General features: G+C 32.4%; 3 protein-coding genes and 1 long non-coding RNA gene across 6 annotated transcripts; 2 read left to right on the forward strand and 2 right to left on the reverse strand.

Annotated features, from left to right (window-relative positions):
- Positions 1-654: 654 nt before the first annotated feature.
- On the reverse strand, positions 655-3,936 carry LOC127702700 (uncharacterized). Of its 2 annotated transcripts, XR_007982534.1 has the most exons (3): positions 3,922-3,936; positions 3,167-3,630; positions 655-913 (listed from the first exon to the last, which is right to left on the reverse strand). It is a non-coding gene; the product is annotated as an uncharacterized LOC127702700 (long non-coding RNA). The 2 variants fall into 2 exon arrangements; XR_007982533.1 differs by lacking the exon at positions 3,922-3,936 and having other exon boundaries at positions 3,167-3,914.
- Positions 3,937-4,078: 142 nt separating this feature from the next.
- On the forward strand, positions 4,079-10,396 carry LOC127702689 (pupal cuticle protein Edg-91-like). The gene is made up of 3 exons (XM_052206991.1): positions 4,079-4,158; positions 7,048-7,067; positions 10,050-10,396. Exons 1-3 carry the CDS (start codon positions 4,101-4,103, stop codon positions 10,260-10,262), a joined length of 291 nt encoding a protein of 96 aa, XP_052062951.1. The 5' UTR covers positions 4,079-4,100; the 3' UTR covers positions 10,263-10,396.
- A 3,605-nt stretch (positions 10,397-14,001) lies between these two features.
- On the forward strand, positions 14,002-25,803 carry LOC127702682 (monocarboxylate transporter 12-like). Of its 2 annotated transcripts, none has more exons than XM_052206982.1 (5): positions 14,002-14,235; positions 17,716-17,859; positions 18,418-18,561; positions 20,606-21,022; positions 22,625-25,803. In XM_052206982.1, exons 1-5 carry the CDS (start codon positions 14,187-14,189, stop codon positions 22,930-22,932), a joined length of 1,062 nt encoding a protein of 353 aa, XP_052062942.1. In that variant the 5' UTR covers positions 14,002-14,186; the 3' UTR covers positions 22,933-25,803. The 2 variants fall into 2 exon arrangements, with proteins under 2 accessions (XP_052062942.1, XP_052062941.1); XM_052206981.1 differs by having other exon boundaries at positions 14,009-14,235; positions 20,240-21,022.
- A 5,585-nt stretch (positions 25,804-31,388) lies between these two features.
- On the reverse strand, positions 31,389-49,159 carry LOC127702684 (monocarboxylate transporter 12-like). The gene is made up of 5 exons (XM_052206984.1): positions 48,999-49,159; positions 44,241-44,384; positions 37,814-37,957; positions 36,283-37,101; positions 31,389-35,721 (listed from the first exon to the last, which is right to left on the reverse strand). The coding sequence occupies exons 1-5, from the start codon at positions 49,045-49,047 to the stop codon at positions 35,510-35,512; spliced, it is 1,368 nt and encodes a 455-aa protein (XP_052062944.1). The 5' UTR covers positions 49,048-49,159; the 3' UTR covers positions 31,389-35,509.
- Positions 49,160-61,248: the final 12,089 nt, after the last annotated feature.

The raw sequence follows: 61,248 nt of genomic DNA on the forward strand, positions 1-61,248 counted from the left end.
TGTTGTGGTGGAGGGTTGGGCGCTCACAAACATGTTAAATCCCGCCATATTCTTTATGTGCCCGTTTCAAGTCAGGAGCCTGTAGTACAGTGGTTGTCGTAAGTGCATGTCTGTCATATTTGTTTTTCGTAATTTGTTTCATTGTAAATAAGCTGACCATACGGTAAAGGTGTTTCTTATAGTTTAAGGCTGTACGGTGGCCTATAATTACTTACTTCCACGTTTAGTCTGGTGGATAGTTGTCTCGTTGGCAATCATACAACATCTTAGAATTTGTTTATGAGCATCGAAACTAGCCATCGTACATATCCATGTCTATATTATGGACGGAGGAATGGAAAATAGGGTATTGCCATCGGAGCCTATCTAAACTGAATTGCGCAATAGATTGATCCAGTTACTTGATCATATGCGTTATTTAACGAAATGAAGCAAGGCCCATTTTGTTCTTTTAAGATAGTGAATCAAATTTTCAGAATTATATTTTTTTTGTTTTTTTTATTATAAATATTCAATTAATTTAACATATTCGTGGTAACTTTTTTTTTCAAATTTCTAGAAAGGCTTTAAATGTTTCATTTGTATATTGTTCAACGCTGTCTGCAAACCAACCAATAACAACGATAACGATGAATAATAACTACAAACAAAAAGTAAGTAAGTGGAACCATACATTAAGCTGTATTTATTTATTGATCATTCATATCAATGTTGATATCTTTCATATATCTGTACTATAAGTTTTAGTCTTTGTTTCAATAATATTTTCGTCCATATCGACCTTTATTTTAGCCTTTTTTCATCCTTTATTCCAGCCTTTCTTGCCTGGATATCCATTGTATTTATTATATTTGTTGTAGCCTTTGTTATGTTTGTAATATCGCCTTGGATAACCATATTTGGGATAATAATTCTGATATATATAAAAAAATAAACAATTAAAGTAAAAATCAATTAAAACTTGAAATGTTATAAATTTCTTACAGAAGCAACAATATAGCCTATCTTAGCTTCCTTGAGGCTTGTATAAGCAATTACAAATCTGAAGTGCAATCGATATAATAGTGATAAATTTTTTTTGGTAGAAAATTTTTATACACTTACATTTTGTTTCAATCTTATATCTTTTGATTCTTATCAATATTGTAATATAAATTAAGGCGATAGTAGTTAACCGATTTTCAAATCTCGTTAATCGGTTAATATGAGACAAATCAAGGAATAAAACAAAAACTGACAAAATCACATGAACTCCAAAAGGGTGCGTCGACAAGTTAAGCGTCTCCTACTATACATGCTTCAGCCGCTATGTAAATTTAGTCTTATTCAAAATGTCACAATCGGGAGTAGGACACAATCGGTAAAACTACAGATCAGACTCCTTTACAGATCAGACTCCTTTACAAGTATCTGAAGAACTAAGACCGCGAGAGCATGTCGTTATTGAGTTGAGACACCAACACGGTCCAAAACCTGTGTAGCGTCAATATCAATCCTTTTTCCTCATAACTCTGTTTGAGCAGCTTTTGTGTAAGAAGCACACTGTTGTTAAAGAAGTCTGTATGCACATGCACAAGCGTAACTTATTAACTGGGATATGTAAACGCCATACGATTCAGCAAATGGTATTTAACTGCTAAGAAAGTGGAAGTTGACAATTTGTGTGTTAAAATCATCACGTTTGTCATAGATTTTAGTTTGAAGTCGTCCATCTTTGTCAATCGAAGAAACGACCAAGATATGAAGCAGACCTTCTACTTTTGGTTTGATAGTATCCTTAATCGCAAGTTATGTGGGATATATGAGATGTAAGCACTTATTGAAGTGATGGTTATTGAGTGACAGATTATCATCAATATAGAAAAGAATTTAAAAAATTAAAATTGTCTACGGGGCTTGTCTTGGGAGAATGTAAGTTTTTTTTTCATTTTGGGAAGTAATGGTCAGCATGTCATCTCGATATCAGGGTCATGATTATCAATGAATCCATGAGGATAAAATGCATCCTATCTTACATATGGGGCCAGATGTCCCGGCAATCTCGCGATTGTACTGAATGCTACGGAACGTCATTTTTTGTTTCGTCAAGAAATATGAAAATTTTAAATGTGCACAAAAGAATTTCGTTGAAAACAGATAGAAAGCGGTGTTAGATGATGGTGATGATGGATGGCTGCTTAACGTCAAGCGGCAAATTAATATGCATATTCAGGACGAGAACATATTAATTTAATATGAATATTAACCCTGCTTTATACTAGACCAATATGCTGAGTCGGATTTTTAACGTGATATTTCACAAAGTAACAGTCCGCAGGAAGACATATCACCTAAGCCGAACACATTATTCCGACTCCGAGCCAACCAGTCTTTCTCTTACTTCTTAATACCGCGTGCTTAGCAGAGAAGCAGTAAATACAAATTTTAAAGTCTTTCGTTTGACCTGGTTGGGGTTCGAACCAACGACCTCCGCACTCGAGGCGAACACGCTACCACGAGATCTGCAAAGCGGTAGCGGTGTTAGAAAAGATGATTTTTAAGTGTTGGAAGGAAAAGACATAGTAACCATTATATAAATTGCTAAGAAGGTAAACACTCCCACAATGATGGTATCACAGTATCCTTATGTTTACATCAAAAAATGTTTAAGTGGCAAAATAAATTAATACCTTCTTCTCTCAAAAGTGAGAGTTTCTAAATTTAAATATATATCAAGAGAAATATCTTTTTGTGTTTTTGGTTTGTAGTTTCATTTACATTTAACTCATATCTTGCTTTATCATATGCAGACTGCAACATATACATAATTATACACAAAATGTGATGTTGCGTTAGTACTGAATTAGGATACAGTTACAGTTACAGTTACAGTTACAGTTACTGCATCCTGACATTTTAGGCAATCGCAGACGTGTTGTGAAAATATGACATACCGAAGTTAGAACAGACTTATGAAATTTAAAATTTAAACTAAGCTCCGCTTCAGTATATGATGTTGATTTATTTCAAGTGACATTAAATTGAGTTGAAATTCATATCAATAGATTCATACTTTATAATAACTAATCCCCATAAATTATAACGCCAAAAATAACTTACAAGGGACAAAATTTCCGTTGGTTATAAAATGATTAAAAGTCAGAGAAATAAATAATGCTTTACGTACCACTGTTAACTCTTCGTGTGTCAGAAGAATATTTTCACCACTGGTTTAAAATCTCAACCAGTGGACAAAATAATCCGTCAAGATTCTTTCAGCTCGGTAACTTACCAGTATGCCTTTGAATACCGATAAAATATTGGTGTTTTTTTTTATAACAATCGGGTTGGATATCTCCTGGTGTACACACTTGTCCCAGTGATTCTACTGGACAGTAACTTAATACTAGCATTTAAAATTATTCTACCAGTTCTGTATATTACAATGTAAGCTATATGTGCCTCTCTTCTAAACGGAAATATCTAAAGTGATATGTTGTATTCCACCAATATGATGTTTTGTCTTCCGAGTTCTTTTCATATCTGTTCTGCGAAATATGAAAAGTTTTGATATCAAATTCTTTAGTGGTGAAGTGTTTTCCTTTCTAAAATGTATCAAGCCTTTGTATTACGACGAGAAGATGGAATTGACTGTAATAGTAGAGAAAGTAATTATAAGTATACGAGAGCAATACAGTTGCAAATATAATTCTTCTTGCTTGAAACTGGAATTAACCCTTTTACATTGCATATTTATTGATAAAGTAGTTTCATTCAAGTTCATAACATATTTAACATTGCATTATTGGCTGTGAAATGAAACCATTCTAGCGTGAGTTGTGAACGATCACCTTGTAGAAATACAATCAAACAACGGAATTAACTTAAGATGTTTTTTTTTCTTTAAATAAAAGTAAAACTATAATCATGTTGTAAACCTACGTCTCTATATTTATGTTGTAAAACATCGTCTTACGATGAAAAGTCAAACGAGGACTTACATGCATTGTGCATGTTTTACATTATAATCCTGTTGTTAATTTTTGCGTGCAATTACCATCTGTTTCCTAATGCAATATAAAAACAGAACAATTCAGTTAAAGCTCATAGTTTTAGCCAACATGAAACTTAGTTGTGTAGTCTTGGTGCTCTTTCTTGTAACTTTAGCAGCTTGTATCGGTAATTTTATATTTCCATAACACTGTTTTATTATATGATATATAACGGACATAAATGAAAAACTATCTTCGATGATTACCAATTTAGATTTTTGTTTTCTTAATCAGCAACAGCAATGCTATTATCAAAAAAATGTAAATGCAATCTTTTTAATATATTTGTTCATTAGAACATATTTCAGGTTTTCAACGTCGAGTTGAACTATTTCAGCTATATTCCGAACTACCAGCACGAAGGGACAGTTACTACAACTCGGAATACCTAATGACTCTTTGAATATTTATCTCACACTTATTTCCTTGATAAGAAAAAAGTGAAAAGTTCTTTTTCGGTAAATTTGAGGTAGGAATATATGTTGTTCTTTACAAAACCGATAAAGCGTTACATTCGATAACGGTCACATCCGTTACAAAACTTTAGACATTGAGGGAAATATGTGAACTATCATTTGTGACACACTTACTATGAAACAATGAAATATGATGGTGACCGTAATATGTCATATGTTAGGTATTAACGCACGAGATTTATTCTAGTGAGCAGACCAGATGGTTCTCGAATTGACTTAATCAAATATTCCTGGACCAAATATTTTGTTAAAAATAAAAGAAAAGTGAGATTTTAGATGATCGAAACAAACAGGGTTAAGAAATACAACAGTAAAAACCGTTGTCGTCAATTTTGATTTGGCGAGTTTAAACTTAGAATTTGTACAACACATAGTAAATGGACTATAACTTTTCATTTTATTTATCATGAGAGTATTATATCGCTTCATATGACTAAAATATTCTGAACTGTGACATTGATTTGTCTCAATTTTACATGTCACTATAGCGGACAAATACATGCAAACCAACTATGGAGGTGGAAGCAAAACACTATTTGGTCACGCCATAGTTCCGTGTTCAGTTTCTAGATCGTTAGACTAGAAGCGACTATTATTTCAAATCATGTACAATTCTTTATACTTTGATTTTTTATATTACTTACATATAAGTTTTTTTTTTGCCTACATTAAAATGAAAGATTTTTTTCTTATCGGATTAAAAGCAAATGGAAATTATCATTTTTTTTAAATGAAATCCAATACTCATTTTGACATTAGAATTATATTTTGTGTGTAAAGTGTTTGTGACTCGACATTTCCCACTTTTCCACAACAAGAAAAAAAATAAAATAATTAAGCGGAAATTTTCCATTATTTTAATTTTTTTTATCGAGAAACAAACTTCTTTGAATGTATTAAAGGCAGATGTCGGTGGAAATGTTAGTTTTTATATTGAAAAGGCAGTAATGATGACTTAAATTCATAATAATTAACCAATTTTAAACCAACATAATTATAAAGAAATAAATAACACACACTTAATAATGAAATAATATAAGGTACAAATCGTCTATAATTTTTGCATATCAAATATGTAGTGAATCAAATAATGAGTGATACATTTGTATGAACTTTAATTATTTATTTGATTTTGCCTTCAAAGAAAGGCGGAAGATACCAAAGAGATATTCAAAGTAGAAAAACTTATAAATTGAAAACAAACTGACTACCCCATCGTTAAAAACGAAAAACCACCAAAAAACCATCAAAAGTCCACAAAACACAACATAAAAAATTAAAGACTGCGCATTAAAAAAAAAACGTAAAAACCTAAGGTTGATCTCAGGTGATCCGGAAGTGCATACCGATCCTGTTCCACATGTGACATCCGTCATGTTGGTCATGTAAGTAAGTCTTATTCGGTAGATCACATTCGAGGAAAAGAGGACGGAATTGTAGTTACGACAATCGGATCATATCCAATGTTATCTTTGAAACAGATTTTCTATAATGGCCGACCAAATCGTGATGGAATCCTTAAATGTTCGAAAGGATTATTTGAACGTTACCACTTGGAACATTTGGTTTAATAGCTCTTTCGTAAGCAGCAACATCTATAAAGAAATTCATGATAGCAAATACCAGCTCTGGAATATCGTTTCAACTTGGAGATATTTACTCCATCTGCAATCGCTGCTGACATTTTGATACATAGAAATGGAAAGTTCACAATTGGGAAGATGAAATTGTATTAATTTTAGTGCCACTGATGAGTCTTAAGAGACAAATTGCCCATCAGGCATTGCAATTTATAAGCCTGGTTTCTTTGATGATTTTACTAGGAAAGGATAACACACTATCAACGCACTCTAACACTGGTAAAGAGCTAATTGCAGGATAAGATTATTCACACTCCCATGTGTGTCTGTTTGTTTTTACGTCTATAATGTCAAAAGATGCTGGTATACATCAATCTTATTGATCATGAGCAAATAGATGTTGTTATTATAGCTGACTTTTAAAGGCCATCTGATTGCAATACATGACATGTGTACAAGGTTCTGACACGGCTTTGTTTTCATACCGTTTCGAAGACCTTTTCGGATTATACTTTTATTTAATGATACACACCTTCGAGTCAATATCATTAGAAGAGAACGTATAACGGATATATTTAAATCAGATTTTATTTCAAAAAATGTAATTCATAAAGTTGCTGTTGCTGATTTTTTTACATCAACGTCGAAAGGCTATTGCACTGCAGTAACTGATGGAAAAACACTTGTTGTTCAAATTCTTTTCCATCAAAAGCCGAATTGAAAAATAGAAATGATAACAATGAAAATATAGGAATTTTATATTCCGTTGTATTAATCTTTGAAAATGGATGAATAGTTATATCACGTTTTCCTTATCAGATCATACAGATTGTTTACAATTGACTTTTGTTTCAGTAAATGTATACACAGTCTTCTAACAAAGTAAAAATACTGATTAAATTATGAACTCATATATGGAAATTGCCGAATGATTTTTGAAATTCTTTATGTATATTGTAGATGTAGGCTCAGGATATGATGTAAGTATATTTTATGATTATTTTATTATATAACAGAATAATTCATACTGTCAAGATTGTGCTCACAAAAGCATGTTTGCAGAAAATGGCAGCAGCAAACGAAAGGACGTAGTTTTGACTTTTGAAATAATTCACTATATTTCCAACGATTCCGAACTTTTATCAAAGAAAACAATTTAGCCAGACTATTGGATAATCATTATAGAAACAACATACTATTCAAACCAAGCAATGAACAAATCACGAAAGGCATGTTATCGTGTATAAAGTAAAGGCATCAACGCCGCTTATGAAATAGAAAATTTATGTAAATAAACGAAAGACCTGTATGTCACAAAATATTTTAAGTTAACTGTAGTTTGGCTTACTATATTCTCCATTTATGAAATAATCTAAAGCTTGATAATTTAATCTTATTAGATAAAGAAATATCAATAGCATGATTAAAGTAATACTAAAAAGACTTTGTTTAAAAGTGGATTTTTAAAAAAATCATCACACAGTCACTTCAAACACAAACGCGCACATTACAACTGACAGAGATACATTTTCTGACACGTGAAAGGTATTTGCTAAAATAAATTGCGTTCGTTTTTGTCTATTATTAAAATGCAGCTTGTACGTTTAAATGAGCCTGCATCTCATGTTTCTTGTAATCAAAGATATTGTTTCAAAGGGGCTGTTCGTTAAGATAAACATATGCACTATTCCAGTAAAGGTATGCATGCATCACTCATTAAAATAGGCGATACGTCTAGTTCGCTTCGTCTAAGGTCATCTTTGCCTGAGTGTGTTGAAACATAAGTTTCTGAATATTATGCTCATACAAAAAAAAACAAAAACCATGATGAAGACAGGCGCTTCAGAAAATTTGGCAGTTGCTATTCAACCACCGGATCCTGTTGTTTTGCTCAAAGCAAGTAAATTACAATGCATGATTCCGGTTACTTTCCAAAATGTATCTTGGCAATTTATATTAGATAGGAAGTATTCAAAGTATCTGGGAGATATATAATGGTTAAACAAAAATCTAATTACGAATGGCCCGAATCAAATATTGCATATAGTTAACTAATTTCCGGATAAAAAACAGATAATTTTTAACCTCCAGATTTTTTTTTTTCTTTTCTATACGTTTTTTTAATTCTGTATGTAAAAACGTTTGAAAACTTTAAATCCAAATATGGAAAAAACTTGCAGATCAATAAACCATGAACTGGTTGTTTTTTTTTTTTTTTTGAGCTGAATTAAAACGTGCGTACGATGCTGTGGATCTATACATCCTTTCCAACTAACAGGTAAAATCACAAAAATACTTAACTCCGAGGAAAATTTAAAATGGGATGTCCCTAATCAAATGGCAAAATCAAAAGCTCAAACACATGAAACGAATGGATAACAATTGTCATATTCCTGACTTGGTACAGGCATTTTCTTATGTAGAAAATGGTGGATTGAACTTGGTTTTATAGCTAGCTAAACCTCTCACTTGACAGTCGCATCAAATTCCATTAAATTGAGAGGACGACCCTTTAGTGTTGGACATATAATAGCTAAGACAACCATCTACCAGTCGGCTTTTGTTTTGACGTCCTATCACTAATTTTAATCATTAAATTATTCTGAACATATGTTAAGATACGGAAAGAACGGAGTCAGTTTACCCTTCCAGAGAGCCGCGCTCATCCGCTAATTTGGTCATATTCAATTGATTTCTTAATATAGTTTACAAATATACCCTTTATCGCTTTCGTCACAGCCTTTTTTTATCAGTTTATTCTTTGATAGAAATAATTTTAAAGTATCCATTTGAATGGATATGTTTTCAGTATTTTAATCATATACTGTAAATTAAGAAATTATTGCGTGCATTTATTAAAGCTATTTCGACATGACAAACCAAGATGTGAGAATAATTATTGCGAAAACAAGAGAAACTACATACAAATATATGTGTCAGATTTCGGAATGCGAGTTCTTATTATTGCGATACTCACCTAGTTGCATTACTTGCAAAATTGAAAGGGATGACAATAATATATATTCAAAATATGAAACTAGAATGCACGAACATCACATGGATATGATTGTGTAAAAAGTGTCTGGACAAATTGACATTTCAATATAATAACAAGCATATAAATAAATCAGTCTGAATACAACAATAATTATATCATTCTACCGGATACCGCGTACTGTAAGCAGATATAATTGTGTAAAAGAATGTGTAGACAACGGGTTTATTTTAGACATAATATGTAATTCGGGATCTTCACAGGGGATATTGGCTCATATTCTCAGTAAGTTTTTATATCTCCTGAGCCGTCAAGCGAAAGATGTAATATACTTGAGTGTTATTTAAACAATAATTACCATTCAAATCACCGCTTTTGTTTACGGGCTATATGCACCATGAACCACCGAATACTTGCTATTATATTTACTCACGTAGTGCATGATATTCGATGATGAAGTCAGTTATATGTAAACGGCACCATAACAACACAATTAGCAAACAAACAGAAAATAAAAAGACTCTTATTGAACCGCATACGTCCTTAATAATAGAAAAGAAAATGTATTCGAACCAATGACGAGGTTCCTTACTTGGGGGTAGGCATATTAACTTCTAGCAGGATGAAACAGTGTTTACGTCTCTCGTTCGATGAGTGGAATAACAACAGTCAAAGAGAAGGACGTACATTAAAAATGTAAAGTGATTACAGACGACAAAATGAGAAATCAAATCAAACAATATAAATAATGCCTTATCAAAAAAGGCTTGCTATTACCAAAGCAAACCTGTCATTACTTAGTCTGCTCATACAGCATTTGTGACGTCAGATGCAACAAAAAAAAGGTTTCCCATTATATCGTTAAATAAATTTATAAAAATTTTCTGTAAAATTGAATTTTGCTGCATCTGCGTTATATTGAAATATTCATTCGGTACAGTGTAATAGCAGGATATATTTTCTTCAGGGTTACAGTGACGGCTATTACCCAGGCAGTGCGTACAATTATCCATCTGGAAGTCACGGATATCACGGTCATGGATATAAGGGAAAGTATTACGGAAAGGGAAAGAAATACTATTACAAATATAAGCGCACTGGAAAGTACAAATATCTTAAAAAAGCTAGAAAATACCACAGAAAAGGTTACAAGAAATATTATGGAGGCGGTAGCAGTTAGTCACACGTGTTAAATAACATCTAAATGGATATGAATCTAAAGATTATACTGGTATTGTTGAGAAACTATTTCAAATAAGTTCGCCCTTAATCGACAGATTGTCATATATATACAAATAAATATATATATATCCATTCATATTCTACTTTACTCTTCTGTGTAGCATCGCCATTTCCATGCAATCCGTCCGATACTAGTGTTATGACTAGAAAAATCGACTTTTGATTGTAGCCATCAAAAGACACAAACCAATAATAAAATTTAACAAGATATATTACACACTAATTTACAAGAAGTATTACACAAATATAAATGTCAACTTAACTGTCAAAATATATGTCCAATCTTTTATGATTTCTTTATCCGGAAATCTTCACGGGAATCCACAGAATATTACGTCCAATATGTCACAATTTAGTATGATGTAGTTTGTAAATAAAAGTGTCAATCCAACTGCTGAGAATGTTGGTGTCTATCGATGTCTAAGTCTATCTAACTTTAGGGTCTGCATACTTGTATATATACTCAAACGGAAACTTCTAGATAACGGTAGATGTTTAAATTACGCATCTTTTGTTATGATCATTCTGTAAACGTTATGTAAGTGAAATAGAAAGTTCTAATCATTCCATGAGTTTCAATGATTGTTCCAGTTATTTCTAAACTGCATAGTTGTAACACAATGTGTATTATTTTGTACACAATGTAAAAATATATGATAGGACACACAAAACAAATTAGGGCAACTTAATGAATATGATAGTTACAATATCATAACACTAGTAGATTTGCTAGTTTTCTATATGGGCACAATATGAAAAGGGATATATCTGTCCCTAAAAGTTTATAGCTTAAAGAAAGATAAATATTCAGCACAGCATTATGCCCTTCGTTAGCGTGGATCTCTTTTCATAGTGATATAATTCATTCTGGACAAAAATACATTAAGTGAGACTGTTTACGAGCTTGTTCTATATAGAAGCAGACCAGCAGATATAATGAGTATAGAATCGCCTTGAAATTACTTTTGGCAGATTCGAAACACATTAAGTTTGTTCGTTGGTTATATTGCACCAGACAAATTAACTTCATCATCTATGCAGTTCTCCTATTGGTTATCGCATTCTAATTTAAAACGAATTCAGTTTATCTTAAAATTTAAACGTACAAGCAAATCTTATTGTGTTGCATAATTTTTTTTTGTTTTCTTGTTTTATTCAATATGTATTTATTTGACTTTGATTTACGGGAAAATGTTTAAATCACTCTCATTGAGTCCATTTGGTATGAGTAAACTACTGATGCATAGTAAATTACATACATACATGATTTTTTAAAAGTCTACCAAATAGCTGATAAACTTGAGGCAATCAATGAAAAATTGAGTATTCAGTAACATTTTACTTTTTTTTGTCATGTCGACCCTTTTATACCTTATTTACGGTATGGGTTTTGCTCATTGCTGAAGGTGGAAAGGTGACCTAGTATTGCTAACATCTACTTCATTTGGTCTATTGTGGATATTTGTCTGCTTTGCAATTACAAAAAAACCCAAAATTATTTTAATAATGAATATCCAAAAATCGTAGCAAGATATATTTTTCAGTAGAGTAATATTTGCAAATGTGTATATATTTTTGACAGTCCTTTTGTTTAAGTAAAACAACATTGTTAAATTGAATGCAGATTAAAAAACCTTCTAAATCTATTTAAGTTTTGCAAATCATTTATCAATATCAGAAGAAAGTATTGCTGTAGCTTTTCAAATATTCTAAGGCAAAAGCATCTTATCTTGCATGAATATTACTCAATCGAGCGAGCAAAAGTAAGCCAACGCTAGATATCCAGGCAGTATTCCCAGCACCACGTCCGTAATAATCCAACATTTCCGTATAAAACACTCCAAAACATTTCGTACTGGCAGAAATATTCAAAGCATTTATACAACAAACTATAAACAATTAAAACACAAATATAAATTCACGATTTTCTTGAATTATAAAAGAATTGCGATTGTGTCGGACGTTTTCACTAACCTTTGTGAGAAATTTATGCAATCAATCGGTTTATTTGAAAAAAAAATATGTATGCCTCAATGAAACAGCTGTCCAGCTGGCCAACAACAAAAACACAAAATCAATACAACAGGTAAACACAAAAAAGGAAAGAAAACAAAAACACGAGAAACCAAAAAAAGATTAGCCAAAATCATGTAAGTTCAACTATCCATGAGGGAGTTGGAACCTAAGTTCTTTAAGAAAAGTATGTCATAAATCATGCTAGTACCGAAGCACTAATTACTGACTCCAAAACTATGAATTTCTTATACCAGAATATATATATATATATAAAATGATATTAACAAGCAAATTTTTCATTTTGCTCTTGACATATTTATTTTGCTGAACCTCCTGCAATGTTGCACATAGAAAATTATTTTCCAATTGATCAGTATTGATTGCTAAATTGTGTGTCCAAATTTCTGTGGGTTACGGGAAGAAGAGTATCTTGTCGAAGTTTTATTCCGCGATAATGACATTTGTGTTATTGTCCTATGGAAAGTTTTTGCTTATGTGTTTTGTCTATAAAGTGTCTTAATGTCATTTTGTTTTTCTTTGTTGACATAGTTGTTGTCAATATAATGGAATTATATGTGACTGTCATACAACTGAGATGTTTAGCTAGCTATAACATCAGGTTTGATCCACCATTTTCTACATAAGGAATTACCTGTACCAAGTCAGGAATATGACATATGTTTTCCTTTCGTTTGATGTATTTGATCTGTTGATTTTGCCATTTGATAAGGGACTTTCCGTTTTGAATTTTTCTTTGAGTACGGTATTTTCGTTATTTTACTTTTCATTAACGGTGACCACTTAAACTCTTGATTCAAGAAAAAATAAAATCACAACACTGAAAATGAATAGCAAATTAAGAACAATTATCATAAATCCAACAAAAAATATTATAAGATACTGGTGTCTGCAAATTCATTAACACACAAGTTATTTCTCAATTGGATACTGATGTATTGTATGGCCATATACACAGTTTTAATATTTTAAACAAGTGTAGTCAGTAGTGATAAATAAAGTTGTATAAACATATTTTGGATTAATCCAACCGTGTAAAAATTTCTTAAGAAAGGATTCTAAATTTAGATATGCAGTATACCTTTGTGTACTTAGTATACAAAACTGTATTTAAATGGGTTGTGTGTCACACCTACGTAAATAGAGGATACATTAGATCTTTGTGGTGATGTTCTATGTGTTTGGAAGTTATTTTAGCGTAAGGCTTCAACTAAAACCAAAAGCAAGAATAGTATGGAGATATATCATAATAACAATATAATATATAGATAGTTGGTTTTTTTTTCAATCTGGTTACTAGCTCTTTGTTGCTAAAGTATTAACTGGCCCCTTTTTAAGTCACTGTTCTACAGGATAATAGAAGTCTCTTTTCGTCGCATGATGTCCGTCGTACTAATCTTATAAGAACTTTGAACATGTTGATGACTGACAATGTAATATTTGCTTCTTGTATTGTCTTCAATTTTGCCTCCTGGTATGAAACAATTACCTTATGTTAGCCAACAAAATATGATTCTAAGCCTATAAGTTAACATGTTTTCTTTCTCTGTGTTATATATATATATATATTTACTTATAATTAACTAAAATAGTCTAGTATATTTTTTCATGATTGTACCTTTATTTACATAAATACGTACTTGTAAAACCAAAATAAAATGTAGACATTGAAATTCACTTTCTTTGCCTCGTTAAACTTTGTGATTACTTTAAAAATGTTTCGGGTCAATGATGAATTGGAATTGCCCTTAAATGCATTAAACCACGATCTTTGATATTGAAAAACAAATGGGAATATGTGTGTTGTGTAAATTTCACAAGTTAGAAAATGAAAAATGCAGACGTCGATAACGGCTATGCATGGATTATATTGATTTGTGAGTATAGAATTAACTATAATTAACTGCGAAATGTAAATACATAGAGGATAGCATTTTGATTTTGAACAGAGGCTTTCATAGTACAAAGCAATGGCGGACCAAGGACTGGTTGATTGATTGTTGGTTGCTTAACGTCTAGTGTGCGGACCAAGAAGGATGATAATTTATTTCTGAGATTATACCCTCTTTCTTCGTTATTCATCTAGTAAATATTGATTTAAGTTAATAAGGATAACTGCATTTCCCCTTGAGTATAACAATAGACACTGGTACCTACTCACTCCAACACAACCACACACACATATTTTTCAAAACTTGCTTGATCCATCATGAACAAGACTATGAAATACACTTTTCTATTATGACTCGAAGAATTCTTTTGTTTAAAAAAATAAGAAGATGTGGTATGAATGCCAATGAGACAGCTCCCCACTAGAGACCAAATGACATAGAAGTTAACAACAATAGGTCACCGTACGGCCTTCAACAATGAGCAAAACTCATACCGCATAGTCAGATGTAAAAGGCCCCGATATAACAAATGAAAAAATGAAAACAACACGCTATAAAACAATTTAAACGAGAAAACTAACGGGCTGATTTGTGTATAATGCAATGAACGAAAAACAATTATGATATGCAGCAACAAACAATTACAGGCTCCTAACTTGGGACATACAGAATTTGGCGGGGTTAAATTAGTTTGCTGGTGTCAAACCCTTCCCTTCCCTGAGAAAGTGGTGTAATAGTACAACATAAGAACAAACTATAAAAATCAGTTGAAAAGGGATTAATTCAACAGATCGATACAAAACAGAAAACATCTAACAAAACACAGACCGGACGTGGTAGGGTATTCATGCATCCCCACAACAAAAAAGACACTAAGTACAGATCCGAGGAGTACTCGTAGTTACTGACAGCTAGTTTAAAGCCAATAACAAATAATACAAAAATCATTCATATAAGACTACAATATTGATCACTACACATCCAAAATCCAATGGATTTAGTGTAAAGACGTCATTAACAGTCAGAAAAAAAACAAGACATTGTGCAATGCCAAAATACAGGTATCGACAGATTGTAGAGCAATGAATGTGCATATGTATATAACAATAATATTTAGTTTAATTTTACAGATTATAAAATCAATATTTATACCAATAAAAACAATATTCAAACATCTAATTCGTTTTTTGTTGGATTGCTATCTATATATACCATATCTTCTTTAGTTAAAACAGTTGAAAATTATTTGATTGGCTTTTACATTTTTAGTAATAATCATAAACAAACAAAAAAGAAAACAATTACAAAGCAATTTCTATAAGAAAAGCTATAATCTTATGGTTGAGACCAAAACAATCATTTATAAGGTATTTCTGAGTTTCGCTGCAATTTTTTTACTAAAACATGTAAAATCTGCAATGTTATATTAAAACTGATTTAAAAATATTGAAGAAGAGTTAAACAATCAAAACAAAATATGACTTTAAATCATAAAGTGTTTACAGAAATGTAAAGTGGCCTTTCGTGATCATTTAAACAAATGGAATGCAACAGTATTGTGATGGGTTTGTAAGATGACTGAAAACAAATAAAATTTACATAAAAAGAAATAAGTGAAGCTTTACATATATGTTAGCATATTTACTACAGTGCAAACAAGAAAAACATATGCTAATAATTTGTTTGCATTTTGTTTTATCATTGCAAGGGTAGAATTGAAGATAATAAATAATACGTCTTTGCAGAATCCCAGGTATAGAAAAGAATTTAAGGTATACTAACTTTTGTTTTAGCAAATTAAATTATCAAAGGTACCCTTTTGAACAAAGTATTCTTACATTTATTTATTATCATTTTTCAGTAAAGTGAATCATTATTCACCATTTCTTAAATATCTTAGTATAACATGTTACTGTACCAGTATATAGAGAAATTAAATAATTATAATAAGTAAATTTACCTATCACTATTTCTTCCCCTTTTCATTTCTTCGATGTTTATCCGTTTTCTCGTATATATCGTAGTGAAAATGTGTGTTATATTTAGAGCTTGATGTTGATTGAGAATTATCTAATGTTATTCAATCAATTTCATTTAATTAGTAAGACTATCAAAATTTTAAAACTTTTTATTTCTATTCTGTGCTTGAAACCCTTCGTATATTGCTCCAGGTTGTAATATGTATATCTATTACTGGTTCACTATAGCTTCTGAATGTACTATGAAGTATCACTCCAGTATACCTTTTTATAATAATTACTCTGCAGTCACATACCCTTTTTATGCGTTTTTTTTTTTACAATTCAACGACAGGCATTAATTTGATTTTATATTTACTCCCGATTTAAAGATTAATTAAAAAATTACCAAAGATTCCAGGCTTATAATTTGGAATACCAGATGCGCGTTTCTTCTTCATAAAATTCATCAGTGATGCTCAAATGAAGACAGTTGCATAGCAAAATTAGATTTTACGAAGTTGAAGTGCCTTAATGACCTTATATTCGGAAAATTTGTACCAAATAGGACTATATCGTTTGGCAATGTATATCTTCTCGGTGTAATTGTACACCACTTGATGTATTTATTTATTTAATTTTTTCTTTGGCTTTGGGAGTCCCTGAGAAGTTTTATCCAGAAAAGCGCTTTTGTGAGTATTGTGTAAGGTTCGATGCTTAGTGTCTTCATTTTTATGATATTTGCTGGTCTTCCAGTCTATTTAAATTTTGAAAATGTTCTAAGAACGGAAAAAAATCTATGATGAGATTACTTGGAATGTGTCTAACTACAAACCGGATATCATGATTTCTGAACCATTTCTTCTTTGCAGCCTTTTCCTTCATTATCGAAATGCGTTTAACATTTTAAATGCCTAGATCAATAAGATCTTTTTGGTTTGTTTGTGTAACGGGAGTAATAAAAGATTTCATACAGGCTTCGTCGTCTTCTATTGTCTACCCAAGTTCTGGGGTACTGGACAAACTACGTAACTACGTACATATATAAACAAGATGTTTATTTTAAAGACATATATGGCTGAACACAAGCTTACATACAATAAATAGTATATAAGTGGCGGCTAGTCTTTTTGTCTCATTAAAGGTTCCATATCTTAAAGCCAAAGTATGAACGTCTGCTCATTTTAAATCCTAAGCGGTAGACTGCCCTGAACCCGGTGAGTGACGTCATATCTATAGTTCCTAGGGACAACGAGCCCGGCCGGGATGTCAGGCATTTGCAGAAACAGAAAATAATCCGACAAGAATATTTCATGGCCGGTCTCGGGAGAAATAGAAACGGAACAATAATTACTACTAACTTTAACCAATTTTTCCAAACAAATGGTACAAACAAGTAAACAAAATGACCACCATTACACTTTGTATGAATCATGGTATGATTTTATTTCCCATAAAGTCTCGTAATCAATTGATATCTAACTGTAAATATTCATTTTGTTTTCAGGTTCTTCATTTGTTTATCTAATAATTGCTGGAAGTCTAAACACGTTTGGAATTTTGTATACCGAGCTTTTAGATTACTATGGAGACGGTGCGGGTAGTACTGCATGGATATCCAGTATTTGTACTTTCTTTGCTCTAGGGTTAGGTAGGTCAACATTTCATATTTATTTTCTGTTTTCCGTAAGTTATAACAAGCCAATAAGTCACAACTCTTGTTCTGATATTAAATATCATCTGTATATTTACCTTTCATAGAATAAAATGGAATGACCAAGATATGTTTACTTCCAGGCAGAAACATCTTGATTTTTTTGTAATTTATGATTTTTGACATTGATTTGCCTGTCTACTCTTTTGATTTGAGTAATGTGCTTAATTCGCCGTTTCAGAATCTAATGCATTCTTGGTTATATTTTCAAAAATGTACACCAAAGCGTCGTGATTGGTTTAAAACGTCCTAAAAAATTCTACCAATGATGTGACGATATTTTCATTTTAGAGTACGTTCAATAAAATTACCCATAGTCCTTAATATTCTGAAACGGCCTATTAGAAGCTGCCATATCTGGAAACTATATGTAAGTAATATATCGCTCAGTTTTTAAATGATGTGCGTTGATTAGGTTTAAGCGACAAAAGAATGATTTCATTATATATTTTTTTTGTTAAAAGGAAACTCTTGTTTCTTTTTGTGATCTTATAGGACCTTTTGTCAATTTTCTGGGAGAGAAGTATACATATCGGTTAGTGATGATGATTGGGAGTTGTCTAGTATTACTGGGATATACTACTAGTGCCTTTGTACGAGGAATAAAGATGTTCTATTTAACTCATGGTGTAATCACAGGTAAGATGATATGGAAAGAGGATTCTATTTTGGACTAGCGAATATACCAAATACTAAACAAATTGTTAATTGTTTAATTCTTTTGGAAAGCGTTGTTTTGTGTTTGTATCCACTGACAAAGCAGCCAACAAAATTATCGCTGTTTGATGAAAGTACCAGATTGATAATCAGAAAATTATCGAAAACTCTGTAACTTTTATTCTATTAGCGTCTGTAGAAATAAACAACGACTGAACTGAAAGCTAAACCACCAGTTTCCTACTCTGTACTAACTTCCTTTATAACACAAGAAACCGTATCATGTGTCTTTTACACCTGCATCCATTCAATCTAAACTAAAACTATTTTTTTCTTCTGGATAGTGATGTGTCAACCGTTGAGAAACTCTAAGTTAAAAATGTTTGAAATTGATAGTGGCAGTATCGATCTTTTATTTAGCTGTCAAAATCTTCGGATTTTGTTAAGTATAGTTTGTTTGGAGGTTAGTTTGTTTCCCGAAGCAGCTATGATTTCTCGTCTCGTATATTACATTACTAGATTCCCTGAGTAACTACCTCTTTCGAATCTTACTTCTTTGTTTAAATCATGTTTGAAAACCCCTGTTACAAATTTCCATTCTAACCACGAAAACTTATATCAATCATTTCGGAAATTACTATTTCTTTTAAAAGTTCAACCATCTGATTCATGTTTGCAAGTCCCCAATTGACACACCACCAAGACTGTCACAAGTGCAGAAATAACGTAGCCATTAATCCATTAGCTTTGAATATAACTTTATAATACGGGGGAAAACGTTGAAAAGAAAACGCATATACATTTCCGAATGAGTTAAAGCTCTAAGGTTGTAGACACAATTCAGAATTTGAAATTAAATGGGTCTATGAACACTCGTCATTTTCCATAACGGTCAACCAACCGTAATGTTGTTGTCAAGGGTGAACATCAATTCGCTTATATTATATTTGGAAGCAAGGATAGTAGTGTGTTGTTCTGCATTAAAATTCTGTATATGTTTAATCTGGTCATTGCAAAAAATATCATGTCGTTCAGTATTTTTTATGACGTTGCTGCATGAAATAAAATGCGAATAACCGCTATTGATATTTAAGTGTAGGACATAGTATGATTTCATAAATGACTGTTAAATTTTTTCATACTCTCTGTAAGTCACCTGATTGAAACAAAAAAAAGGAAGGGTTGAGATCTGAAAAAGTAAATATAACGACAATCATAGCAGAAGCCATATGGAAAAGTATTTGCAAAATAGAAAAAGTAATAAATTCTTTGAAATAAAATATTTTTCTTTATAAATGAATTGCATAATATGATATGGATACTCAAGTGTAGAAATGACACGTGTGACTTTAGTATGCTGCTGCCATTATCATGTATATGTATACATAATCATTGTCTATCTTGACTTAAACCTCGTTTTTCCTTTTCATCTTTCATGATTGTCTTTTTTTAAAGATACATTTTCCTCATCTTCAACTTTTTATGAACAGTGATAGTTTTGCTGTTCACTCTTGATTAGAACAAATTTGATGTAGATATTAACTGTATTCGACGGAAAGCACAAGTTATAGAAAATTAAGTTAAACGACCTAACTCTAAATAAAATATAATGTTAGCAATTGCCAAGAAAAATCATCGTGTACAAAAATTCTTTTTTAAGGTTTTGGCTTTGGACTCATGTTATCACCATGCTCTACAGTAGTTAACTTTTATTTCAAAAAGAAAAGAAGTTTTGCCAACGGAATAATGGTGAGTTTTAGTGGTGTTGGAGGTTTTAGCTTTCCATACATGTACAGATGGTTGATTGACAAGTATGGTCTTCATGGAGCATTTTTGTTAAGTGGAGCCTTATTGTTTCACTCATGTGTCGCAGTAGCGTTATTACTACAACCCCAACAAATCGTAGAAAAACATCAAACGACTAACAGAAAAATTATCTCTTGGATTATATATTTATGGGAGGCAAAACAGCGAATGTTCAAAGTTGGACTTTTTAAAATTCCAAAATATACAATTTGTTTTACAGCATTATGTTTCCAATTTGGGAATTTTACGGGAAATTTGATAGCTCTTCCAGGTCAAGTTCGATCGCTTGACCTTGGAAAACAGGCTATAGTGCAAGTTTTATCAGTATACGGCGCAACAGAAATAGTATCTAGAACATTTCTTGGATGGTTTGCAGGTTTAAACATAATAAAACGAACTAATTTACTACTGATGAGTTCTTTTGTTAGCTCACTGATTGCCTTTGGTATACCACATCTGCCTTATAAAGGCGCTCTGTTAGTCTATGCTGTGCTGATGGGATGCTTTTCCTCTACATTTTGGAGTTTAGTTGGTGTGTTGTTGGTGGACTGTGTGGGACTAGATAACTTATCACCAGCTATTGGTCTATTGTTATTTGCTATGGGGATCATGATTTGTGTTTCACAGCCAGTTACAGGTATTTTTAAGGCATATATACATAATATTATACATTGAAGGAAAACCAAATAGAAACAAAGCTACAATTTGCTTTGATATCATAATATTAGGCAAAAATTGGCCAGAAGTGCTTGCATACCTCCTGGCTATCATTAACTTCGGTGACATAGGTCTACATACGGTATGATAAAGACTGCTGTCAAAAACTAGATGTTCAGCTATAAATCGTCCCTAGTCTTCCAAAAAAAAACGGTACGATCTTATTTTTCATATTATTATTTTATTAACATTAAACAAAAGACATAAGAAAATAAGTTATATATGAGCTTAATCTTGCAATCAAAATACAATTGCGACGTCATGACAAATATTTGAAAGGATTTGCAAAATTAAAACAAGTTTTCATGATTATTATGGCTAAACTAGAGTAGAGCCCAAGTCTCTTGATATTTGGTAAATAATACATCTAATATCCGGTGTGAAAATGTCCATTCGTTACCCTGCAATTGTACATCTAATATCGGTTTGAAAATGTTTAACCGTTATCCTGCAGCTGTACATCTAATATCTAAAGTTTCATTTATTTTCATCATTGTTTACAATCAAAGTTCATGTGTATAGGTAAGAGGCCGCAGTAGTAAAATAATATTCACAGTTCGAAAATTAGTCGGAAGGTATAGCATCTCCTACTGGCCTTTACCACCATGAATAAACGATAAAAATAATCATAACAAGTATAGCAATGCCTTCATGAATAACAAAGATTCACCATTTGATTCTGCAATTAGAAGACGTTTTGATATACTTCTAATAAGGACTCATTTGATATTTAATAGTGCCGAACCTACTTTTTAAACAGAGACTCAAAGATCGGCTATCATCATAAAATGGTAGCTGACTTGCTATTCATTTCATATGAGAATTTTATTCAACAAATACTTAAAAAAAGAATTATAGCGACTTCACTCACAGTTATTTATTCAACTAAAAACTACTCCAATAATGGAGAAATTTTACGTCCGCAATTATGAATTAGCTGATATGACATTTTAACTCTTTTATATATCCAATATGTTGAATCTGTCATAGTGTCAGCTTATGTCACGTTCGTGGCTTTGACGTTTGCCATATTGCTATTGCTTTGTTATGTCCCTTCTGGTCAGTTAACTCCTGGTGAAGGTTAATCTAGAAAAGCACTTCTGACATCCAAAAGTATTTAAGTATGTTTACACATTGGCTTTCAAATTAATGAATTTAGGCTTTCCTGAAGAAGGTTGATCCGGAAAAGCACTTCTGACGCACCAAATTTATTACGTGATATTTTCTTTTTACAAATGAGCATGGTTTGTTAATCGTGTGATGGTTGATCTACCACTTTTATATTCAAGGCACCTTAAAATCGTTTCATGCTTCATTTGCAAATGACAGACTTCTTAATCAGTTGTCTTGTACTTAGAACTCAAAGCAGTTAATTGTGGAAAACATATTTTCCACACATTTATGTTTCCTTTCTTTTTTTGGAAATTATATTCTTTATTCTCTATCTAGTTTATTTTACATAATTCTTTCTGACATCTAGGCTGATTTTTGACATAACTAACAATCATTTTAATATTTCAAGGATGGTTGGAAGATTCTACCGGAAGCTGGGATATGTCGTTCCGATTCATAGGTGTACTAAGTGCAATCTCCTGCATGTGTCTTCTGTTAGGACCCATGATTGAACGCATGTCGTGTTTTCAAAAAGAAAGAAAAAGTAATTTGAGTAATATTGAGAAGCAAATGGAAGAGTATAATGGTGGGGCTATTCATATGGAAGAAACGGAAGACTTGGTAATTAAAGACTGTTGTTCCAAAAGCAATGACAAAGAAGTAACTAAACAAACAGAAGAAGTCCATCCACTATATCCTCAAAAGAATGATCCATGACGCATGTGTAGTCATGTTTTTTACGAAATATATTTTTTAACTATAAGCTTCAAGAGTATGCATGACATTTCTTGGGTTAAGAATATTGTAGTAATTATCAAAAAAGCCTCAATTCAAGTTGCATATATTTCTATTCTCAATATGAATAAGATAAATATAGAGGGGCTCTACGTTATGATTACAAAACTCCACTGAATAATCAGAAATTGATTTATTTTTGCCATTTTGATATGAGAATAAGAAGATTTGGTATGATTGCCAACGTCATAATTCTCGACCAGAGATCAAATGCCATAGAAAAAATCATCATAGATATCAGGATTGAAATTTTGAAATAGAAATTAACAACTATAGGTCACCGTTCAACTTTAAACAATGAGCAAAACCCATTTTTGCTGTCGCGCCAAACCCTCCCCGAACCTAGGACAGTATTGAAACAGTATAACATAAGAAATAAGAAAAATCAGTTGAAAAAGACTGAACTCATCAGATCGATAAAAAACAGAAAAACAACTAGTAAAAAACACAGACCGGACTTGGAAGGTTAGTAGTACATCCCCACAAAAAAAAAGAAACTATGTACAGATCTGAGAGTACTTGCAGTTACAGCTAGTTCAAAGCCAATAACAACTAATAAAAAATCATCTATCTAAGACTAAGATATTCATCAGTTCACATCCAACATCCAATGGATTTAGTGTAAAGACATCAATAACAGTCAAAAAAAACATTACCTTGTGCAATGCCAAAATACAGGTATCGACAGATCGACAAGAAACACATAAAAAAAATAATAAATAATAATATTTTCCGAGATTTAGATATATCAAAAAGTACATATTTAACCGATTAAGTGTATAACGACATTTTAAACAGTCTGAGAACAGCGAGACTTCAGGCAAATATTCATAAGCCCAGTACTGGAATGAGACAGCACTGTCCATATTTATAGTATTGTCTCATTCTCAACCTCTGATAATGCAAGATTTTTGCTGCTGTCTTGTGATAGCTTTTTCAGACGGATATCCTTTTGACTGTCCCTGTACATCGGAGTTTTACTCATAATTGGTCTTCTAACATATTCCATTTACTGTAAAACTTTCGTCTTTCAATAACCGAAAATAAAATATTATTACAAACGAAAAGAAAAGTTGTATTCCGTCCAAATTGTTAGAAAAAGGTGGATGCTTCACGATTATTCTATTGATCACCTTACCCCTAGCTTTCCTCAATTAATTCAATAAAATAAGTCATTGCTTTTATATCAGATTTCCGCCCGTTTATTTAAATCATGGTATGTAATTGTTATGAATTGTAAATTTCAGTCAATTCTTCTTTTGAATAAAAAAAATTTTGACAAAAATACCGAACTCAAAGGTAAATTCAAAAAGGGGGAAGTCCATAAAACTTGGAAAAAAAATCAAACTCACGAATATACCAACCAACGTAACGTATGGAAAAACAACTGTCATATACCTAAATTCGGACAGGCATTTTCCGAAGAAAATAGTGGGTTTAACCTTGTTTTATAGGTAGCCGAATTAAGATAAAAGGTAAAGTAAATGGTAGGTATTAATTAAGATGCTAAGCATATGGAAAGTATCATTTTATTTTTTTAGGATCTGGTTTATTTAACATATCCAACATGTTTCAATGTTAAATGATTAGTAAAACTTGTTAATCAATGTTGGTTTTTCACATCATCGCATTTTCAAATATGTATTTGGTTGTTTGAGAGTTAGATGTGAGGATGAGGCGGTATATATCAACTTTTATTACTGTTCATCTATTTTTCTTGGTGATAACGAAGGTTAATTACAGGTGATCAACATAAGTTAATCTAATCGGAACTCCGTAAAGATTTTTCATCATTTGTTTTATTTTTTAAAATCTGGTTTATTATTATCTTTCGGTTTCATTTCTATTCACGGCAGAAATGTTCCTTGACGACAATTTAGAAATCTCAACATCCTGATGAACAGTTTTATTTACTCTGACTTAGGATATATCTTATAACATCACAATTTCCTTAACGAACTTGCCGAAACCCCAAATGATGGAACAGCGCTTTCATTGCTATTTAAAACACATCGCTTTATCTAATTAGTTTTCTTTTGTTTTTTTAATTGATAAATCGTTTTATTCAAATTTCTTCTGATAAACAATATCCCTTAGCATCCCAGGAGAGCAGACGACGTATCTAATTTGTTACACTTAGTGGTTATGACACAACTTTGGGGTCATTGCCGATGTACCCAACTCGTTTAAAACCGCCTGCACTCGGGTGTTTATGATATCATTAATTTGTGTTCAAACTGCATAAATTATATAGTTATCGAAGTTATTTAATTTGCGTTGTTGGTTAAATTTACAAGTTAGAAAATGAAATATACAGATGCTAATAACGGATATGCCTGGATGATATTAATGTTTTCAGTGTTAGTACAGTCTAAATTCTAAATTAAAAAAAAATCAAAGTTATCTGGTGAAATGAAATTTGCTTGGATTTTTTATTTGAAGATTTGTTTGTTACTTCAAATTTATCTAAATTATTGCAATCCCTTTTCGAAGAACGAAAGAAACTTCTAGAAAATATCAATGTAGTTTGAAAAATAGAAAAATAAAAAAATCGATCAGGAGTTGTCTCCCATAGGCCTTTGTCTATAAATTTATTAAGAAACGTATCTTCTCCATGTCACAGTGGCTTCCAAAATGACTTAATGTTTTGCCAATGACATTATTTATAACTATGTTATTTTTTGTTCAAATATGTATACTGGTTTTTGTTTAAATGTACTTTAAGCACTCTAATCATTCTAATCGTTTACTGTGCTTTATTTTGTAATTCATTTGATTGTTTGAATTTTTGGCACTATGATTGGTTAATAAAATATCTTGTATCTTGTCTATTTTTATCGTAAGTGAAAACGTAAAACTACTAAGCAGGATGGCGAATTCAAATTTTTAGAGAGGCCTAAGATACCTAAGGAAGAATCAAAACTGAAACGATGAAGTAAAACAGACAAAATCATGAAAAAAACGACTAAAAGATAAACAAATGACTACATAAAAAAAACAACAGAGCAATAAAAAAGAGGGAAAACAAGGTTTAAAAACCTAGAGGACAAAGCAGTGAGGATAAAAACACCGGAGATAAGACCCTATTTTTTCAGTTTTTGTCATGAAACTCTTGATAAAAAAATATCGATAAAACACCCAATTGCCCCATCATGCCCATGTTTAACAACTGTCAGCTCCTCTACAACCATAACAAAAAAATCACACAACGCGCGTTTGGTATACTAAATGTAGAATCTGGTATCTTCAATCTGTTTTATTTTACTGGACAAAGATACAGGTAAACAAAATGCAACTGCTATTAAAGAAATATTTATGATAAAAATGTGGATGTCAGGAACCCAGTCACGGTTGTCATTTAGGGAATTAAGGGTTGATGGTCTTTGTTAAATTGACTAACAACTGTTTTGAACTCGGAACGATTTATATTGCATATGCACTTTTGATTGTTGAAGACTGTAAAGATGTCTTTTGATTGTTGTTTCGTCGGGTTGTTTTTTCATTGACCTATACCAAATATATGCGTCAAAATATGTAACATTAGAAAATGTAAAACTAATTGCCACAAGCTTTTTTTTTATTGCAAAAAAATCGTCATTTTCGATACTAACGGGATCAATAATAGCTTATTCAAACATTAGACACATAAATCGATTGATTAAAACAAAAACCCGAGAAAAAAAGGGTTAACCTTCGTGTTGCTCGTTTCATATGAAAATAAGGGAAAGTCGTATCCGGTAATAAATCATCAACAAGGGAAGAAGGACGGTAGTTCGACTACGACAAATGCTAAATGTCATATATATTCTGCTAAATCACATGAAGTCTTTCTCCATAGTCTTTATATTATTACATTGCTATTGTGCTTAAATTTTGTGGATTCCTTTCATCCATGCTATTTGATTATCATATATTGTTTATATAAATCAATTACCGTTCGTTACTTTTACAACAAGACAGATCATCACTCCTTTATATATACTGATTACGATAAACAACCTTTATATTCCACATACACAATTGTTAATGTGGGAATCGGATGTGGCAAAGGATATAGTTCCACTTCGACAACAACTTTTTGGAGTTTGTAAAGCTTTTACTATTTTCCTTCAATTTTATAACCTGAGTACTCCATACTTTAAATCGCCATATGACACTCAAGGAATATTGACAGTTCCCGTGACAAGTTGTAGAACGTCTGCTCGAAAAGTAGATATAGGGAAAACGCATTCTTAAAGTAAATAAACTCATCATAGATACCAGGATATTAATTTTTTCAGCCAGACGCGCGTTTCGTCTACAAAAGTTTTTTTCCAAAAAAAAGCCGAGTTAATTGTTGAAGTCATATGAAGCAATATTTATTCAAAATATTCTGAAAGAGGAGGAAAAAAACATCCATCAATATAGTTTATTTCACTTTCAGATGTATTGATGTCACTAAATAATCTTTTTTTAATAAATGAGTTATGCCGTCTTATTTTATTCACAAGGACAACTGAACGACAATAATTTCAAATTTCCTATGGTTAACGTCTCATTTGAGTAGTGAAATATTTTCTTTTAATCCCAAATCAGTTTCCGTATCGCATTTACAAAATTCAACTGTTTGTTCTTATTATGGCGATGGGTATGCTCTTAACTAATGAAAAGTTCACCAGCAAGGTAAAAAAGTATATGGTCGCAAACATGAAAGCACTATAAAAAGTTAAATCACAAAAATACTGAACTCCGAGGAAAATTCAAAACGGAAAGTCCCTAATTAAATGGCAAAATCAAAAGCACAAACACATCAAACGAATGGTCAACAACTGTCATATTCCTGACTTGGTACAGGCATTTTCTTATGTAGAAAATGGTGGATTGAACCTGGTTTTATAGCGTTAAACCTCTCACTTGTATGACAGTCGCATCAAATTCCGTGATTCAAATGAATACATGTGTGAACTTTCATGGAAACAATCTCCTGAATCAAAGGACTCGCACTTACGACTTCATATCTATTTTTACAATCATATTTGATTTCACAATAGTATTTGATATTGGCTATTTAAACTTATTCTAAATATTTCGTTCATACATCTTAGATTATTTTGAACTGTAAAACATTTTTTTTAATAATTGAAGGTAGAAGATTCTACTGGAAGCAGGGATATGTCATTCCGATTCATAGGTGTACGTTGTGGAATCTCCTGCATGTGTCTTCTGTTAGGGCCTTTCATAGAACGCTTTTGGAATTTTCATAGATATCGAAACGGTGATATGTTCATGTTTGACTAGGACATCAAGGTGGTAAATGGTGTTGATCAGATAGAAGAAAATGAACAGCTGGACCTTAAAGAATGTCGTTCTAAAAACATTGACAAAGAATTCGAGGTAAATGAAATAGCTGAAGAAACTCAACAACTATATCCTTAATAGGATAATTGATGATACATTTAAATACTTGTATTTAAGAGAGAGAAAAATTTGAGTTACTTAGGAAAGCTTCTAGAAGAATTAACGAACATCTAAATATTGTCTTAAGCTTCAAGCCACATCAATGCGCAAAAATGTGTATCCACTATGTAAGGTAAAGAAATAACAACAATTGCTAAATGTTCAACTTGAAATATAACCACCGTAACTCATAGTCACATTGAACATTTTCATAATTGTGACAATCATCATTTCCACAAAGCATTTTTTAGTATTTCGACACAATTATCAATATGTTAGAAATAAGTGATTATTGGTAAGTAGGATTTAAATTTTCATGTGTTTTACTTGCTTTTAAATATTAAGGAAATAAATTTGCGGATTGCATATATACAACAAATAAAAAACAAACCTATAACGTCATTATTCTAATGACGAGAATCAATATATTATATATTTCCTGGTTTTATATTGCTTTAAATTGAATTAATTAAATTCATTCGTTTGATTATAATATACATAAGGTCAACCATTATTTATACACACAAGTCATGCACAAGTTTTGCCCTACCCACCATCTTTAAATGTAGAGGATGGTATGCAATTGCTCCCATGCCGACCTTGTCCGACGTCAATGTTAAAATGTAAATAAATGACAAACTACTATAGGAAGCTTATTCGTCTTCATTCAATACATTATCCAATCGCCTCTCTAAATTATTATTTCAGATAAAACGAAACATTTTAAACAACATTTTATTTCTTTCAAAAATATATAACACGTTTCTCTAACACAGTTTACAATAAAACCAAGATATAAAAAAAAGATAGCTTAACATAATAAAATGAGATTACATAAAGTATATATCATCCTAAAAATAAGAATAAAAAAAACTCATTACAAAATTCTGTCAAAAATCGTAAAACTGGATGTGTTGTTCTAACATATTCCATAAACAGGACAACTTGATTATGTTTTATTATGCATAAAATACAAATAATGATACTGTTAAACATACAAGGACTTTTCAATCAAAGAGTATAAAATATGATTTGGTTCAAGAAGGTAATATTTACAATTCCATTTTTTCTATCTAGAACAGTTCTTTGGTTTTTCAGGGTGCTTTTATCGTTTAATTCGTCAGACAACCCATTCTTCTCTTTGTCTTTTCATTGCTCCTCTTTCACTATTTACCTAATACAAGTCTACAAGTAACGCTTTACTACAGAATAGTAAACCTCATTAACTGTCACATATTTATTCTTAGTACAAAGGATAAAAAAGACCAAGACAGATGGAAACACCACAAACATATTATATAACAAAACAAGGAAATAAAAAAAAATTAAACAATTCAACATGTGAAATGTATGTTTGCTTCTTTCATCAACAGATTGCACTCAAGAGATTATATCCCTTTGAATTTACGGCAGGACGGTAGGAGGCAAATTTACAAATGAGCATGCAAGTCATAATTTGGCCTCTGAACATTCAAAAATAGTAAAATTCTTCAAACCTTTGAGTAAAACCTATGCGCATTTATAAATACTAAGGATAAGATCTCAATGAGGTCAATTGGCAGTTTTGCACTAAAGGCAAAAAGTTTAAAGTCCTACTGCCAATGTTTAAGGCAAAATTCTAAAATATAAATCCTAATGTTTGTCAGACTTATATCTTTTGAACATCTGAAGGATGTTATTCTATAGATTTAAAATGATTTTTGATGTTCGTATTCAATGGGCTAAAAATGGACTTCTTCATACCTATAATTTATGCTTGTTCTACATATAATTTCAATTCATTTAGTACCATTACTGCATATCATTTCTTTTTTCTTAGAAATGCAGAGGTATGTGTATTAACAACAAAATCAAATATATAAAACAATATCTAAATGTAAAAAAATGCGGTAACACAAGTAATAATTAACCTAAAAATATACACATAAAAATGAGGTCATTAAAAATTAAAAACCAAAACTTAATACTGACTGCAATGAGATTACATTTTGATCTTGCACATTTGATACACAGGGCAACTTTATAGTTGTCAATTATTTTATACATGAAATACAGATATAAAGTAAACAAGAAATGATTGTAACAGGATGCTGTGACGAAGTCTCCCAAACGAAGCTCCCATAATTCGAAATTCCAAGTGTCGCATGACATTGGACAAAGTCCAGTGAAAATTGGTTTGGTCCAGTAAAGTATATGCATTAGTGATGCCTGGGGACTAACCCAGTATATCATTCAAATCATCTTGGCATGACAAACCAGAATATATATGGTTTAGGGGTGGGGATCTCGACCATTTACAAGATACTAGAACATTGGGGGTGGGGGGAACCCCTGGGGACTGACCCTATACATCATTCAAATGTTCGGGACACGACGAACAGGAATATATATGGTTAAGGGGTGGGGATCTCGACCATTTACAAGATATTAGAACATTGGGGGTGGGGGAACCCCTGGGGACTGACCGTATACGTCATTCAAATGTTCGAGACATGATGAACAGGAATATATATGGTTTAGGGGTGGGGATCTCGACCATTTACAAGATATTAGAACTTTCTCAAATGGCAAGGGGTCGGGACTAACCCTGTATATCATTCAAACCATCTTGGTATGACAAACCAGAATATATATATGGTTTAGGGGTGGGGATCTTGACCACTTACAAGATATTAGAACTTTCTTAAATAGCAGGGGGTGGGGGTGACCCTTGGGGACTAGCCCTGTATATCATTAAAACCATCTTCGCATGACAAACTAGAATATATATGGTTTAGAGGTGGGGATCTTGACCACTTACAATATATTAGAACTTTCTTAAATGGCAGGGGGTGGGGGTGACCCATGGGGACTAACCCTGTATTTCATTTGATGTGCTTTATCATGACAAACCAGAATATATATGGTTTGGGGGTGGGGATCTCGACCATTTACAAGGGTCGGGATGACCCCTGGGGACTAACCTTGTATATCATTCAAACCATCATAGCATGACAAACCAGAATATATATGGTTTAGGGGTGGGGATCTTGACCACTTACAAGATATTAGAACTTTCTTAAATGGCAGGGGGTGGGGGTGACCCCTGGGACTAACCCTGTATTTCATTTGTTGTGCTTTATCATGACAAACCAGAATATATATATGGTTTAGGGGTGTGGATCTCGACCATTTACAAGATATTAGAACTTTCTCAAATGGCAGGGGGTCGGGATGACCCCTGGGGACTAACCCTGTATATCATTCAAACCATCTTAGCATGACAAAGCAGAATATATATGGTTTAGGGGTGGGGATCTCGACCATTTACAAGATATTAGAACTTTTTCAAATGGCAGGGGGTCGGGATGACCCCTGGAGACTAACCCTGTATATCATTCAAACCATCTTAGCATGACAAACCAGAATATATATGGTTTAGGGGTGGGGATCTCGACCATTTACAAGATATTAGAACTTTCTCAAATGGCAGGGGGTCGGGATGACCCCTGGGGACTAACCCTGTATATCATTCAAACCATCTTAGCATGACAAACCAGAATATATATGGTTTAGGGGTGGGGATCTCAACCATTTAAAAAATATTAGAACTTTCTTAAATGGCAGGGGGTGGGGGTGACCCCTGGGGACTAACCCTGTATTTCATTTAATGTGCTTTATCATTTAGAACATTTTCAATTAAAAAGATTGTGTCCATCACAAACGGTTTTCAATTTATAATCATTTGAAAATTTTTAAAAATAAAATCCCATAGGGTTCTATAGTAAAACCCTCCTTTCTTTTGCCCCTCAAAGTACCCCTTTATAAACCCCAATGCACAAACAAAACCCTGATTGCACCACAAGACATGTTAGTCTAGCATATTGTGAAACCCTAAGTTAATCTGACAAGCGGTTTTGGAGAACGCGTGCGGACAAGTTCAAATTTAAAAGCGGCGGAAGAAGAAGAAGAAGAAGAAGAAGAAGAAGAAGAAGAATAATAATAATAATAATAATAATAAGAACTGAGCAAAACCAATAAGTCTTCCCAAACGAACCAAACTTCGTTTGGGAGACTTAACAAGAACTTTTCAGTAAAAAGAATACAAATAAATGTTAACAGTTTACAGTAGAAAATTACAACTACAATTAAGTTATATATACACAATGACACACACCATGGATCCCTATCATTATACCATAAAAATAGGCATACTATAATTTCTGGTCTATATATATCTTATTTCAATTGTGTTAGAAACGGTCTCTATTGTAAAAGTAGCACGCATTAAAAAAAATGTAATCATTAAAATAACATTTTTTGAACAAAACAATTAACTGTTAATTTTTTTTATAGAAATAGAGATTTTCAAAGTAAAAAGCATTAGCGTAAATAAGAGGACAGTACATTCTAAATTGTAATATCGTTTCAACATTTAAAACGAATTTTGTTGATGTTTAATTACTAAATTAAGTTAATTCAACGACAATTTTCACTACAATTGCAACAATGGCAGATTTTTTATCTGTAACAAACAAAAATAAAAATCATGCAGAATCTTATCGCAGTAAATAGAAGTACATGAAGCTAAGCCACAATTGTAAAATATAAGTCAAATAACAAATTGAAAAGAATTAAATCAGAAAACGATTCAAGATTGTTTTCACATTGATTGCAGCCAGCAGATAAATTTGTAGTACTGGAATTCAAAAGAGTAAAAAGGGAAAACTCTCATGAAATAATGTATGATATTTCTGTTTGGCAATTTTTTCTGTTTTGATATTGCACTAAAATTCTCGGAAATGTTCATGTCCAAATCTTAACTAATACATGCATGTTTATACTTAAACCAAATCCATACCTTTTGAACGTATGAAAAATTGGTTAAGCGCTGTACTAGTTTTTTCCGTACACAATGCTTACAACTAAAGTTAAATTTAGTCTTATACAATGTATTTTCTCAGAACTAGGCCTATTTCATAAAAAGATTGTAAAAATGTAAGTTTTCATAAGCGAATTATTTTTTGAAAATTATGTTGTTTCATAATTTTGTCCTTTAAAAGTTATTTGTTCACTTTTTTATTTAATTGCCATACACTGCCACACACATTTCATACATACAATGTTTGGTAAAAGATACATTTTAAATTGGTATAAGATACTTATAATGAGACTTAGTACTTGTAAACACTTATTACACTTTCTAATATAGCAATGATGTAGGGTTTTGTTATAGCAAATGTATACACTTACTTTTAAGTAAATATTTTTAAAAGTGAAACATTATAGTTAATTTCAGGAACTGGACATAATGTTAATTTGCATTATACACATAAGTATGACCTTGTAGTATTAAATCGTCTAGGAAAAACAATGTCACTTTATTGGAGTAAAAAAGGCCTGAATTATATACCAAACAGATTAAGTAATCATGAATTCGCTCTCAGTATATGTCAAGATTTTTTTACACTGCATTACTTCGTCCTTATGAAATTGAAGCTGTTTTTGTTCATTTAAAATTCTTTTTATTTATCTTATTATAGGTACAGAAACATTGAGATATAAAGGGGCAATGTTGAGATTTTCAAAACACTTATTTTACTCTTCACCATGTTATAACATCTGCTTAATCAGGTACCCAATGTACCCAAGAATCACTGTCCTATATTCAGACCTAACTATCATTTTTTTTCTAAAAAGCCAGATGCTAAAGGAATGCATGTTGAAAAATGATTCATGATCTTCTATCACTATAACTTGTTCGATTGCACCTCTATAAAGATTTCATATATGAAAATACATTGATAACATATAAAAAACATCATGAATATACAAAGATATGAAACAGTATGAATATACAAAGATAACATATGAAACAGTATGAATATACATAGATAACATAGGAAAACAGTATTAAGTGTAAAGTCAAATGTAAGCATACATTTTAGTTCTAGATGAGAATAATCGTATAAATACACTTTTCCCATTGGAATTCCTGGAACTTTGAGACATCAAACTTACTTCCAACTTTCATAGAGTATTTAATCAAATACTGGACCTCAAATATATATTTACTTAATACTAGTAGATTATGGTTTCTCAGGATTTCCTAGAATAATCGACATCAAATGGAACTACATTTATACAATATATTTATATTTTGGATTTTCTTGATCAATTTGGATTCCTTTGATCACATAACATAGTAACTGATGTAACTGATATCATTATTTGTTGTTAGGGATCATCTCACTGTAACATACTCTCAAATACAAATTGCCCTATAATCAACTAACATTCCTGATCATACAAAGTGTCTGTCTTACTTTCATTCAATTCCATGGAGGTTTGACAAAGATATTGATGTTTAAAAAAAAATTAACCACAGACTTCACCTAAATGTAGAAGCCGCCGACGACGAAATGTAGAATCTCTATATCATGCTTCCTTGTAAATGCTACAGGCTCAACAGTAAACCATGAAAAAATTTGGAGATCAGCAGAAGTGTATCATGAATGCTTCCACTACTGTCAATAAACTTCTGTATTTTTTAATGCAATAATGAAGATATAACTGTAAAAAACAAAGTCCAGATTCAAAAAAAAAACCTTTCAAATTCTATAAAATTCAATTCACATTGAGCTAAACCATGAGGATTAACAATTTAATCAAAGGATACAATTTACAGATCTTAAAGATATTCCATCCCATTGTAATGAGATTATTTACAGATTTAACAAATTAATTCAAGTTGTAAACATTTTACATAATGGCTTTTTCAATATCACATCCATATCCCGAGACACATCTATAGTCCAGAGAACTCACCTCCACGGATTATATTGTTTGAGGGTTGATACCATGTATGATATCGATAAATTTATATCATCAACACTTAGTTATAAACTTAAAACAAATATTTATCACGTGATATGACATATACATATTTTGATACGTTTTGATATGTTGCCGTTTAAAGCACTTCAAATACACGATACCTTAATGTAAAAACTAATTACATATGGCCAGAATTGAGAATACTAGTAAATCGAAACATGAAGGTTAAGAGTAAAGGATTTTATGATCACTCTTTAAGAAGGACACTTTCTTCAACTTCTCCATTTACTTCTTCTACATGTTTAGTATCTTCAATAATAATAGTCCCAGTGTTTTGATGACAGCACCAACAACGTTCAATCATCGGACCAGTCGAACAAAACAAGAATGATAGAGCACTAAGCAAGCCAGTAAAACGAAATGACATGTTCCAACTCCCTGTAGCATCTTTCAACCAACCTACAATTCAAAATGTATTCTGTATTATTTCTCATGAGAACCTGAGATCACCCCCAGTTATTGGCGGAGTTCATGTTGTTCAATCTTAAAAAAGTTTTTTATGTTGTGTTTTGTTTACTGTTGTTTGTCTTTTGGTCGTTTTTCGTTTCTTATAATAGCATTGTCAGTTTGTTTTCGACTGATCAGTTTGAATATCCTTTTAGGTACCTTTCGTCTTTTCCAATATTTTAGTTGCTTACATTCTGTGTAACCTCATTTTCTGCATTCTTACATGTACGTGGTATTGTACGAAAATATGACAGTTATTTTTACATGTATCTGACTTTTGGTTTTGATTTGGTGAACTGATTTTCAAATATTTATCTCATTTGGCAAGATCAATATGTTGGAGTAGGTTTGTATTTTTAGATTTATAACTACTATAGCTCTTATAATATTCTATTACCTAAAAGTGCACACAAAGTTTTAGATTGTAATCTCTATTTAAATTTTGCATTTTACTACATCTCTTGATTTAACAATCTATAAATATTTCTTGAATTTGTCTTATAAAAAAATTACCTGTAATAGGTTGGCCGATTAAGATTGCAAAGGCACTTGCCATTGACAAAAGTCCAAATGCTGGAGAAAAATTATCAAGTCCTACACAATCAACCATCAAGACACCCATCAAGCTCCAAAAAGATCCAGAGAAGGTTCCCATAAGTACGGCATAACATAACACTGCTTCTTTGTATGGCAAATGCGGTATACAAAAAGCAATGATTGTACTAACAAACGTACACACCATAAATAAATGAGTACGAGTAATAATGTTCAAGTCAGCAAACCATCCTAAAAAAGCCCTGGCTACGATTTCAGATCCACCTAGTAAGGACACAGATAATGCTATTGTCTGTTTTCCAAATCCTAAAGATTGTATATGTCCAGGTAGTGCTACTAAGTTTCCTGCAAAATTAGCCGTTTGAAAAAAAATAGCACAGAACAGAATTGTATATTTGGGATTGTAAAACAGATCTAATTTGAAGATTCTTGTTTTGGCTTCATTAAAACATCCAGATGGTGTTTTTTCTGGTGTTTCAATCTTCTGAGGAGTAGCTAAAGCTATTTCTTCCTCTGTTGTTTGTTTCTTTTTCAATAACTGAGGCGGCTGTCGTAAAAATAAACTTGCAGCACACGTATGGAAAAAAACCGCTCCAATAATAAGCAAGGCACCATGAAGTCCATATTTATCAATCAAAAATCTATACATATACGGAAAAAAAAGACTTCCAAAACCACTAAAAGACACCATCAGTCCATTGGCTAAACTTCGTCTCTTTTTAAAATAAAAACTTATGATGGTAGTACAAGGAGCAAATATCAACCCGTAACCAGTACCTGTAGATTAAAAAAAAAAACATTTAATATGCTGATTACTATCTCCACCCTTTTATGTACAGTTTGCTTTTCACATATGATAAAGTGATTTATAAAACATAACCAGTTGGTCTTTGAATTTATGTACTAAGTTGCTATTCACTCACTTTTATTATACAGATTAAAAAAAGTACACTTTCCCATCTATCTCAAATTTTTGATGTAGAGTTTGTTTTTCAAATATGGGCTAGTGATTTAAACAAACTATACTCATAGTTCTTAACAATTGATATTTAAATTAAACTACAGAGCTGTTACTACAACACTTAAATTATGTGTAAGAAATCAATAAGTTAATTCAAATAATATAAGAAGAATATGTAATTTCACATATAATTTTACCTATTCCCATTTTTGAAATCAAAACCTGTAAAGGGTCATAATAATTTCTTACATCCACTTTATTTGAACTTTGGTAGAAAGTTGTCTCATTGGCAATCATACCTCATCTCCTTATTTTTATATAACTATGGAAGATTAAGGTGAAAATTGCAAAGGCAGAATGTAGACAAAGTCTAAATAAATGAAATGTAAGGTCTTGTGTTTTTTTTTATTTGCTTTAGCCAAATTTTCTTCCTAAGGAATCGAAAGAAGATAAAAAAAGAAAAAATGTCATGCAAATTGTAACAGGTATTTAACGTTGATATACAAGGATTTGATATTGATAACAAACCTGCAACAACTCCATAAGTCAAGTACAATATGTCCATCCTTGGAACAAAAGCACTGGCTGTATATCCAATTAAAACCAGCACACTTCCTATTGCCATCATTAACCGATATGTGTATCTTTCTCCAAGATAGTTGGAAAATGGTCCTACAAACACTTATTACAATAAACTATACATTTAATTAACTTAAGTTTCATCAGGGTGCATTTGCTGCATTTGCTTGCTTGACTGATTATGATTAAATGTATATTAAATGTTTTTGAGATCAACATGGGGTCATGATCTGAAGATTAAGATGGACATGTATGGTTTTACACTAGTCATTTTTGGGGCCCAATCATAGGTTGCTGTTCGATGTGAGCCAAGGATCCGTGTTGAAGGCCGTACTTTGACCTATAATGATTTACTTTTACAAATTGTGACTTGGATGGAGATTTGTCTCATTGGCACTCATACCACATCTTCTTATATCTATGTACACCGTAAAATCAGTTTTAATATCAAATACAGTTGATGTTTAGCTTGTAGTTATTGAGAAACCGACTTAATCATGAAAGTTTAAGGGTGAATGACAAAGCATTAAAATTATGTCAAGTTCAGATGAACCCTATAGTACACAATGATTTCCGTCTATCAACGGGTAGTATTTTTGAGGAGTCGGATGTTTGTAGTCGGTGTTGTCTGTGGTACTGCCCAATAGTTTTAGTAAATCTTGTTACTTAGTATCCTTTTTTACTTTATAACAAATAGTTGACATAAAACTTAAAGTTACCTTGAATCCTTTACCATAAACGCGTAACATGATCAATTAACCATGAAATGAGGTCAAGGTCTAATGAACCCTGGCAGACAGAGAGGTATACCTTTAGTTTAATAGTAGTACACGAGAAACAGACAATGACAAAATCTTATCATTGATAAATGAACCATGAACTTAGGTTTTGGGTTTGCTTTACATGTTCACTTTATTTTCATTTTTAAATTCAAATATAGTTGATATATAATGTGAAGTGACTGTGAAATTGTCCTAATTAAGAAAACTTACGTCGTCAAATAAACCAAGAAAATGAGGTTAAGGCAAGATGAATCATGTCAGATGTTTATTTACACTTTACAATCATTCTATACAACAAATATAATTGACCTATTACTTATGATAACTTACAAACAGTCCTTATAACGAAAACTGACAACTGAATCAGGATTTACGTATCATTATTTCCTAGTGTGAAGTATACATGTGGATTGTTCAAATATAAACCGTACGGTTAGAGTTGTTAACTTCTACGTCATTTGGTCTCTGGTGATGAGTTGTCTCATTGGCAATCATACCACATCTTCTTATTTTTATATGTGTTCATATATATATAGATTGCCTAACAATGTAATTTTAACACACTATGTAGTATGTAAATATAAGAATGTTTAAAATATTTACAAAATGATGAAAATAAACGCAATATTTCGCTAGACTAACTAGCTTTATCAAGCGTGCATCTATCCAGGTGAAATCGGATGTAGATGATAAGAAACTTTTGCAGCTCAATGTATATGTTGCACTTGAATTTAGCTGCCTTGAAAATAATACATAATTTGGATGAAGTTCAAGATTTTTACAAAATTGGTAGTTGAAGTTAGCAACGTCCATTGGCCAATATTACAGGATAAAAAGGGCGATGCTGTGTACTAAATTATTCTTTATCTTTCCTGTATCTTTGGCCAATATTACAGGATAAAAAGGGCGATGCTGTGTACTAAATTATTCTTTATCTTTCCTGTATCTTTTCTCATCTTTTTCGTTAAGATCATCAGGTTCTAAAGTGTGGAGTTGGTGGATCCAAAATTTTTCTCTTCTCCTTCTCGCCGTGGTGTCCCACTCGGTGTTGACTTCTATGATTTGGAAAGTAAAATTATCAAAAGAATGTTTCGTTGAACGAAGATGTCTTGTGAGAGGACAGTTTTTGTTGGTTTTGTACCATGAACGATGGTTATTGAGCCGAATATTAAATTTGTCCATTGTTTCTCCCACATACTGAATGCCACAAGTGTCACATGTTAATATATAAATTGAGTTCTCCGTTTTACAGTTGGAATTTGAGTAGATGGTATAATTTTGTTTAGTAACGGAACTGATGGAAGAACTGCTTGTATTGGCAGCTTTACAACACAAGCAGTTCCTTTCGACCACATTGTTTGTAGCAACCGGGAGATGGAGTAGGCTGCTTTGCTAATACAGATGTCACTAATTTGTCACGGATGTTTTTAGGTCTTCTGAAGGCCATGACTGGTGGTGAGGAAAATACTTTTTTAAGATTTGAATCATTTTCTATAATTTTCCAATGCTTCTGAACAATGGAAGACACATTTTTCAAATCAGGATGGTAAGTGAGTACAAGGGGTGTTCCGTTAGCTGCTTTATTTATATCTTTGTACTGTTGAAGTTCTTGGCGACTAGTTTTGTTTGCTCTTTCGAAAGCGCTATCAATGATGTTGTTATTGTATCCTCGAACAACTAGATGTTTACGTAGTTGTCCAAGTCTAGCATTTTGCGTATTTTCAGTAGAGCATATTCTCTTGATTCGCAATGCCTGGCTGAATGGGATGCCACGGGAGCAGTGTTTAGGATGGCAACTTTTAGGAGAAAGGAATTGATGTTTGTCCGTTTGTTTGGTATGAAGGTCCGTTATAATGGTTCCGTTCTTGATGTAACTCGTAGTGTCGAGGAAGTTTATTTTCTCCATAGATGATTCATATGTAAATTTTATTGAATGGTGGAAAGAGTTACAGTGTCCTAGAAATTCATTAAGATGTTCTTGTGAATCTGTCCATTTGAAGTCAATATCGTCAATGAAACGGAACCATGATAAAGGCTGGTATAGAGCACTAGCCAAGAGGCGTTTTTCAAGTTGGCCCATAAATATGTTGGCATATGACGGGGCCATTTTTGTGCCCATACTAGTACCGTCTATCTGGAGATAATGTTTTTCATTGAAAGAGAAGTTGTTGTTCTCTAGCACTAGTTTCAGAAGTGTAACAAGGCATTCAGTTGCAGGATTTTTTTCACTACGAGTGTTCCATACCTCTTCACACGCTGCTATTCCTTCGTCTTGTGGAATGTTGGTATATAAAGAAGACACGTCCATGGATGCAAGTATAGTATTGCTTGGTAGAGGATTGAGGTTTTCCATTTTCTTTAGATAATCAGTTGTATCTTGAATGTAAGAGGTAGTACTTTCACATGAGGTCTTAGATGATGGTCTACAAATTCTGATATCTTTTCAGTTGGATGACTATTTGCTGAAACAATTGGTCGACCTGGATTGCCCGTTGTATGTATTTTAGGCAACATATAGAATCGTCCGGCCTTTGCTTCGTTCTCAAGAGGTCGGAGATAATCAAAGGTGTCATTGCCTATATGCTTTTTGTCGTAAGATTTGAATTCCACCATAAACTTCCTTGATACATCTAGCACCCTCTCTGTAGGTATAATAAACACAGATATATACTCTAAACCTACAGATACTCATCAATACTTGTCGCCTGAAAGTTGCCATCCTCCACACTGCACGAAGAGCATTCTATACAGCCAAGCTCTCAGAATAAGGCGAATCTGCTCCTCTGAAGACACTGCAAAACAACGTCTGGGGCAGCTCAAAGGACATTTGAAAAGAAGGGGATATAAACACAAAAACATCAAAAATAGTTTTCGAAAAGCGGAATCCATCCCCAGAAGCAGTCTGCTAACTTACAAAGAAAAACAGAAAAGTAAAAGAATCCCATGTGTGCTCACCTACCATCCATGCCAGAGAAATAGTTTCAAGACCATTCGTGATCATTGGACACCAATCGAGAAACATTCTAAGTTATCCAAAATCTTTCCTGAGCCTCCCATGATTGCCTTCAAACAACCTAACAGCCTGAGAAATATACTTGTCCGTGCTGACCTTTCCAAACCTAACCATACTGTAGGTAAATGCCAGCCTTGTGGGGATAAGCGCTGCAAATGTTGCAACCAATTGCAGCATTCATCAACATTTCACAGTAAGACCACAGAAAAGACATACAAGATCTTCTGCAATGTCAACTGCAAAAGCTCAAACGTGATTTACGTTCTTGAGTGTCCTATATGTGGTCTCCAATATGTTGGTGATTCTATGCAGCCATTTCACAAACGCCTTAATGGCCACAGGAGTGACCTCACAAAAAAACCGTATATTCCTGTCAGCCAACACTTCAGGTTACCAGATCACAATCTGAAAGATTTTGATCTCATGAAGATCCTTGTGATCGAACAGGATTGCACATGGCAAAATAGGCAAAGAGAGAATCGGGAGAAGTTTTGGATAAAAACACTGGGTGTCCTCCATCCAGATGGAATCAATAGAAAGAAATAATTAAATTTACAGTCTAATGTTTATATTATGATATTCAGGATTTTGGATTAAAATCAATCGACCAAAACTTACCTGTATTATTATTGATCTATGTTTACACCTTATACATTATATATCAGTATTGTTAAAACTTTTAACACTGAGGAAGGCCATTTGTTGAGCCAAAATATTTGCAATTATTGTATAATTTATATCATCTGTTCAGTTTTTCCATCTTTGTGCGATGATATTCAACACTTTTTAGTGTTTTGTTTTCCATCTATTTATCGGTATTGTTACACAATCTTTTAGACTCATATAATTTTCCTTGTTTGTGTAGTATTGTCAATTTTGATGATCCAATACCTATTAAGTTTACTGGTTGGTAGATTCTTATAGACTCTATATATATATAGACTCTATATATATATATATAGGCTCGTCTGAACCAGTGACAACTCTAAACAAGCTCTCAGAATAACAGATTTATCCATCGGATCACCAGCAGTGATGGTGATACATGGCTGTGTACATTCTGTATATACAACTCGTCTAAACATCAGCTCAACAATGTTAGATCTGCAAATCTTTTGTTCTTCCCTCGCCGGAATCCCGGCGAGGGAAGAACAAAAAAAATTTGCGAAAGCAAATTTACAGATCTAAAATTGTTGGGCTGATGTTTAGACGAGTTGTATATATATATTTCTCTAATTCTTCGTCAATTTATCCCTTTCTGCACCCATTGTATAAAAAAATTTAATCAACGTGTGGTTCGTTTGATCTCAGTTCTTCATTGGTTAAAATCCGATTGTGACGTCGAATTTTCTTGCTTTCCTCTGAATTTCCTATTGTGACGGCATGAAAAAAGGCGACCATGCCTGATGACGTCACATAGAAAGAACACATCTTTTTGCAGATCATTCGAAAAGAAGGAATAAATTTGCCTGCGTATTGTTTGAAAATCATTAGAGAAAGAGATTCTACCACCAAATCTCGTGTAATACGATATTTATCCACTCTCGGCAGTTAAATTTTAAATATTTAAAACGCTCGGCGAGCCTCGCGTTTAAAATTTGAAAATTTAACTGTCTCGAGTGGATAAATATCGTATCACACTCGATGCAGTGGTAGAATCTATATATATATATGTTTGCGGTATACCATCTTTTCCGCAAGTTTATTGTTTTCTGTTTGGTAATAAATTAATAATTAGATCTATTTTGTTACATCTTGTGATCCGTTTATTTGGCAATCGCCAATGGCAGTCAGCAGGGTTTAAGAACATCAGTTGTTCGACCTGCTAGTCAAATGCGTTTTGTTAAAATATACTTTTTCACTTTTTTGGTCTTTAGGAAAATGTTGTTTGTGCTGTATTTAGACCCCTCTACCAAGAAATTTGTTTTGAATGCACGCGTATAAAAATTGCGGATTTTATCCAACGCAATCATAGGTTTGAACGTTGTTTTCAATTTAGACTTGTTTATATATATATATATATATATATATATATATATATATATATATATATATATATATATATATATATATACAAGTATAAATTGAAAACAACGTTCAAACCCATGATTGCGTTGGATAAAAACCGCAGTTTTTGTACTTGTGAATGCAAAACAAATTTCTTGTTAGAGGGATCTAAATACAGCACAAGCAACATTTTCCAAAAGACCAAAAAAGTGAAAAAGTATATTTTAACAAAACGCATTTGACTAACAGGTCGAACAACAAATGTTCTTAAACCCTGCTGACTGCCATTGGGGATTGCCAAATAAACGGATCACCGATGTAATAAGTGGATCTTAATTATAAATTTAATACTAAACAGAAAACAATAAACTTGCTATATATATATATATATATATATATATATATTCTGTCAAAAATTCGTTTGCCACCAACCGGTCTCTTCTTTGACTTTATGGGCCATCTTGCCTCTCTTAAAGGCCTTGATGACTGATTCATTTCAGGCTAAATCAAATTGAATGAATAATTCAAACTCATATGATATGCTGTTATTGTCATGTAACACAACAATACTTACCTAATCCCATGAAAAGCAACAAGCATACACTTGATATCCATGCTGTGTTACCGGCACCAGCTTCATAGTATTCTAACAACTCCGTGTATAACACACCAAAGGATTTAACACCTCCAGCGATGATTAAGTATATTATACCACAAACTATAGATAAAATATCATTAAATAAGTACTTCTGAAGGTACACAGACTGAGTAAAATTGGTCTAACTCGTTCTTGTGGTTTAGAAAATATACATTTAATCTCATATACGAGATCGTCAATTTAAATTGCACTAGACTATACTTGTCATCACAATGTTAAAGTTTCGAAGGAATGTAAGAATCTCACCGAAGTCTAGTTAAACAATTTATGGGTGTTTATACCCATTAGCGAAGGTAACATTCATAACTAAGACAATGACATGCTAAAGTCATATGAACATACATGTTCTAGTAGAGGTAACAGTAGTTTATCGAGGTTCAAATTTCATAAATCCACCAAGAAGATAAAAGCAAGGTAAAAAGATTAAAAAAAAAACTAAAGGAATAACATGAACTCCTATAGGAGCGAGACTGGGTGCTTCGACAGGACAATCCACTCTTAGTCAACATGTCACAATCGATAAATTAAGAGATCAGACGACCCTTCATGGTATTGAATTTTCAATAAAAAAAATTTATATCGTGTTATTTTTATTTTTTTTGTGACACATCATTTCCAACCAACTCTGGAGGTGACCGTAAAACTTATGAAGTGTCAATTTCAGCTGTTCTTCTTTATAACATTGTTGGAGCAGTTTTCGTGTCAAGAGTACATACTTTATGAAGTCCGCATAGTGTTAACACGAGTGTAAGGTATCAATTGAGATACGTCATACGATTGGGAAGAGGATATATTACTGCTTAGAAATGGAAAGTTCATAATTGGAAAGTTGAAATCATCACTTCCATAGATTCTAGTCTGAAGTCGTCCAACAGTATTAATATCAAGGAAAAGTTCAGTATATGAAAATGGTATAGAATCGTTAGTATCCTCAATCTCAAGTTCATTAGGATATATGAGATGCAATCATTCACTGAAATGTGGGTTATTGAGTGACAGGATATCCACAATACATTTGAAAGTGAAATAACAGAACATTGCAGGAAATTTTCGTTTTATTCTTTGAGAACGGTCTGTATGAATTCTGCTTCAACTGAATACAAAAAGTAGACCAGTAGATACGTACAATTAGTATCAATGATAATACCGACTGTCTGTTCAAATGTCAATCCACCTTTCAACAAATATTTTGTCAATAAAAAATTCAAGCATTTTGATGATATCATCTTCGGTGTATTTGTTATTGGAATCAGTGTGGTTCTTCACAAAGTAATACTTTTCATGACTTAAAAAAGGAATTTAAATCTTCTTTCCCCATTATTTTTTTTCTTTTTTTTTTTTTAATTGGTTTAAAAGAAAAACTGATTAATGAGTAGATGAAGTAGATCATTCAGTTTAGCATGTGGAATTGACATACACGCTGGGTTTCACTTTAATGAGCTTCTTCAAATGCTAGCAATCCATATGATACCCGGTATCTGAGACTACTATAACACAGAGATTGGTCACTCGCGATTTTGCCATAAAACTGTGTCTACTGCTTATTATTCTCTTTAACATGAAATAAAACAAAATGAAAATAGTTTTTATCTATTAATTGCAATTATCACTATTTATTTTTAAAAAAACATTTTTTAATCATTATTAGTTTTTTTTTTTTTCGTTATGCGACTCCTGAAAATGTGAATGAATCTAAATGTGTATAGATTAATTTCATTAATCTTGCATTATGTTTAACTGACAATTGAAATTTTACAAATGGGTGAAAGAGGTCCTTTAATTGTATCTAATATACAAATATTTCACCTGTGAGGACAGGTAATTTCGAAATCATGGGAGATGAATTTTGATTTCACAGCTGGGTGCCCAAGATACACGAAGGCTCCGTTTATTGTAGAAAACCTTGTCAAATATCGTCGGTGCACTTGTGGATTCGCTGTGAATATGATTAAGATACACACTGTTGCTGATTATAAATATCTCATCACCTGAATTTTTTCTTTTAAATTTTTTGGCTTTTAATCAATGATTGTTTCAATTTAAATAGATTTTTAACAAAAATGAAAAAAAAGGTTTGATCATGCAGTAATTGCCGATTTCGTTTTATTTTTGAATGTTTATTACCTATCCCAAAAAGAAAGATTTGTAGTGTATAAGATTTGGTAATAATGCGAGAATCTCAAAGGTATAGAAATGTGACAAAATTAGATCCAAAGTTTTCCCAATGTGATTTTTATTTGTTAACCAATTCTTTCTGAGCTTCCGTTTTTTAAAGGAATAATTTAATGAGGATGTTTTTTTGGTATGATAATCAATATATATATTGCCGCGATCGTGGCAATACCTATTCTTCAGTTTCCGTGGTCATTTAAGAACAAAGCAATGCCCAATCAAGAAAAAAATTTTGTGTCAACATTTGTGACATGAAATCTATTTTGAGAACCACTGTTTCGATCTATTCAATTAAAAAGTCCGTTTTTGAAGAAATATCAAATTTTCAATTTCAAGCCAGAAATGAGTCACAAATGGATTAAACGTGAATTAAAACTAAATTCCCTTTTAAACGACAAATTGGTATTTCACATGATTACAAATTTAACATCACCGTATAAGATTATCATTATAGACTGCATAAGTATTATCCAGGAAACCAAATATTAGTCTGAATTTTTTCCATTTAAATACAAATTGACCTGCAAGACCTCATGTTCTAAAATATGCACCTTGGCTGGTGTACGTTTACTTCAGGGGAACTCTAATGTAGACAAAATGGTGTTTCATATAATAACAAATGTTACATCACTGCATAGCATTAATAATAAAGAATGCAGTAATATTATCCGGAAAACAAATTGTTCATCTGAATTTAACCCATTAGCAATACAAATCTAATAAGCAACCTATGCAAAAGTTTCAGAATCAACTGACCATGAATAAAGGGCGGGGGGGGGGGGGGGGGGGTTGGGGGGGGGGGGGGGAGGGACTAAATAATATCCCTGTTGAACTGAGATGTGCCAACGGTAATACAACTGCATACCAAATATCATTGACTACATATTGGTGGTTACACTTAAACTGACCTTACACAATCCGTAACAAATTGTTAACATCGCCGACGGAAACATCCCGTCTGTCTCGCTTCCAAGACAAAAATGTTGAAATCAGGAGTGGATAGACATTACAGGACAAAGTGTCTAATCAATCTTGTAACTTCACTTAATGATCTATAAAAAGTCTTAACATTGTTATGTCTCACCTTATTTAAAGCTAGATTTTTTTAAAAAAAACATGAATGTAAGATACTACAGAAGTCGCTGGAGCATGATTAAATCTTTCGCAAGTAAATGTTTAGGTAGAAAACTGGGAACAGTATATCTAACTATATAATCAATATATATGTTCCTGGTAGAAAATGTATAGCTTACCAATTTGAACCTGTCAGGATTAACGGAAAGAAAACAACAGTATACGGATGAACGGCGATATTGACAACATTTTCAATTATGCGGAAAAAAAATATGTTATCGAATGTTATCAAATTTTTATTTTCCTTCTGTTCCTCCTACAAAAAATACTGGAAAAATGACCTCACAATGTACTACATTTACATGCAGTTATCAAGATCCTGATGTACAAACGGTATAACCTACATTTTCAAATAAACATAACGGTAAGGTGCAGTGGGGGAGAAACACAAAAAACATTTTTCAAAATGTTTTTATATAAAAAAAATTGAATACGTGGACGGGAAGAAAATAAAAGAAGAATGTGTCCATGGGACACATATGTCCCTGCTTGTAAATATGTAAAAGTCAATGTACTAACTCAAACCTATTGACATTTTGTCTTCCTTGATGACATTTAATTCTGTATGTTGAAATTAGAGATAGAGTGCGCTAATTATTTAATAACAAAGAGTAATGAGGTTTCTCAAGAACAGTGAAAGTGACGACATCCTAATTCGAACTTGATCAGTGTTTTGGGGTAATAAGCATTGTGTAAAAATTGTGTCCAATTTTCGCCGCGCTTCATCCCGGACAGCCTCTATTACTGGACCTACCTATTGTATTTATTGTTTCTTTGTTCTCGTCCTGAACATGCATGACATATTTGCCACTGGAAGTTAAGTCACCAACTATCAATCAATTAATCCGTTATATAAATAAATGAATTGTATTTGAAAGACAATACATAGCTTTACAAGCAACGGAACGAACTTGGCGAGGTTGTAAACAAATTAACCAGATGAGACTCCAGAAAAATGAAACATGTTTCAATCTTATAACTTTAGTATGTCCAGTTCTCGTTATCTTCTGATACTTTAATATGGGTCTTCAGTCTATCCTTTGGTGACACCACCTGATACTTGAATTGTATAACAGAATGTAAATTATGTAAATTTTAGTAAAGATTAAAAAAGCAAACTTGAAAATGACCCAGGTGTGAATGAATTGCAGAAGCAATAGACCCTACCACTTTGATGTTCTAAAAATTAACTATATACAACTGCATATTGAAGTTAAAAATTAGACGCAAAAAAATAAACAAATTATATATAGTACAGCAATAGGATACACTTCTTAACTTTAAGTGTTTATTTTTTTATATAAATACCGACAGTCCCGGTTTATGTTTTTCAAGAATATATCACCTTACTATAAAAAAAACACTTACATATTAAAACAACCCACGAGTATCCCCGGTCAACATCCGTGTTCTTCATAGTCACACAATTATTTATTCCATGGTTTTACTGACCATGTACAATCTGAAAACATAAAAGCGATATGTTGGTTCATATTAACATATGAATTAAAACATCAAGCACTTTTTGACATGAACATCAATGTTCTAAATATTGACACTAAAAAAATTAATACATACATTTTTACTGCTGTTGTCTGTTCTATGGTCGGGTTGTTGTCTCTTTGACACATTCCCCATTTCCATTCTCAATTTTTTTTTTTTCATTTTTAGCAAACATGACGTAGTAGAATATTCACTCATTTCCTGTATGAAATTACTTGATAATTGGATGGAATATGTTCCGGAACATTTCAGTCAAGAAAATCAATTTTGCTGTAATATAGTATTTTTAAGAAAATCTAAGGTTAAAGTATACAGACCACTAAACATGTTATTTTAAGGAGAATTATGTAACTAATTAAAAGCTTAAATACAAACGATCACCATGATTAGTAATGTGATCATCAGCAAAACTATATAAAGTCATTTTAATTAAAAGAAAATAATACAGGTCTCCTATATTTAGGTCTATTTGTGTTTCTAAAACTTCTTTAAAAATACTTAGATTTTACAGTAATGATCCTTTATTTGGGTACATTAGGGAGACTTCGTCAGGTAAACGTAAATGTGATTCCTTTAGGAACAAGCATGCCAAATATGCATCAAATGAGTCAATTGAACGTGCAACTTTTTGGTTATGCAACTTTCAGATGCACGGGTGTCATTCGGGTTATCGAGCGAATTGATCGTGAAAGAATAACTAACGGTGGTCAAGCATTGCGATCAGATCGTGAAAGATCTGGTATCGGATCGTGAATGCAGTTAAGTGTAATTCTACTTCGAAATCTATGAAACAATCTGCTGTAGTTTCAAAAGGTGGAACAAATTAGAAAAAAAAATATGTCTGTCAAAATGATTCAACTTCCATAATAAAACTGTGCACTGAATAAATAAAATAAATTGCTTCGCCGAGCGCAGCTGGATACGACCGCAGAGGTCCAACCCTGAACAGTTGGGACAAAAATGGACACAATATTCGCGCTTGATACAGATCTGAATTTGGATTGTTATTCAATATTTGACACATAATAGGTTTCTGACACAGAATAACTGTACTCAAAGAACTTAGAAATGGTTATATGATTTGAGTTTATATTCATTTTTTTGCTTTTGTGCAATACACTTTGCTGTTGCGAATTGACCCCTCCCCCCCCCCCCCAAAAAAAAAAATTTACCCCCCCCTTTTTTTTTGCTTTTGTGCAAAAAACTAAGCTGTTGCGAATTGACCTCCAACCCTCAAAAAAATTTACCCCCCCCCCCCCCCTCCCCCCTTCTTTTTCAAAAAACTTTGTTTTACCCCCGTCTTTTTTTTTCTCAAAATAATATTTGAAGAAATTTTCTTTTTTGATTTCTGAAATCTTGAGAAAAAAATGTCCCCCCGCACCACCACCACCATTTTTTTTAAAACTTAATCTTTATATGTCAGATAGTCCATTAAAATATATTTATGTTATCACTTGAAAAAGTTCATATTATTTTTGCAAAAGTTTATTTTTGTTGATTTTTTATCAAAATTGATCGTGAAAGATCATTCAACGCATTATTTGGATCGCGAAAGACAAGGTGTGACCAAACTTAATGATCAGAAAACAGCGTTTGTTTACCAATTGATATACTTGTAATTGGTTGAAGTGTGTAATTACTTTTAAGAACGTAAATCATTGCTTTAATTTTTGTTGGTGATATATGTATATTTACCCATATGTAGACCTGTTTTCATTTGAAATTTCATGAGGCAATGCTACGCGTAACTAGGCATCCAAGATAAGACCTACATCAGCTTAAATGGCGATGGTCATTATTGTATATACATAATGCTGCATCTACAAACGAAGGAAGCGAGAGGGGGTCTGGTGGTTTTCCCCCGGAAATGTCTTAATGTGTGCTTTTTTGTTTTCGAAAGGGTAATGGTTATGCATAAGTCCACTCTGTGTTTTTGTTACTTGTTTTTGCTTTGTATCGATCTGATGAGTTAAGCCCTTTCCAACTGAATTTTATAGTTTGTTCGATTGTTGTTCTGTTACACCACTGTCCCAGGTTAGAAAGAGGGTCGCTAACAAGTTTAACCCCGCCACATTATGTAGGTGCTTGGACCAATTCAGGAGTCTGTATTCAGTGGTTGTCGTTTGTTGGTGTATATCATATTTTTTTTTCGTTCATTGTACATAAATCAGGTCGTTAGCTTTCTCGTTTGAATTGTTTTACATATGTCATTTCCTGGCCTTTTATAGCTGTATGGGTTTTACTCATTGTTGAAGGTCATACGATGATCTATAAATGTTAAATCCTGTGTCATTTGGTCTCTTGTGCAAAGTTATCGGAAATCATACCGCATCTTCTTAATTTTATATTATATCAAATAAGCTTTATCGTCTAATTTTACACAAAGGTGTATTGAAGATTTTCTTTCCTTTAACAATACGAACTTTTCTCATTTGGTCCCATTAATAGTCTACAGCGGTCATCTTTTAATACCAGTGTCTATGACAAACGAATTGATTTCAATTTTGAAATTATAAAATTTCCTTACCTTCGCAGCGATTTGCCAACTTCATTCGCCTATGAAGTATACATTTCTGAACTCATACGATTTTCAAGAGATTGCAGCTGATATTCAGATCTAGTTTGTGAAACGTTATCAGTGCCTGCGCAAACAATTAATGAACTAGGGTTTAAGGTGTTAACTCTGTGAAGCATTTTATCTACCTTACTGTTTTATCTTTATTTGCCTTTGTACTACTATAGTAGTATGTTCCATTTGATCGTATGCCTCTTGTCGTGGTTCGGTATATGTGCATCCAGCTTTCAAATTTTTGACCTTTAGCGTTCTTTATGTGGGTTGGTCAAGAGACGCGATAATGACCCATGAGGATTGTTATAACGTAGTTTCATTTTGTATACCCTTATACTTATATTTTAATTTTTATGAATTTTATCGGGTTAGTGTATATGTCATTATGAGAGGCGACCCTTACGGAGCCCCTTAAGAGCCAAGTTTGCCGGACATTTAAGCCGGTGCTCACTAGTTTGAAAAGTCGTGCACACGACATCTAAAAACTGGTGCGCATAACTTTCAAAAGCTGGTGCGCTCGACTTTTAAACTGGTGCACACGAGTTTGAAAGTGTCAAAGTCATGCGCACCAGATCTTGTAGGCCGTGAACACCATTTTTGACAGTCGTGAGCACGTGTTTGAAAGTCATGCGCGCCAGTTTGAAAGTCATGCACACAAGTTCGAAAGTCGTGCGCACGAGTTTTCAAACTGGTGCGTGCAAGATTTAATATCCGGCAAACGAACTGGCTGGCGTATTTGTTTGATTCGATTGTAAGTGTGTTTGTCGGTGTGAGCCAATGCTCCGTGTTGAAGGCCGTACTTTGACCTATCATGGTTTACTTTAACAAATTGTGACTTAGATGGAGAGTTGTCTCATTGGCACTCATACCACATCTTCTGATATCTATGGAACGTTAAATTAAGCTGTATGTCTGTGATGTATGCAACTGGAAGCCAGATATGATCACGCAAACCAATTACTAGTAATTCTGTTAGTGTTGCTCCCCTAATTTGGCAATATTACGGAACATTAAACAACTGTCATACAAGTGGGCGTATAAGCAAGCAAGACAACCAGATTTAACCCATTACTAGTATTTGCTTAGGAAAATGCCTGTGCCAAGTCAGGAATATGACTGTGGTTTTTCTGCTCTTTTGTTTTATACAATATTTTTTCCCCAATTTTTACAAAAATCAGAAAGGATCTTCGTATTACAGATATGACTATGCATAAAAATTAAAGGGCATCAGATGAGACAATCTTAACTTTTCAAACAAAATAAAACTTATGCAGGACGGACAGACACCCTTATATTGTAATAAGAAAACTAGTCGGTGTTATATTATCAAAAAATCAAATCCAATGGCATTGAAACATTATAGACCTATTCACAAACAAAAGTGAAGCGGAATAAGTCATGTAAATCCAATATGTTGATATACCGATCACAAGCATAAATAATCAGTTGTTTAAAGGAAGATTCTAGCGTTTTCTTGGATTTGTTTGCAATAGCGTATAAGCTGCAACAGATCTTTCACGATCCTTTTCGCGATCATCCAAATGCGGTACCCGATCTTTCACGATCTGTAATATCGATTTTTTACAAATATTACGTTTTTGCAAAGTTTCTGAATAATCTAAATCAAAATAAGTTTAAGAACTATTTCAAACAGTAATATTGAACAATATTTCTATGCATTAAAAATTTGAAAAAAAATCATGTTTGTTTACATTTTTATTTCTCTGAAATTTCGAAGAGCAATCTGCCTTTTGTAGTTTTGTATACGGTGTATATTTAAGTCTTGATTTTTCTCGGATACTAATCAGAATGTTGAGCCATTTTGACAGACAGTTTTGTTTTTCCATATTTTTTTTATAATAATTGATTAAATAAGATTATTTACTGACGGAGCATGTGTCTTCTCGATAATATTTCATTCACGATCCTATACCAGATCTTTCACGATCTGATCGCAATGCTTGACCACCGTTAGTATTCTTTCACGATCATTTCTCTCAATAGAGGTTTTCCGATTTGCTACGTATCAGGTACGGTTGGTACGTAACTCAACCGTTCCTGTTGTTTTGGAAGTATCGTTTAATGCAGGAGAAATTTTTATCCATCATGATGAAATTAAAGAAATCGAATTGCATATCGGCAAAAACTACCATAACGTTTTATTTGATAACGATTTCACCGTTTTCTAGAACGCTTTGTTAGTGAATCAATATGAGATAACTTCAGTAAGTGCACACGTGAATGAATCAAACAGACCTTACATGAACTGTGTTGACACGACCTTTAGATTCTAAATATAGATTTGTGTTTCTGTCTGATTTGGGTATTAATTTTGGTTTGTTTATTTATAGAAAAAAAGATAGGACTTGATTTTTCTCATGTTTAAACAGAATTTGGAATATTTAAAATACTATCTATGAATGACTTTCATAATCACGTCGTGTTAATGATGTTGGTTAAGGGAGCTACCATTTGATTTTTAGGGGGGGGGGGGGGGGGGCTAGGATGAAATTTGAAAAAAAGGCAGGACAGGAGTTTTGAGTAAAAAAAAAGCAGGATGAGCAACTTGGCAAAAAAAAAGGGCAGGATGACGATTAATGTAAAAAAAAGTCAGGATAAACTAATAAAAAAGGCAGGACCGAATAGAGTGAAAAATTAAAAGGCAGGACAGAGATTACAACTAAAAAAAATGCAGGACAAAATTTTTCATCCTAGCCCCCCATAACAATCAAATGGTAGCTCCCTAAATACGTTCACATGACAAAATTGTGTTGATTTCTCATTAGTTCTTGCGTGATTTTAAAATTAGATCTGATGATCTAGAAATGCATTCTAAAAAGTAAACTGAAAAATTTTTAAAAATACATATCTACTTCTTTATTGCCGATTGAAAAAAAAATTCCTCCAATGTCTACAATCATTGAATAAAAAACCCCAACTAGAACAATTGTCATATATTTAAAGTAAATTGCACTGACACTCGTGTTCTTGAAATAGTTTATAAAGCGTATCTTCTAATTTGATCATTTCTTCGTACTTTCATTATTGCAAAAAAATCTCATTCATGTGTAAGGATTGATGTTGTTTCTTTAAAAAAAATTGTTGATGACCTACGTGATATTTTGTATATATGTATTTTTAACTCCTTTGGACACTCTTGCACAGTTTTTTTTATCATTACACTCTTGCACAGTTGGTATCATAGTATAGGTGTTGGTCCTCGAGAAGTCGATTATGGTTTTATTCTTATTTCATCAATAATACATCATTAACGAGGTTGATTTTGTATGTTGAAATGGCTCTTATTTGTTCATGTTTTGTAAAAGCTTGCCCAAAAAATTCCAAACGTTTTTGTTTTAAATCGTTATAATAATATTAAAGGCGAAAATCAGATAGATTATAAATGTGCTTTATATTCTAGCTGTGTTTTGCCGTTGAAATTTCAGGGGAAACAAGCATTCTGAGAGTATTGCATGGCAATACATAGTCCCCTACCAGGTAAAAATTCATTTTACTGGAACACGCTAACTTGTTCTATAACTTGTCATGGTGCAAACAAAAAGTAAATATCATGTCAAAATCTTCAATCATGACTAAAAACAGTGTGGAAAACTGATTATATGAGTGAAAAAAACATTAGATATGATTAATAGTTCTCTAAAATTAGATATGATGTAATACAGTGTATATCTATTTTCAAATTATAATCAAATATAATTAATAGTTCCAAATATTTTTTCTTTCGTTTGTCACAAACTAATATAGATATGTAACTTATCTATAAAATGTCAACAACTTTTATCTACACAATGAAATGTATTGAAATATATACATTAATAAAAAAAGATTATTATCTAATTAAAGGATTTCTCTTCATAATTTTTTTTTATATATATATATAGCATTCAGAAAATTAGTTTATACTAAATAACAAACAAACTTGCCAAAATATTATTTGTCTTTTAAAAAATGAGTTATCTCCCTTTGTACAGCAATAATATGGTTTAACATAGTACTCTAACATTAGATATGGTCCATAACTCTGGACTAAATCATCAGACCGGAACAAAATTCGAACTTGATCTATAACTTGTCATGATAAAACTATAATATACCAAATATCAAATCAATACCTTCAAGAACGAAGAAAAAAGTGTGGAAAGCTGATTTGCCGGACTGACGGATGGACAGACGGACAGACGGACAGACGGACGGAGTGCAAACCTAACGTCCCCTTCGACTTCGTCGGTAGGGGACTAATAAATCTTAATTACAAAAATTTCAAACCGTTCGTGCTACGGTTACATTAAATCCATGTTGCAGCTAAAAATCTTCCAAACGCTTTTGGCAATGATTCACAAAACATACGTTGACATTAATTGAATATATCAATTATTTTCAAAATTTTAATGACGGCTCCCAGTTCGTACTATGGTTGGTACGGTAGCAAATCGGGAAACCTCTGATAAACCGAATGACACCCGTGAGATGCGCCTCACTGACTCCTCGGACGAAGTGTATTCAATGAAAAAAATAATTAGGAAATTAAGAAAGACCTTACGCTGAATATTCATTTTTGATTTCAGGTGCCCCACGGTGACGATGTTTCATAAAATCTGTGGTGTATTATTTTACTGATAGATTGATGAGAACTAATTAAAGTGAGTCGATCATAATGAAGTGAGTAAAGTTTTGATTGCCACTGGAAAAAATACGGACATGTCGTATAGGGGCGGAAATACTAAACTGATGTGAAGTGCTTGATACTAGTAAAATAATCTAGCATGATGCATTTTGACGGCAAAAAAAAGTGGGGTCAAATTGTATGACATGTTCAATTAATGTGTCCGTTCTTATTTTGGTGTGTATTCTTCCGGCTAGCTCTTATGTTTTGAAAATTCATTATATAGAAAACATGACTTTCAAATTGAAGAACTTGGTAGCATTAACAAAAGGAACACATTTAAAACTTTCTTCTCACATATGTCTAAGCATGAGAAAAGATAATCCTTGTGTAGATGCACTTACAAACGATTGCATGCCCATAATGAACACATAAGAATAGACAAACTGGCGTGGGATGGGTGAAACCAGAAACCGAAGAACCAGAATAAATAATATTACTAAAACATAGATTCTCCATCAATCGAAAGAGATACATAATTAGGATATTAAACAAAATTATTCCATATACCAAATTTTCTTCCGAGTTTTTAGACATGAACAGAATTGTCTTAGTGTACACTCTTTTACATGACGTAAACAATGGAATGAGGCCATCAACATTTACAACATGTCTATGTTTGGTATTTCGATAAACACAATTATACATCTTTTCTTTAACTCTTGAGTGAAACGCAAACCCCTAATTTTGAATAGATTTTTAAAGTTTCCAGCTAATGTGACCACAACCTCATGGTAAACCACCTTATCACATAAAGTAAACCTGATAAAAGACAGACAACAGTCGGACGAACAGACACACAGACCAAAAACAGACTCCGCGTCTATCGTAACCGGGGCATAAAAATAAGCTAAATATCTGTGAGTATCTATAATACTGTTTATCCCCCTGCAAAGAATATCGCAGAGTGTAAGACATAGGAATCCAAGCTTATCAAGTCGGCCCTTAGAAAAAGAAAAAAAGCTTTATATTACATGGGATGGAAGACCAAGAAATTGATACTTTGTACACAACTGCATCAAGTTCTGAAGTTTCCGTCTGACATTTCAAACGTCCTTGATTACCAAATAAGGTATAGCATGGATAGCAATAGACGGCCTTTGGTGAAATATTCAAATATTTTTGTCGTTGTTACCTTAAAGGAGCGAAAGATACCAAAGGGGTATTCAAAAGGGATAAGTCAAAAACAAACTGACAATGCCATGGCAAAAAACGAAAAACAAAACACAACATAGAAAACTGAAGACTGAGCAACACGAAACCCTTCAAAATCGGCATGCTCCTGAAGGGTAAGCAGATCATGCTCCTTTTGTGTCACCCGTCGTGTTGTATGTAAGTGCAAACCCGGCAATAACTCTAATTCGGTAGATGACATTCGAGGAAAGAGGACAGGATTGTGGTTACGACAATAGGAACATATCCGTCGTAATCCGTGAAACAGATATGCCATAACTTCCGTAAAATTTCCGAAGGGATTGTTTCTACATCGCCACATGGAACTCTTGGCTCAGTGGCTTCCTTGTAAGCAGCCACCCTCTATCGAGGAAATCATAATAGGAAATGCAATAAGTAATATCGTGTCAACTGAGACTTAACTGAGGCATAAGGATCATTTTGGGTGTTTTAGTTGTTTTGGCTGTTATTTGGATTTTGGGGACATTCACTCTAAAACGGTTATTTTCAGGGCCTGGTCTATCAGCTGGACAGCCTTTCAGCCATGTCGATGATAACCAGTTGATTAGTTGCAGATACCTACATATCATGATCAAGTTAGGGAGCAACCATTTGATTTTTATGGGGGAAGGCTAGGATGCAATTTGAAAAAAAAGGCAGGGCAGGAGTTTTGAGTAAAAAAAAGGCAGGATGAGCAACTTGGCAAAAAAAAAGGCAGGATGGCAATTTATGTAAAAAAGTTAGGATAAACTAATAAAAAAGAGGCAGGACCGAATAGAGTGGAAAATAAATAGGCAGGACAGAGATTACAACTAAAAAAAATGCAGGACAAAATTGTTCATCCTAGCCCTGGCAGGGTTCATCTTTCTTTGAACCAAAATTGCCGTAGTCCATTGTGACGTCATAGTTCATTGGTCAACATTTAAGTTTAAGTGATAATATCCGTTTCTCAGCTACTATAATAGGTGAACTGTATTTGTGTATAAAATGATTGTAAAGTGTGCATGTCTGTCTGGTAGGGTTCATGTGACCCTGACCTCATTTTTTCATGGATCATTGATAATGTTAAGTTAATACCACATCGGTAGTAAAATCAGTAATTAATGCAGCACACTATAAATGTTATCAAATTTTATCAAAATATACTGCAATCATGGTAGAATTAACTTAAAAAGTGATTCCTTTCGATACAACATAGTTGTTAGTCAGTGTGTAAACCTCATGTGCAAGGATTGTGTGTTTGGTCTCTTGATAGGTCAAAGACGAGACTTTAAATAGGAATTCCATGCTTTATTTCCATGCACCTAGCATTTTAGAGTTAGAACAAAGCCTGATCAGATCTGTTAGGAAAATAGCATAAAAAATCAAAAGAGCGTGAACAGAACAACCAAAATCGCTTGAAGATCAAATTTTCCAAAGGAATTGTTTGAAATAACAAAAAATCTGTAAAAGCAAATAAGCCTTAAAATTTAATAACCTATATGAAGTGAAATATTCATCAAGTAGACAGAAACTCATTGTTTGATATAAAAACAAATCTCTGCTAAAAGCAAATAAGCTTTAAACAAGAGGCTCATCAGAGACTGAATTGCTCACCTGCCATTTTGATCATTATTGTTTACCCATGTTGCTACTAGTTATTTATGCTCATTTGTAGATCTTATATTGATGATTATTTTTACACTTTCTACCCCTCTATTAAACATTATATTTTTCGAGATAATTGGTATGATTAGCAAAAACACAAAAACTAGTCAAAAACCTCAATTTAAGGGCAATAACTCCAAGAGTCATCCAATGATTTTGGTCAATCTAGAATGTTTGTAGGTCTTGTGTTGCTATTTAGTTTGTACTTATCTACAGTCAGTATTACAGTTTTGGAGGTAATTGGCATTAAATTTAACATTAAACATATAGGAAAGGGTTTGGTGTTTAGAATCAAAGCATCGTTGATGTTGTGATCCAGCAATATTCATAGCTAGTCTGATATTCTTTCTGACCATAATTTTTTCAATATTTTTTCTCTTTTCATTTCCAATCTTTCTGTTAAATTTCTATGTTATTGACCAAAGGTAAGGAATTTCGCAATATTGATGCAAATATTGATATAAATATTGATATTTCAATTTAAGACTCTGTCAGATTTTTTTTTTATAAATATTTGCAATCTAATGGTATTGGCAAGAATGGAAAGGGAAATCGTCAAACAAGTAATATATCTTTTTATATGCCATTAATAATAACTGGCTTAATAATTTCCAGAAAGATGCATTAAAAATCCATATTCTCAACAACAAAAATTTAAAAAAATAATAACTATTTTTTATCTAAATTGGTGTTCATTCTTCATTAAAAAAAATACATTTCCTGTATTCAAATTAAATGAACAAATACCTATGCTGAGATATTTCCAATTACTGTTAAATAGCAATATAATGGGATATAAATGTAGAACAAACAAATAAATTTTATGGCAGAAAATGCTCAGGTAAGAGTTAAGCAATTTTGTTTATTGTTTCAACCAAATTTCTGATAATTGTAACTAATTAATAAGAACTTGATTATTGACTTATGTGACAGATGATAATGACACTGTTTTTACAAGTGAAATAAAATTTGTTTGAATTTGGTATACATATTTTTTTCATTTTTTATCTTTTCATTGAAAAGAACCCACATCTGATTAATCATTCAGCTAGCTAGCAAAATTAACAGAATATTTTAATGTTGTGTGGATCAAAATAAATAATACATTTGTAGGTATACTATTGAGGTCAAGAATGTGTGTATTCAGTTAGGTGTGTCTATTTAATTATGTAACAGGTCACGAGATATTAACTTTGGTGATTTAAGACTGGAGTTATTTCCAATTGACACTTACACCTTTGAGTGTAATTATTTGAAAATCATGACAGTTGATAATCATAATGACTCTTACTTGCCTATGGAAAGAATTGGAGTAATGCCATTTCAAAAAAGTGTGGGAATCAACTTAGATATATTAATACACATGTTGACCCAAATTTCATTGAACAATCACTTACACAAGTATAAGATACTAATCTAATACTTTCAAAATTCTTATCAACTGATTCAATTGATGTACAAATACTTTTCAAATTAATTCATAAATAGTAAATCATTATAAATTTTGATTTACAAAGGAACGATATGCAAGTGCATATCTAAACTAAAAGGGTTATTCGACCAATCTTTTCTTAATTTGAGGGCAAATAACATGTCAAAAGTTGGCAGTTTATGATTAAAATGGTGTAGAAAGTTTTTGCAAGTCATAAAAACACATAATTAGTTTCATGATATGTCTTCAACTTAGTATTCTGCACCATCTCCAAAACCAGAGTGATCGCATAGATCCAGCATGGCTGAATCAAAAATATATTACAATAGTCGATATATTTGTTTAGATGGTATCCAAATAGTAGGAGTCCACTGTAACTCCTTAGTGAGTCGTCCAATGGTTTGGTCATATATGTATTTTAGTAAATCTTGTACACAATATTGCTGATCATTCTAACTGTTTACCGTTTCAACCTACAGTATCTTTCATAGTTTTCGAGATCATAGGCAAAAACACAAAAATAATAAAAAAAATGTCATTTTAGTGGTGATGATAGGCAAAAACAAGAAAGAAAGTCCAAAGTTATCATTTTAGGGTTATGACTCACATT

The sequence above is a fragment of the Mytilus californianus genome, unplaced genomic scaffold (assembly GCF_021869535.1).
Source record: "Mytilus californianus isolate M0D057914Y unplaced genomic scaffold, xbMytCali1.0.p SCAF_5, whole genome shotgun sequence".
NCBI lineage: Eukaryota > Metazoa > Mollusca > Bivalvia > Mytilida > Mytilidae > Mytilus > Mytilus californianus.

Bases quoted from the DNA above. Each gene is read 5' to 3' on its own strand.
- LOC127702689 (XM_052206991.1), top strand. From the start codon at position 4,101: ATGAAACTTAGTTGTGTAGTCTTGGTGCTCTTTCTTGTAACTTTAGCA. The intron at 4,159-7,047 runs GTAATTTTATAT...TGTATATTGTAG, and splicing joins AACTTTAGCAGCTTGTATCG to ATGTAGGCTCAGGATATGAT. The intron at 7,068-10,049 runs GTAAGTATATTT...TATTTTCTTCAG, and splicing joins ATGTAGGCTCAGGATATGAT to GGTTACAGTGACGGCTATTA.
- LOC127702682 (XM_052206981.1), top strand. From the start codon at position 14,187: ATGAAAAATGCAGACGTCGATAACGGCTATGCATGGATTATATTGATT. The intron at 14,236-17,715 runs GTGAGTATAGAA...TTTTGTTTTCAG, and splicing joins TGCATGGATTATATTGATTT to GTTCTTCATTTGTTTATCTA. The intron at 18,562-20,239 runs GTAAGATGATAT...TTCTTTTTTAAG, and splicing joins AACTCATGGTGTAATCACAG to GTTTTGGCTTTGGACTCATG.
- LOC127702684 (XM_052206984.1), bottom strand. From the start codon at position 49,047: ATGAAGAACACGGATGTTGACCGGGGATACTCGTGGGTTGTTTTAATA. The intron at 44,385-48,998 runs GTAAGTGTTTTT...TTTTATCTATAG, and splicing joins CTCGTGGGTTGTTTTAATAT to TTTGTGGTATAATATACTTA. The intron at 35,722-36,282 runs GTAATTTTTTTA...TTTGAATTGTAG, and splicing joins AATCGGCCAACCTATTACAG to GTTGGTTGAAAGATGCTACA.